This window comes from Canis lupus, chromosome 27 (assembly GCF_011100685.1).
Source record: "Canis lupus familiaris isolate Mischka breed German Shepherd chromosome 27, alternate assembly UU_Cfam_GSD_1.0, whole genome shotgun sequence".
Taxonomy (NCBI): domain Eukaryota; kingdom Metazoa; phylum Chordata; class Mammalia; order Carnivora; family Canidae; genus Canis; species Canis lupus.
In genome coordinates, this window is record NC_049248.1 from 43,685,570 (window position 1) to 43,753,537 (window position 67,968).

Here is a 67,968-nt window from a genome sequence, read left to right on the forward strand (position 1 = left end):
GAAGAGGCACTTACAGGGCTTTCCAGCGAAGCATTCATTTGGACTTGGGGCTAGTGTTGGGGCACGCAGGGCAAAGGAAGGCCGGGGAGAGGTAGGTGTCTTCACAAAAGCTGTGCCCAAAGGGTGCTGATGGCTCAGGGGGCTGATAACACCCTGGACAGGGGGCTGGGGGGGCGGGCTACAGCCATGGTCCTACACCCACTGCAAGTGAACCTTTAGATCAGTGATTTGGATGAAGACTTAAAAGGGAGGCCGGCTGACTCTTTCTAAAGACCTAGAGCCAAGGGGAATGACAGGTGTACGATAGGATAAAATCAAGATTCCTGATGATGGCAGCTGGGCAGAAGGGTGGACCAAGATGAACAAGATGAATGTGACTGATTATAAATGTTGGGGCCTGTGCTGGAGTGAAGAAAATTAGTTGCAGGAGTTCAGGCCTAGAGCCTGACTCTAAGGGCCAGAGCCTCCCACTTGCTTTCTGGAGTCAGCTGCCTGACAGCTCTGTGCAATCTGAGACCTCTACCCACTAGAGTCGTCCAAGCGGGGAAGAAGGAGGCCTGGCCCTGGGGCTCCCTGGGTCCTAATCCTGGCTTTGTCACTTCCTAGCTGTGTGACCTTCAGCAAGTTGCATAGCATTGTTGCACCTTAGTGTCCCCTCTGGTAAAACTTAGTTCATTATAATAATCTCTTCCTCGTAGCGTCATGAGGCCGAAATGAGAACGTGCATGTAAAGTGCTTGGTGATGTGTCTAGCGCATGGTGTTCAGTAGGTGTTATCTGCTGTTATATTGTTAATACTAGTAGTGTGCCCGTTTCTGGGGGGCAGGGGGACTTGGCCGATGCAGAGCTTATATCCAGGAAGGCACCAGGGCTGCAGAGGGTCTGCCCACCACATCCTGTGGTGAGGAGAAGTTGAGTTAAGAGAAGACAAATACTTGGTAGGAAGGAGGAGGAGGTTTGGGGGGGCCTGTGTGGAGCTGGGATGCAGGGCTGGGGCTCTAGGAGTCGGGGTCGTAGCCCAGCATAGGGAAGGATCCTCGGACTTTGGATCTGCCGTCGAACAGAAGGGACAGTTCCTTAGCTCCGGTGTCCTTTCCATACCTCCTTCCAGGCAGCTGGCCGGTTCTCTCAGCCTAGTTCTTTTTTGTTTTTAAAGATTTTATTTGTTCATGAGAGACACAGAGAGAGAGGCAGAGACCTAAGCAGAGGGAGAAGCAGGCTCTACTCTGGGAGCCTGATGAGGGACTCGATCCCAGGACCCCGGGATCACGCCCTGCGCCAAAGGCAGACGCTCAGCCACTGAGCCACCCAGGCGCCCCCCGCTCAGCCCGGTTCTGAGGCAGGCATGTGTGAGTCTTCTTCGGCAACATTCCTCAAATATTTCCCAAGTACCTAGTAGTGCTGAGCTGTGTTTGGGAGAGTGAAGACCACAGCGATTAGGACAGATGAGTGAACAGCTCGGCAGCATTAGTCCACTGCAGCTAATCAAACCAGGGCCATGTGCGGGCGGTGGGGGCCAAGGCTCTCCAAGGAGGTGAAAGAGGACAGGAGGCCTGGCTGCTGAGAAGGAGCTAAGCATACAGACCTCCCGGGCAATGGCCTCGGTGGAGGGGACAGCCAAAGCAAAGGCCCTGCCTGGGGAGAGAAAGCCCGTGTGCAGGGGGCACAGCAAGGAGGGGGTGCAAGAGCTGGGTCCCAGGTCTGGCCTGATGCTTCCACACCACTTAGGGGGCATCAGTCTCTTCTCCAAGCCCTAGGCTCGCCCTCTGCACAGGTAACTCGGCCCTAGGCTCGCCCTCTGCACAGGTGACTGACCTGGATTCATTCCCCCATCACAGCCTCCCAGGGCCCAGACATGGGGTTCGTGGCTCACTGCCTGGCTTGCTGAGGCCCTCAGTCGAGGCTTGTGGAGGGAATTTTGATCTAAGACAGGAGATGGCATCAGATATCAGCTCCGAGATGTTAAGAAGCACTTTCTGGGCATGACCAATCCCCGACTCTGGCCCCTATTTCTCAGAGACTGGGGAAGATGAGTGCGGAAGACCTGGGCACTTGGGCGGGCCTGACTGTGGTGGGAGCTGTTGGTCCTTCCTGCCCTTCCTCCTCAGCTGTGGACTGGTAGGGAGAAAAGGGAAGGTTGTGCAGGGGAGCCCTGGGGCCTTATTGCAGGCCTGTTTCCGGGGTACGGGACGATGATGGTGTCACTCTGGGAAGCAGGTGTAGCCTGTGAGCTGAGACAGGTTGGAAGCTGATTTGGCCACCTTTTTTATTTTTATTTTTATTATTTTTTTAAGATTTTGTTTATTTATTCGTGAGAGACACAGAGAGGCAGAGACAGGCAGAGGGAGAAGCAGGCTCCCAGGACCCTGGGATCATGCCTGAGCCACCCAGGTGCCCCCTGATTTTGCCCTCTGTTAGGGTTGGAAGCCCCCCAGATGCTCAAGACTGCTCCCCTGCCTTTCACTCCCGGTGCCTTCACCCCTTGGTCTCCATTTCACGCAGAGGAGCATGGGAGTGCTCATAGCTCTGTTAGAGGAGGATCTGGGTACCGTGGTGCAGAGTAGCTCCCTTTAGTCTGTGGACCCTGGGGCAGGGAGGGGTCAGGAGGGCAAGGAAGCCCATTACATCATGTAGCCTCCTCCTTGCACCCTCTACCTCCCAGCATGGGAGCATCTACTTCCCTTTTCCCACGCCTCACATTGCCCCAGAGGGCACCCGGTCCTGCTCTCACTTTGAGGCTCAGTTGAGAGAGGAGAGGGCTGAATTGGGGTGAGAAAAAGGGAAGGAGAGATGTAGGGCCTGGAGTACTCTGGCTGGAAGGGTGGTGCTCACATTTGGCTCTGGAAGGGGAGACCGGGTGCCCAGAGATGGCTTGGAATAAAACCCAGGGTCTGCGACTGGCTCTGACGTGTCCTCATTTAATTTCTCCTAATAACGATAGTGCTGTTGTACGTGTGTCTGGCGCTCTGCTTTGTCCTTTACACACGTGGACTCATTTTAAGTCCCCCGGCAGCCCCGTGGTTGTTCATTTCGGAGATGTCTATCACCGGTTGGCATTTCCACAGTGGGGGAACCTGGGGCGCAGAGAGGTTCTGCAACTTGCTCAGGATTACAGGTGACAGAGCCAGGACTTGAACGCAGGTGCCGGGGTTCCAGCATCGGGGCCCTTAACCACTTTGCTTCAAGTTGGGCCTTCGTGTTTGGGGCCCAGAGTGGCTTCACAGAGTTTTTCCTGGGAGTCCCCATTGCTCTGGTTAGGAGTCTGGGCTGCCTGGAGTTGGGGTGATTGAGCCCCTGCCCTGTGGGGTCCTCAGAGACTTTAGGGCCCAATGTGGAGCCCCCTAGGGAGAGAGGGGTATTATTAGCCCTGTCTTCACAGTAGCTCCCTTTTCTCTGCCTACAAAATGCCCTTTTGTGCACGTCAGGGCCAAGTGTTGGACTGAAGCCTCCCCACCCAACGCAGGAGTGGGGAGGACACTGAGGGGCTGGATGCTGGCACGTGTCTCCGTGGCCCTGAGACGGCCCAGATACCGGCAGCAGTTCCTGATCACGTCCCATGTCCCCAAGAACTGTTTGCCTGGGGCTCTGTGTGCCTCCCGGTTCTGCTGCCCAGCCCAGGGCAGTCCTCGGGCTGGCCTGTCGCCTCTCATGGCCTGGGTCCCGCCCCTGTTTCTACTCCTGTGTTTCCTGGCTGTGCTGTCTCTAGGGATTGTCCCTGCTGGCGGGTTCCTCCTCACTCACACTGATTCTCCCTCCGTAGGCTTCCACCATGGACAGAGGCCCGCCCTGGTCCCTCTCTGGTGTCCCAGTTCCTTCTGCCAGACCCTGAAGGCCCAGGAGTCGGTTGACTGTTGTCCGAAGTCTGTTGGCTCATCCAGACTGGTAAGTGCTCTACAGTTGTCTTTTGTGCACCTCTGGGGCCCTCAAGCAGGTGGGGCTGGGGGGCAGAGGTGGGTGTGAAGCTGCCGTAAGTGGATGTGGTTTGGGGGATGGAGGGGGAAGCCCTGCAGAGGTGGCAGGCGAGGTGCTGCTCAACTCCGGGAGATCTGATTTCTTTGGTGATGGGGGTGGGGGGTGAGGGGGGATGGAGAGGGGGAAAGCCCAGCTTTCTTAGCAGGATAGGCTGAGGGGCTCTGTCTGGGGGGCATGGGCTGCTGTGGGAGGAGAGGGGCAGGGGTGGGGGTGAATGACGACTGTTACCAAGGCAGCATGTGTCTGGTTCTAATGGGGTGTGGCCGGATGGCTCAAGGCCAGGCTGGGAGTATAGCGGGGCAGGGTGGGCAGGGCGGGCATAGGGGATAGGAAATTGGTTTGTTTCCAGGGCGTACACCAGGGGAGTGCACGGGGCAAGGCTGGGATCATCTCCTGCAAGAGGGCAGTGACCACCCCCTTCCTCCACGGCAGGTATGGGGAGGTGCTTCTATGCAGGGGGAGGATCTTCCTGACAAAGGGCAGTGCTAGACCCTCCACGATTCACCCAGCAGCCCGGAGCGGGAGAGTCTCAGACTTGTGGCCACGGCCAGAGGGATTCTAGGCCTCTAGTCCACCTTCTCCTCCTATGGATGAAGAAACGGAGTTATAGAGCAGAGAAGTGACTTTTTAAGATCCTATAGTGAGGATGTGTAGAGCAGAGTTTATTTTTTTTAAATATTTAATTTATTTATTCATGAAAGAGAGAGGGAGCAAGGGGCAGAGACACAGGCAGAGGGAGAAGCAGGTTCCCTGCTAGGAGGGAACTCGATCCCGGATCCCGGGTACATGCCCTGGGCCAAAGGCAGACGCTCAACTGCTGAGCCACCCAGGCGTCCCTAGAGCAAAGCTTAGAATCAAGTTCTCCCAGAGGCCCAACCTGCTGGTGGACACACGCCTTCCTCGCCTGAGGACACTTCTGGAGAAGGTACAAGCAGATTCAGGGGTGAGGGGTGGAGTGTAGGAATTGAATTTTCACCTGGCCTTTCCTGAGCCATCTCAGATAATAGGATGGGGCCAAGGGCACCACGGTCCTGGTTACCGTGTTTACCTAAGAGAGCTGGAGTTCAGCCTGACACCCGGGCCGGGGACCTGTGATGGCCTTCCTCTTCCCCCAGAACTGTCTCCGTGCCACAGCCCCCTTCAGGCCTTGAGAGATCCCCAGATGAAGTAGGAGCTGGCTCTGTATCTCCCCCAGCGCCCCAGATACCATTGTCTCATGTGGTGTTGGCGTTCAGGGCACAGGGAGTCCCACGGAGGTGGCTGCCAATGGGGGAGGATGGGGTGTCCAGTCGGAGCCTGGGTGGAAGGAGGGGAAGCCCTGGGAAGCAGGGCCTCCTGTTCCAGGGGCTGGGCTGGGTGTGCACCTGGCCGCCCGCTGGTAGCAGGCTCCGTGCCACCGACCTTGGGCTGGGGGCAGGGAGAGGAATTACTGTACGGAGGAGAGGCAGGTGTCCCTGGTCAGCCGGGGATCTGGACCCGGGAGGCACGTGAGTGAAGATGACAGCAGCAGGCCAGATGGCTTCCCCCAGCCCGGCCCCCACCCCTACCTTCCCTCCGGGTACAGAGCGGCCCCCGTGGGCAGAGTGCTTGTGTTCCCCTCGTTGTCTGGGTGATGGTGGTGCCTGAGTGGAACTCCCATGCCATATACACTGCCAAGGCCACCTCGAGGGGCTGCCAGCCGGGGCCCCGTGAGTGCTAGAGCTGTTGGTCTTGTGACGTGGGCACCTGTGTGCCAGGCCCGGGCACGGGCCCAGGGTCACGCTCACGCCGGGGCTCCCGTCAGCTGACTATTTTGGGCTCTTGCTGACCTGGGCCAAAGTCAGGCCTCCGCCAGGAGGGCCCCGAGGCAGCTCCCTCTGTCCCCAGAGGCCGGCTCTGGTTTCGGCTATATAAACAGAGCAGGACATGCTGGCTTGGAGACAGCTCCACGTCCTAAGCCCGCTCAGCTGGTGCATAGCCTTGGCCGGGCAGGCCGGGCTAACCGGGCAGTCCCGTCTGCTCCCGCAGGGCTCCCTGAGGCCGCCAGGAAGAGCCCCTGACCAACCCCGGGATTCTCGCCTGGTGCAGCTGTCCAGGATCTCGGAGAGTCTAAGCAGATCGTGAAGAGATAGCTGGTGAGTCTCAGGGATGGGGAAACTGAGGCACAGGAGCTGAGCTGTGTGGCTCTTGTGCCATTGTGACCATCCGTGTTGTGGTTTCTTTGGCCTTGAGAGGAGGGGGGCGGAGGAGGAAACAGGAAGGGCTGACCTTCCCAGGCAGTGAGAGTAAAGCTTGACCGGAGTTGGGTGGTGGGGGGGAGCTGCCCTTGGGAACTCGCTGTGGTCAAGAGCTGGGAGACAGGGAAGGAGACAGGTGCTGGCATCTCTTCGCCCTCCTTGGAGACTTCCACCGCGCTCTCGGTCCTCCCCTTCTGCTGCCCCGGCCCTGGAGGAGGCACGGGCCTGCTAGGCTGGGGAGGGACGCTGAAGTGGACTGGGTGTCCCTGGGTGGGGGGCCTCTGCGTGGGTCCCTGAGCAGGGTCCCTGAGCCCCCTTACCCCCTGTTGGTTGGGTCTAGGGGACCTGGCTTCCCGGAGCCCTCAGCCCCTGCCCTGCTCTCCTTGCCTGGCTCCCTCGCTGGTCTTGGTGCCTGCGAAACAGGGCTGGAGCAAGGTCTGGCAAGTCCGCCAACCATCCTGCCACAAACACGCTCCCCGGGCCCGGGGCCAGGGGCTGCAGCCCGGCATGGAATAAGAGGCAGCTCCTGACGTGGGAGGCTCTTGTGCTCTCCTCGGTTCTCAAAAAAAAAAAAAAAATTTTCCCCCTTTCTGAACGTGAGTCTCTAAATGAATCCAGAGCCTGTGACTAAAAATACTTTAACAATAGGAAAATGCATCAGTCTTTCCGGCTGGGGCTCGTTATCGGAGGGTTTTTATTTTGGAATTTGAAATTTTGCCCAAGGAGGCTGGGTGGAGACCTTGGGCAGGGGCAGGAGAATTTGGTGGGTGGTGATGTTCTGCAAGGTGGTGGGAGGCCCTCCAAGGGTGGAGGAGAGGAGCTGGCCGGGAGCTGAGCAGGCTCAGGGGGCACGGAGGAGCCGCGAGGAGGGTGCAGCGGAGGCGTGGGCCGAGCCTTCCCAGAGGCACTCGGTGATCTTGTCTGCGTTTCTCCAGCACCAGCGCTGTCTGGCTCTTCTTCCCAAAGTCTGATCTTACTCTTTCGTGCTGATGCTAATTCCTCCTAGCCCTGGAGGGAGGTGAGGGTCGGACTGAGGCAGCCTGGACTAGAGACAGCCTCCCTGGAGAGGGCCCTGACCTCCTCAACTCACAGGCTTTCTCCAGAGTATTAGTTGAGCACTTGCTGCATACAGAGGCTGGTATTTTCCCAGTGCTGGGTGGAGCCACGTCTCTGGGCACGCTCTCATTTCCTTCCACTCAGCCCTGGAGGGGGAAGAGGTGTGGATGGGGTTACTGGTCTCCATTTCTTGAAGGGGGTGCTGACTCCCGAGTCCAGCTGAAGGTCCTGGTATGGGCCTGCCCACCTGCCCCAGGATCCCAGCTGCGGGGTCCTGGAGTCCGGGGCCCCAGGCACTGCTCCATTTCACTGCTGAGCCTCCCGGTGCCCTTAATGAACTGAGCCCTCCCAGCCCCGGGGAGTGTGGAGCGTCTGCCTTGGGCAGATGAGGAACGGCCTCGGAGAGGGCAAGGGACTGGCCCCAGGTGACACAGCAGGCTTCCCAGCTTCTGGTCACAGATGCCTCTGAGAGCCCCCCATCTTCTGTCCCTGCCAGGGCTGGGGCAGGAAGCGGGGGGGGGGGGGGGGCGGTGGGGCAGTGGGAATCTGTTTCCATGGAGGTGACGGCATGTGTGGTCGCGGCAGAGCCAGAGCCAGGGCCAGGGCCGAGGGATGAGAGCCAGAGGCCGGGGCCTGACCCAGCTGCTGGCGGGAGGGCCCCTGGGGTGGCAGGCGCTGCTCCCTCGCCCACAGCACAAGTCTTCCTCCCCACTGCCGAGGCAGGAAGAGGAATGACCAGGTCGTGCGGCGGAAGGGGGGACACTCCCGTGGCAGCAGGAGGCAGAGGTCATCCCTGGGCCCACCACGCGGGAAGCGTGTGGAGGCCTGTGGGTGGGGACGGTCTTGGTGAAAGTAGGGCAAGTCCCTGACCGGTGCTGGGGGGGGTGAGGGCTGGTGCAGGGGTGGGGGTCAGCGTGGGAAAGAGGCCGGGCACTTCCACTTCCTCATTGCCTGTTTACCCACATCCACATCCACCCTCTGGGCTGGTGAACGATGCTGGACGCAGGCTGCCCATCCGGGGCCTGCCCTGGGGTAGTTACTGTTGATGCATGAAGCCGCCCCCCCTGCTGAGGTCGGGGAGCCAGGGCCTTGCTCTCACATTCACACATAGGTGTGAGGGATGAGTCAGCACATTAGTCCCCAGGCCACATTACCCTCGGCTAGGAGGGACAGGGGCTCTCAGGAAACATCCAGGGTTGACGGAAGGCATCCTGTGTGAAGACCCCTGTCTAACGGGAGACGATCGCCTCTGCTAACTGTAGTTGTGCCCTGCGTGTGCCCACACACCACCTTCGTGATGGGAAACGGACACTGTCCTCTGATGCCAGCAACACACACTTGAATGAATCTGTCCTCAATGAATTCCAGCAGCGTTCTGCGTCCGTGTGAATGAATGCGTCTCTCCCATTTAGGCGTGGCTATTTTTGAAACTTTTGTCTTTGAAAATGTAACCTACATCACAGAAAAGTGCACAAATCATAGGTGTGAAATCTTTTTTTTTTTTTTTAAGATTTTATTTTTTCATCCATGAGAGACACAGAGAGAAAGGCAGAGTCACAGGCAGAGGGAGACGCAGGCTCCCTGCAGGGAGCCCGATGCGGGACTCGATCCCGGGACCCTGGAACCCCAGGACCATGACTTGAGCCAAAGGCAGATGCTCAACCGCTGAGCCCCCTAGGCGCCCCCCATAGTGTGAAATCTTAAGAGGACAGTGGGATGACTTTTCCCGGGTGAACACACCTGGCTGATCCTTGCCCTGGTTGGAAACTGGAATGCTTCCGGTCCCACCAAAGACCCCCTCATAGGTGCTGCTGTTTCCAAATACAGACTGTGTGTGTGTGTGTGTGCGTGTGTGTGCGTGCGTGTGCTTGCACACACTTGGATCTGTGTACACTGGGAAGAGCCAAGGCCCAGCAGGCCAGAAGCCACTGTCTGCAGTCCAGAGTGGATCCATGGGCTCAGCACAGGCTTTGGGGGTCAGGGCACCTATATTTGCGTCCTGCCCCCGAGCCTCCATCTCCTCGTTGATAAAATTTGGGTCACAATTCTAAACCTGAAAGGTGGGGGGAGGAATTGACAGGAAGAAACCCTGTGCAGTGCCATGGACTGAGGTCTGACCCTCGAGGTATTCCCCATAATCCCCTTCACCTGTGAGAAGGTGCCTATTATGAAGAGTTAGGCTGGGGAAGGGGGATGGCCTGAAGTCTTGGAGGAGGAGCAGGATTAGAGCAGGAGGGAGGAAGAGGGGTCACTATGAGTGGTGAGAAGTTTCACCCCAAGGTCCTTTTAGGGGAGCAGCAGGGAGCTAGAGGTAATGAGAACACTGGTGCGCTGGGCCAGGCTGTGCTGTGGGAGGCGGGCGGGGACTGTCGTCTCATCTCCCACATGACCTCGTCTCTCCCCGCGCCTCTTGGGCTGTCATGGCCCTGCCTTGCCTTCTAGTCCTTCCCTCTAGTTTTGAATCTCTCCCATCATTACCCCTTTGGTCATTACCTGTCCCTCCCACCCCACACCTCACCCCACAAGGGGCTGTTCACCCTGACCTCGCTCTTGGGGACTGGACTGGGGGACCCCTTGGGAGGCTAAGACCAGCTTAGGCTCCAGGCTTGCCAGGGTCTGCCTTCATTGAGCCTGTCCCCAGAGTTGCACCTTAGCCAGATTCCCCCTCAGAGCTCCAGGATGCCCTGGAGGGCATCTGTCCCACAGGGATGAGACCCAGGGTCCCAAAACCCCTCTTGCCTCAAGCTGGTGCTCCACAGGAGTGAATTTTCACCACTGAAGGGGTGGCCCTGGCTGTGCTCCCACAGAGGGACTCTGCCTTTTTTTTCCTTAGTTGCTTATTTCCAGAGCATAGTGTAGACAGAGCCCGCAGCATCCCTGCCTCCACGAACATGGCCAAGTGGTGGCTGTGGTTGTCTTCCCCTCCATCTGCCTTTGGGGCAGTGAGAATGCAGCCTCCAAACCTGTAGTATCCCGGGGACGTGGGGCCTGGGCTGCAGGCACACATCTGAAGGCTGATGCTGAGATCTGGAGATTTAGGCCAGGCCCTGGGGCAGCTCCTCGCCACGCTTAGTTCCCTGGGGCTCCCGGGTGGGCTGGCCACAGATTGGTCCAGCTGCCCCGTAATACACCTGTTTAGCTGGTGCGGGATGGTGGGAACATTGACTTGGCTAATCATGTTTTGCTAACATTGGGATTTTTTGTTTTGCTTTTTTGTTTGTTTGTTTTTTGAGAAAGGCCCTGCTGGGGTGGAGGGAGGCATCCCAGGGTGGGGTGACAGGCTAGATGGGAAGCCAGCCCATGATGTGGCTGGGGCTAGCTTCCCCAGCCCAAACTTGCTATATACTTCTGAGCAAGGCATGGCTCCTCTGGGAATCATTGGGTCCTAATCTGAAAATAGGATGATGTGAATTATATTGGGGGGCAGCCCGGGTGGCTCAGTGGTTTAGCCTTGCCTTCAGCCCAGGGCCTGATCCCAGAGACCCAGGATCAAGTCCCACGTCGGGCTCCCTGCATGGAGCCTGCTTCTCCCTCTGCCTGTGTCTCTGCCCCCCCACCCCCGTGTCTCTCATGAATAAATAAACAAAATCTTAAAAAAAAATTTATATTGGCAGTTTTCTATTTTTTTTAATTATTTTCTTTCTCTTTAAATCCCTATTTTAAAAAAAGATTTATTTATTTTAGAGAGAGAGGGAGCACGAGCCAAAGGAGGGGCAGAGGAGAGGGGGAAAGAGAAGCAGACCCCCACTGAGCATGGAGCCCCACCCCCACCCACCCCCATGGGGTTCCATCTCACGACCCTGAGATCCCTGAGAGATCCCTGAAATCCGGGACCTGAGCTGAAATCGAGTCAGACCCTTAACTGAGCGAGCCACCCAGGTGCCCCATATTTGCAGTTTTAAAGCCTTTTTGTTTTTTTCTTTCTTTGGAATCTCTTTTCCAAGCAAAATCTATGCAAAAACCCAACACAAAGAAAAAACTTTGGTGTGGAAGTGGAGTGTGGATCTTGGATAGGCCCCGGTGCATTATTCGGCCCACGCTTCACCTCCGCCCAGATGGCCCTGAAGGGTCTTCGGATGATGGTTTGGGAAAGACCAGAGCTTTCCGAAGACTGGTCCATGTTGAGACTGTATGCTGAAGTGGGGGAGCTGTGGCAAGTTCTGACCAGATCCCTGAGTGAGATTGCTGTTGCATGAGACTGCTCCGCTGGTGGGGAGCGGGCGTTTGGGAAGAGGAGACAAGCTGGTCTAAGGGGCCATTTCCTTACTGGTTGTGGGCAAGGAGAAGTGGAGGTCACTGGCCTCACTCAGCGGGCCTGCTGTCCTGCACCAGTGAGGCGTGGGCTGTGGCTGGCAGTAGGAACGGGGATCCGAGAGACGTTCCAAGATAGAATTTCAAGAAAAAATGAGAAGTTGCTTGTGGGGCATCAGGAGCAGAGATGGGGCAGTGGGCAGAGGGGGTACAGCGAGGACAAGCTCTGTGGGCACCGCATGAGGTTCGAGATGCTGGCCGGACCTTTGGGCAGCAGGAGAGGCTGGAAACTAGGGTGTGGGAAACCCAACCCGAGAGGTGAGAGTGGAAGTGAGGAGGAACAGGAAGTGCCTCAAGGCTAGGGGGAAGTGCTGTCGGGTGGCCAGATGAGGTGAGAGTAGGGCCATCAGCGCAGGCGCAGTGGAAGCAGGAACTCTTCGAGCTGACTTGCGGGGAGAAGGGGACCGGGTGGGACCCCAGTGTTTGGGGGGGGTGTCTCTTCTTGTAAACGTTAGCACTCCTATCCCTCTCTCTCTTACTTAGCAGGTGCAGGCTCCCCAGGTTCAGGGGTGGAATGGGGGTGTCGAGGTGACAACCAGACCAGGGAGGCCTCCAGGTGGCTGCAGTGCGGCCTGTGCCCGATCCATCGATGCAGCCCTGGCCATCCCTTCTGGCTTCACGGGGCAGGTCGAGGCTACCCTCTCCACAGGTGGTCAGGGGAGGGCGTGAGAAGATCCCCTAGAGATGCAGTGAGAGGCCCTGGGGGGGGGGGGCAGCGTGTGCCACCACCTCGCCGTGTGACCTTGAGCAAGTGCCATCATTTCCGAGCTTGTTTATTTATAAAATGGGGAAAAAGAGTCGGCACAAATTTGACCAGATTTCTCAGGCCCCGCCCGGTTCTGAAATTCGGTCATTTCCCAGCTGCAGCGCACCCACCCTGGAAGGGACTGGGAAGCGATCAGGGCCAGCGCGTGGAGCGGGGCCCACCGGCCAACGCCTGCCCTCGGAAGGTGCCCTGCGTGGGAGAGTAGGGGGCGGAGGCAAGCGGGGGGAGGGGGGCTCGAGGCTCAGACGACCCGGTGACCCTGCTGCTGGGGAGTAAGTGGCCGCGCTGCGCCGCGGGCTGGAGGGGCGCAGGCTGCGGGGGGGGGCGGGGTGCGCCCCGAGGTGCGCCCCAGGCCTCCGGGGAGGCTGCGCGGCTGCGAAGGCGGAGCAGCGGGCGCTGCAGGGAGCTCAGCCCGGGGAAGCCCCGCGGCCGCGGCTCTAGAGCGCCCCCTCCTCGGGGTGGCGCGGCCCGGGGCGCGCGGGGCGGGGGGAGCCTCGGGAGTCCGCGAGCTGCTATTTTTAGCGGGCGCGGCGGGCGCGCGGGGACTATTTATAGATCAAACAATCCGCGCTCCCTGCGTCAATGGAACCCCGCGTGCGTCACGCGCGCAGACATTCCAGCCTCTCGCCCCGCCCCCCGGGCTCCCCGGCCCGCGCCTCCCCCCGCCGCCTCCCGCCGGAACCGCGCCGCCCCCCGCGCCCTTGTATGGCCACAGCTCGCCGGGCCGCGTGCGTCAGTGGCGCCCCCGCCCCTCGCCGTGCGTCACGGAGCGCTTAAGAGGAGGGTCGGGCTGCGCCGGGGAGCCCCAGCGGCACAGGCTGCGGAGCCCGGAGCGCGCGGCCGGGAGCGCACACGCGGGACGGACGGGCGGGCGGAGCGGAGCCGCCGGGTAGGTGCCCCGCGGGGAGCGTGCGCCCCAGCCCCGGCTTTCGGGGTGTTGCATGGGGGAGACGGCCGTCCGCGCGGGCAGAAAGGATGTTGTGGGGTCGGCGTGCAGGGGCGCGGGCGCTGGGTGCAGCCCGGGCGTCGGGGGGAGCGCTTGCAGCGGGGGCACGACCCGGGCCGCACTCCAGCCCCCGGGCGCCCGAGAGGTGCAAGGTGGAAGCCAGGTGGAAGCCGCGGGGGGGGGGTGGGGTGGAGTTGGAGTTGGCACCGGGAGTGGGGACTTGCTGGGGACGAGGCTGCCTGTGGTTCAGCGCCCCCCCCCCCACTTGGGTGCCCGAGTGGCCCAGGGCGCCCCGGACCGAGGTGCTGATGGGCTCTCGGTACAGTGGGGCGGGGTGTGTGTGTGTGTGTATGGGGGGGAAGATCCCCAGAACTTGAGTTGCAAGGATCCGCGGGACTCCTGCCAGCTCTGGGTTTCCAAAAGGGTCTCCTTCCTCCCCGGCTGGTCGGCCTCCTCCCCCACCCCTCGTTCCTTTAGTTGTTTTCTTAACACGTTAGAGGCTGTGGCTTAGTTTGCAGGGATCCCCGAAGTTGGTGCCTGAGCGGTGTTAGGAGACTTCTGGATTGCTGGAGGAAGTGGCCAGCATGGGGGGCTTGGCTGAGCTGTGGAGGGGGGCTGCTGGTGTTCCACTCAGTCTTCTTAGAGGCAGGGTCTGGGAAGCACCGGGAAGATTGGTTAAGAGGTGTCTTGGATCCTGTGGGGCGTGGGGGCGGGTGCGGACAGAGGAGAGAGAGAGAGAGGTGTGGAAATCTTGGTCCTTGGGGATCCCGAGTGAGAATTGCTCATGTTGGAGTCCCTGGTGTAGTACCTGAAGGACACCCCCCACAGCCCCACAGCCCGGTCACACCCGTGCCCCCCTCCCCCCAGTCCCCGTTGGATCCTACAGGTAGGGTGCAGCCCGCAGCTTGTTCAGCATAACAGGTGCAAACCACATTGTTGCCAGGACCTGCCTGAAGCCGGATCCTCCCTGTTCCCTCCTCCAGCCCCGCCTCTTCCTCCTCCCTGGGGGACTGCTTCTCCCCCACCCCCTTGACGCTGGATGCAGGTCCATATCTGCTGTAGTTAAGTACCTGCGCCGAGGGGGGTGGAGGGGGAGGACAGGTTGGTGGGGGTTGATCCGGATGTGGGATGTCCAAGTGGAGAAACAGGATTTGAATAAGGCTGGAACACCCAGCCTTATTCCAGGTGGCTGCTACCTCTTCTCCACCCCAAACCCATCCCTGCCCCGGCTGTCCTAGCGCTGGAAGACGTGGCCACTCTTATCTCTTGCAGGTGCCGCGTATGCCTGCGGGCGGGCGGGTGGGCACTACCGGGTGGCTGGTGCAGAGCTTGAGGGGCTGTGTGGCCCCCGGCCGGTTGTGGCAGTGTCAGGCCAGGGGTGCGTCGCCCGTGGAGGTGGGAGAGGGCTGGACCCAGAGGACGTTCCCCCCCTCGCCCCCCCCCTCCCCGGGCTCTTGGCCAGGAGGTGGTGCCAGCCTTTGCCCCCTCTCTCTGTTCCCTTGATCGTGGCACTCTGTGTTCCAGCTTGCTTTCTTGCCCCGCCCCCCCCCCCCCCCCCCCCCCCCCCCCGGCCCTGGCTGGGAGGGCCAGAGCCGTGCAGACCCCAGGGGTGGACATGGGATGGGAACCCGTCCCGGGGCCGCCTCTGCGCTAGTTTGCCACGGGTCTGCAAACTTGAGGATCTCCTTCTAAGTGGTGCTGTCTCTGCCCCTTCAGGCCGCTCATGATTGAGGGTGTAACCAACCCTCTTTGCCTGAGCGCCTGGGTTATTCAGGGCCCAGAAACTCCTTCGTGGAGGGACCCAGGCGGGGGCAGGATGGCTTCCATCTGCCCACCTCCCGCCAACAGGCTCCTCCCTGTATGGCCACCTCGAGTCTGCTGGACTCAGAGTTCTCTTATAAAACTAACAAGAGGCAATGCTTTGGGGGTAGCAGAGAAATTCTTCTTAGGGACTGTCCATTCTCCTGGAAGTCTAGGGGGCCTGTTCTCTCCTCCTTCCTGCCCCTATTCGGCTTCCCTCCGGTGTACAGCCTTTAAAGGTCTGGAGCCCGGCTACTTGATCCCCTGGGGAACTGGGGATTGCTGAGGAGGGCCAGGGCTCCCTTCCTTTTTGCCTTTGGGAGCATCCCAGGCGGTGCCGAGTGGGTGCCCATCCCCAGATGGCAGGACTGGGGTGCGCGTGGGAGCTGCAGCCTTTGTTCAGTGTGTCGGGTGGGGGCAGGGATGGGGGACAGGCTCGGGGCTGCTTAGGCCTCTTGCTTAGCAGCTGGGCCTTCAGTCTCGACTCCTCTTCCATTTTCAGGATGTCCTTCCCAGGCACCGTGGGGGGAGGAGGAGAGGGGGCTTTGCAAAGGCTGGGCTGTGCCTGGGAATATTCCCAGAAGTGCCAGGTTGGAGAAATGACATACCTTCACCCAGAGAGTGGGCTAAGTAAGGCTTTGCCTGGCTGCCTCTCCCACCCACCCTTCTTCCAGCCCCTGCCCACGCCTTACCCGGTGCGGGAGGGCAGGGGGCTGAAGGAACACAGCTTCCCCCTGTTCCAGCAGAGAAATGCTGGCTAGATGCCTTCCCTAGGGTTCCCAGGCTGACCGGGGTGTGGCTGGCCTTCCAGCTGAGCCCACTCCTGCTGGGCCACTGCCCGGGGGCTTTGTGACATGAGGGTTGAGATGGCACTCCGGCTGCGGACCAGGGTTTCTGGGTTCTCTGCTGGGCCATGGTGCCCTGCGTCTGGCTGGGACTCCTGCCACCTGGCTGCTCAGGGACCTAAGAGGTCAGGCTTCAGGCTTCTCTCGCTGACTCTCACTCCCCCCAATCTTGGTCTCCTCCCCCTGCAGAGATGCCCTGTATCCAAGCCCAATATGGGACACCAGCACCAAGCCCAGGACCCCGAGACCACCTGGCAAGCGACCCCCTGACCCCCGAGCTCAGCAAGCCCACCATGGACCTGGCCAGCCCTGAGGCAGCCCCCACCGCCCCCACGGCCCTGCCCAGCTTCAGCACTTTCATGGACGGCTACACGGGGGAGTTTGACACCTTCCTGTACCAGCTGCCGGGAACGGCCCAGCCATGCTCTTCGGCCTCCTCTTCGGCCTCCTCCACGTCCTCCTCCTCGGCCACCTCCCCCGCCTCTGCTTCCTTCAAGTTTGAGGACTTCCAGGTGTACGGCTGCTACCCTGGCCCCCTGAGCGGTCCCCTGGACGAGACCCTGTCCTCCAGCGGTTCCGACTACTACGGCAGCCCCTGCTCAGCGCCGTCCCCGTCCACGCCCAGCTTCCAGCCACCCCAGCTCTCTCCCTGGGATGGCTCGTTCGGCCCCTTCTCACCCAGCCAGACGTACGAAGGCCTGCGGGCATGGACAGAGCAACTGCCCAAGGCTTCTGGGCACCCCCAGCCGCCCGCCTTTTTTTCCTTCAGCCCCCCTACTGGTCCCAGTCCCAGCCTTGCCCAGAGCCCCTTGAAGCTGTTCCCCTCACAGGCCACCTGCCAGCTGGGGGAGAGAGAAAGTTATTCCATATCCACGGCTTTCCCGGGCCTGGCGCCCACTTCTCCACACCTCGACGGCCCAGGGATGCTGGACGCACCGGTGCCTTCGGCCAAGGCCCGGAGCGGGGCCCCCAGTGGAAGCGAGGGCCGCTGTGCCGTGTGTGGGGACAACGCTTCGTGCCAGCATTACGGCGTCCGCACCTGCGAGGGCTGTAAGGGCTTCTTCAAGGTACTGGGCTGCCCTGGCTGCGGCTTTTTGTGGGAAGCGGGCAAGGCCGGTCTCTTTTCCCAGCAGGTTGTCTCTGTGGCAGTCTCCCTGGGGTTCTCTTCCCAACTAGTCCTGCCCTTCAGGAAGGGGTCACCTCTGCAGGTGGGCCACCCTCCTGGGGACCCACAGATGGCAGCGGGCTGCCTGTAGAGGGGTGGTGACACGTGGGCGAGGGTGCAGGCTGCGGGGGTGCCCCCGGGAGGGTACATTCGAAAGGCCAGCCTCTGGTTTCCCTTTGCCCGTCCTCCCCCAACCCAAGGTCCTGGTGAGAAGGGGGCCCCAGGCACTCATGTTCCTGGCGTGAGATAAAAGGATCCGGGAAGAGGGCTGGGGGTGGACTAGGGAACAGGCCGTATGTTTGTCCCAGCTCTGGGTGCCTGCTCAGCTTCCCGTCCCCACCCCCTACCCCTCCTCTGTCCTCGCTTGTCTGTCCCGGAAAAGGCACGTTGAGAAGTCCAGATGCCTGGGCTGCCAGGGAGCCCCGAACCCCTGGCCCCTGATCTTGTGTCCTGGAGGGGAGGGGGGTCTTCCTCCTTCGGCAAAAACCTCCCCCAGTGTCCCCAAGATTTTCTCCTTCCTCCCCCCCCCACCCCCCGCCATCTCTCCCTCCCCTGCCACCCAAATGTTAGAAAAATAGCTGTGAACAGAGGGTGCTTTTGTCTGTGATGGCAGCAGGATCTGGACAGTCCCCTCCCCTGCCCCCCCCCCCCCGCCCGACTCTGACAGCCTGTTCCCTGTTGCCCCCCCATCCAGCGCACAGTACAGAAAAACGCCAAGTACATCTGCCTGGCTAACAAGGACTGCCCTGTGGACAAGAGGCGGCGAAACCGCTGCCAGTTCTGTCGCTTCCAGAAGTGCCTGGCCGTAGGCATGGTGAAGGAAGGTGGGTGGCTGGATGGGCTGGCCGGACAGAGGCAGGCCTGAGGGGGGCAGGGAGGCCGTCCCAAGACATCTGTCCTGGTGGGCCGCGGTGGATGGCATGATCTGACCTTACCTGCCTGCACTCCACCTCTGGTCCACCTGCCTGGCTCATCGGGGACGGGAGGGTGCTCTCTGTAGGGTCTCAGGGGCTCTAGGTCCTTAGGCTCCAAGGGACCTCGAGCATCGATGCACAGAACCTGAGTGGAGAGTCCCTTCCCTGGACCCCTTCCTCCCTTCCTTAGCCCTGCCCGTTTCTCTGCAGTTGTCCGGACAGACAGCCTGAAGGGGCGGCGGGGTCGGCTCCCTTCGAAGCCCAAGCAGCCCCCGGACGCCTCCCCTGCCAACCTCCTCACGTCCCTGGTCAGGGCACACCTGGACTCCGGGCCCAGCACAGCCAAACTGGACTACTCCAAGGTGAGGCCCGGCGCGCTCCACACCTAGGGCCTTGGTGCACACTGCACGCGGGCCCCGCCCCAGGCCAACAGGTCGGGGAGAGCGGAGCCCCCTTTGGGCTGCTTGGCTGGAACAGTGCACCCCCCTTAGGTGGGCGGCCAGTTAGAAAAATGTGCTGCTTCCAGCAGCCTCAGCCCCGGGTTGGTGTCTGAGAATTGGCGAGCAGGAGCAGGGACTGAACCTCGGTTCCTCTCTCGCCGCTTCTCCCCGCCCCCCGGGATCTGGTGATCATCAGAGTGGGGGACGGGGCTGTACGAGGGGGCCCCGGTGCAGGGCCCTTCACGTGGCGGTGCTGACCCCGCCCGACCACCTCAGTTCCAGGAGCTGGTACTGCCCCACTTCGGGAAGGAAGATGCCGGGGACGTGCAGCAGTTCTACGACCTGCTTTCGGGTTCCCTGGAGGTCATCCGCAAGTGGGCCGAGAAGATCCCCGGCTTTGCCGAGCTGTCCCCGGGTGACCAGGACCTGCTGCTGGAGTCGGCCTTCCTGGAGCTCTTCATCCTCCGCCTGGCCTACCGGTGAGTTGCCGTTGCACGCTCAGCCCCTCGCCTGCTGCCCTGTCCTCGGGCCCCCCACCGCCCTGACCCACATCTGCATCATCCCTCCCCGCCAGCTCGAAGCCGGCCGAGGGGAAGCTCATCTTCTGCTCGGGCCTGGTGCTCCACCGGCTGCAGTGCGCCCGCGGCTTTGGCGACTGGATCGACAGCATTCTGGCCTTCTCTCGGTCCCTGCACGGCCTGGTGGTGGACGTCCCTGCCTTCGCCTGCCTCTCGGCGCTCGTCCTCATCACAGGTGAGTGGCCAGTGGGGAGCCGGGGAGGGTGTGAGGGCCCGGCATCTGGCACTTCGGGGGGCGGGGGGGGCCCACATTTCGGAGGGCGCCCAGATGCAGAGAGGGGCAAGCATTCGCTCAGAGTGACACAGCTAGGAGGCAGCAGAGCCAGGGTCCAGGCCCCGCAGCGTCTGACCGCAAAGCCCAAGGCAGTCTGTGAATCATCCCCTGCCCTCCAGGATGCACCCTGCGTAGCTGTCGTGTGGGGCCTGGGGTTTTGGGTTTGTTTTTAAAATCTTCTGAATTATGTCACATGCAGGAGAGCTTACGGATGCTAAACCTTGGTGAGCTCAGCATACCCACGTAGCCAGCACCTAGACCAGGAAACAGAACCCCACCTTGTACCTATCCCCCTAGTGTCGTCAGCTCCCCCAAGGGTAACCGTTGCCCTGACCTCCAGCAGCATAGGTTACCTGTGCCTCTTGGTTACTTTATGCAAGTACAGTTACTCAGGACACAATTTTTTGGTGTTAAGCGAAGAGGTTTTCAGATCTCTTTTTTTTTTTTCATTTAATTTTTTTTAAAGCCCCCGAATCTGCACCCATTTCCCTTTCCGCTTAAATTCCACAGAGGACCCAGCCAATATAGTACAAAATCCGGGGCACTTTGGGCTGAAGGAGTGGTGGGTTTTGGAATCAGCTTTCCGTGGAGGTGACCTCTAAACCATACTGCTCGGCTCCAGGGCTTCTCAGAACCAACAGGGAGAGAACCACTGGCCAAGGCAGAAAACCTGGTTAGGGATTTAGTTCGTTTGAGTGACCTTGGGCCAGTCATTTAACCTCTTAGGGCCTCAGTTTCTCATTTGGAAGATGAGGATAACGAGTACGACTGCCTGTCGAGACCACTGGACTTCCAGTGGGGCCTGAATACGGCTCCTGCGGGAACTTTTTTTTGCAGAGCGCAGGGGAGTGTGAGGGATAGCCAGTGGGGACAGTTCTTGGGCAGGGAGCAAGTGGGGCGAGGCGGGGTCTTGAGGTGCGGGAGTGGCTGTTCCTCTGGCAGGTGGCTGACCTGCCCCTTCCCCTCTGTGCCCCCCTAGACCGGCACGGGCTGCAAGAGCCAAGGCGGGTGGAGGAGCTGCAAAATCGCATCGCCAGCTGCCTGAAGGAGCACGTCTCGGCCGTGGCGGGCGAACCGCAGCCGGCCAGCTGCCTGTCACGCCTGCTGGGCAAGCTCCCCGAGCTGCGGACCCTGTGCACCCAGGGCTTGCAACGCATCTTCTACCTCAAGCTGGAGGACTTGGTGCCCCCTCCGCCCATTGTCGACAAGATCTTTATGGACACACTGCCCTTCTGACCCCAGCCCAGGAACACGCGTGCGCCGTGAATGCACGCTCCTACACCACCCCACGTGCCTTTAGCCCATGGCCCACGGACCCTCAGAGCACCCCCAGCCTGGGCTTGAGCCGCAGACCAGCCGGCCTCCGCCCTTGTACTGGGTGGTTGGCAGGGAGCTCACGCCCTGGGGGAGGGGGATGCATTCATGGGGGTGACCCCTACTACTTGTCTTAGCCCCCAGCCCAGCCCTGGCCTTCATGTTTTTGTAAGATAAACCGTTTTTAACACACACCGCCGTGCTGTAAATAAGCCAGATGCTGCTGTAAATATAGGAAGGAAGAGGCTGAGATGGGAGTGGGGGCTCGGAGGGAGGGGCGGCCCCCACCAGCCCGGGCAAGCCTCTCCCGCCTCCTTGCACCTGCTCTCTCTTCCCACCCTCTTTCCACATGTACATAACCTTACTCTACAAAGAAGACAAATGACAGATTCTGACATTTATATTTGTGTATTTTCCTGGATTTATAGTATGTGACTTTTCTGATTAATATATTTAATATATTGAATAAAAAATAGGCCTGTAGCTGAAATCGGGAGCCTGTCTATCTCTGACACCTTCCCCCACACCACAGCTCCCTGCCCCCTGCCCCCTGTCCCCCATAATTACCGAAGAGACAGAAATAACTCTAGGTAAGTCGTGGATATTACCAACCTGAGCTAACAGGCCTCAGTTTACTCTTCTGTAAGAGGTGGATAATAATGACACCCACTCCTTGGGGGCGTTACACAGAGCGCTCAGACTAGTCTCGAATGTGCGGAGAGCCTTGGATAAGCCCCTGCCTCGTGGATGGGGCCTGCAGCAGAGCCCAGCTGGCTGAGGGACGAGAGCACCACTCTGGGGTCACGGTCTCTGATTGGGCTTCTCCATCTGCAAAACGGCGAGGGGCAGTGCCTACCTCGTGTTGTTGCTGGGAGTACAGGAGCTTGGGCGGGAGGGCTGAGCCTGGGGCTGGGTACAGGGCAGCCCAGGATGACGTTAGCTGTTGTTAGTAGAAGTTTCTTTTCTGTCTGCATTTTCACCATTCCTCCGGACCTGCCTGGCACCCCACTAATAAGAGCCGGGTTGCTGGTGGCCCTTGTCCCTTTGGTAAAAAGATTGTTCTGGGGTGCCTACCTGTACTCAAGTGCCCCTCCGTACATCCTCCAACTTCCAAGCTCATCAGTTGCTTAACTGGCTTAAAATGCGGATTCCTCAGATCTATGTCAGAAACTCCGATTAGCTGAGGGGTAGGACCCATGAATCTGCGCTTATGCCAAACACCCAGAGTGCTTGCCAGGCAGGTGTCTCAGAGCCACTTTTTTGAGAAACATGAACCTAGGTCAGCCCTAGCCTGAGAGGGCCGAGGTAGGGGTCCAGCCCCCTTCACTGAGCTCAGTGTCTTTCTAGATTTCTTCCCAAGGACCTGGTAGGAGACCTGAAAGCACTGCCCCTTACACCTGCTCCTCACAACCCTTGGCCCAGGACTCGAGTCTCCACCTTTGTGGCCCCTGCCTGGATGGAAGTCATATAAACTAGGGATTTGCTCCCGAGGATGGAATCAAGGGCCTTTCCTAGTGCTCCAGCCACAGCCCCGGGAGCTCTCGACCACATGCCCTCGCTTGAATGCTAGGAAGTCAGTGCAGCCCCAGGCCTTGTCAAGGGTCTCCATGTGATTGGGGTGGGGAGCCCTGGGCCCCACGCACGGTGGCCACCACCTCCAGCATGTGTCCCCGGCACCCCCAGCCAGAGTCCCCGAATGAGCCTCTGTCAAAGCCCATACTTGGCAACGTCCGAGGCAGGCAGGGGTCAGTTAGATCTGCTTCTATTCTCTGCCCTGCCTCCAGCTCCATGCTGCTCTCTGAGAAGCCCCTCTTCCTCCCTGGGTCTTGATTTCCCCATCCGCTCACTGGGGAGGTGGGTGTGGTGGCAGTCCTCTGGTTAGGAGCAGAGATTGCTGGGAAATCTCCCACCAGCTGTGGGATTGGATGGAGTCCTGTCCCTTTGGGTCACTCTCTTCCATACCCTCGACTTCAGCAAAGATAGATGCGGAGCACAGGGCAGAGGATGGGCAGGGGCAGGAGCTGGGGCAGGGGCAGGGGCGGGCCGTGGAGAATCTTGGTCCATATGGGTATCTATGCCCGTAGTGATGATAATCACCACCACCTACGAGGTTCCATCACCCACCAAGTTCTTTTCACATGATATTTGTCATTTTGCACCCTCACTACCACCCTATGAGTTGAGTGTGGTTATCTCCACCGCATGGACAGGGAGCAGAGCCGAGTAGCAGAGAGCAAGACCCCTGGAGCTGGACTACCTGGCTCTAAGTCTTGGTTCCAGAGCTCCTTCTAGCTGTGGAATTTTGGCTAAGTTAGCATCTCCCTGTGTGAATGGGGAAACAACTGTATCTATCGCGTAGAGTTGCTACAGTGACCAAGTGTTTCAGACAGCGCCTGGTGGGGAGCAAACACCGGATAAATCATAGCTGTTGCTTTTACAAAAGAGGAGAAAGGAAATGACTTTCCCAAGGTCACTCGCCTTCTAAGTGGCGGAGCAGGGTGTGTCTAACGACCTAACCACTAGGCCTCCCTGCCCAGGCCTCGTAAATGGAAGGCGCTCGCTCCATCCATCCCACGGTGGCTCCTCTCCAGGACTCGGCCACTGGGGTACAGGGTGGGAGGCTGATTTCCCCAGCCCCGCCCTGCCCCACCCTGCCCCGCCCTAGGGCCGAGCCCCGAGGCAGGCCCTTTCTTTCCACTGAGCAACTGGAAGAACTGGCCCCCGAGTCTTGCTAGGGGCTGGGAGGGCGAACAAGGGGGCATTGAGCCTGGTGGGGCCTCACAATGGCGGCTCTGTCCCGGCTAGCCGGGGGCTGGGCCCGTTTCCGACGGGGACAATAGTCAAAAGGCAGTGACGCCGGCAGGGCCTGGAATCCCAGGCGGGATTTTCCAAGGCCTCAAAGCCTGCTGTTTGTCCTCACATGGAGACCCAGGAAGCCTGCCTCCCTGTCCCCCCCCACCCCACCCACGCTGGGCCCTGTGCCCAGAGGCCCTGGCCCCCTCCCCAGGCCCGAGGTGCCACTGTGACGGGCTGGGGTGGCTCTGAGGCCTAGGATCCGAGTGGGCGCTCTGCACCCCGGAGTCTGTCTGGTGCCCTCCTCTGGGGCCTGGGCTCTGGCCACGGGGACACTTGGTTTAGGAGGGAGCCGGCGAAGGTCGGCCTCAGGGAGGCCCTGAAGGTCACGGCACGGCCCGGACCTGAGCCGCGGTGTGGTGCCCCGCGCTGGGCCCTGGGCGGCCTGCTCCGTGCGGCGTGGGCAGGGCCGGGGCCCTCCTGCCACGACAGCCAGGCCTGGGGTGTCCCGGGGTTCTCGCTTGAATCTGAACCGAAACCCCAGAACGGCGGGGCCTCCTCAGAAGATGGGGCTGAGGGCTGAGCTTCCGGCCGCCCCCCGGGAGGACACAGCCCGGCGCCAACCCCCGCGCGCCCCTGCTCCCGGCTCAGGCTCCGGCCGTGCCCTGTCCCTTTGGGTCACTCCCGGCTGGGGCTGCTGGGGGCCGTCCAGGCTGGCCCGGGGACCTCGAAGCCGCCAGCCTCCAGCTGTGAGGGCAGGAAGGAGTTAGCGCGAGGCTGAGCAAACCCCCCCCTACTCCCCCAATACTGCCTTCCGCACGCAGCCAGGGACGTGCTGAGGGCAGGAGGCCCATCCCAGGGTCCCCAGCTAGGCTCCGAGCTGGCCTGAGGACCATGGGGCCCTGGAGCCTTTGGCCTTGGCTCCTGCCCCCTTTCCCCCACCACAGGCCTGTGCTCCGTCTTCTTCCTACCGTCCTGGCTCCCCCTGGCCTCCTGCTGGGCCCTGACCCTGCCAGGCCAGGGATTGGGGTGGGCACCTGAGGTCTCCTCAAGGTCTGACCCAGGCCCTGGCACCGTCCAGCCCCTACCCAGGCATGGCCGCGGGGACTGGGGGTGGCAGCCGGGCCGGGAGTTGGGTGCTGGGGCAGGGGGGTGTAGGGGGGCCGCCCTGGCACGTGCTGTGTTAGCAGGGAGCGGTGCCCAGCTGCAAGCCGGGCGGCCGGGAGGCTGACTGTCACTGCCCTCCTCGTCGGGCACATCGCAGGGACCAGGCCCCCACCCAGCCAGGCCTTGGAGACCTGGACCCTAATCTGGGAACTGGGGCACTAAGAGGATAGACAGATGCCCTCGACCTCACAAGAGACCAGGGGTACATGGAGAGAACCCCTTACTGGGGTGGGGGGATACCCTCTCCCTTTGCAAGGACAGTCACAGAGAATCCTCTGGCCCAGGGAACAGATACACGGCTCCCAAAGGAACTGGTGCACAGACCTTGCAGGACAGTGAGACGACGGACCCCCGACCCCTGGGGACCCAAACAGAAACTAGCCCCCATCCCACCCCCGACTTGGCCAGGGAGACAAACACACGCACCTCCCCAGAGCGAGTAGCCGCCACCCGTCGCCACCGTCCCCAGCACCGAAGGACACGGGCCCACCTCCCCCAGGAGAGAAGGCAGCGTGGGCCGGGTCCAGAGGCTGCCTGCGGAGGTCGGGGCTGGGAGGTGCCTCTTTCTCACGCTCTCTGCCACCCCCGTCGGAAGCCCAGCCACTTCCTCTGCCTCCGAGGACGGGTGCTGGGGGGGATGGGGGAGCCCCTGCCCGGGGACCCCAGCGGGGGAGGGGGACACATGTCAGAAGGCGACGGCCGACTCTCCTTGGCCCGGCAGCCTGGCCAGGGTTAGAGGGTCAGCAGACAGGGTGCTGGCTGCCGGGCCAGGCGAGGCACCGTCAGGAGCCCCCGGCCTGACGTCAGCCCCACTCATTGTTGTTGCTGGGGCTTGAGTCACTCCCCGTGACGCCACTGGGGTCAGCTCCGGAGCGACTGGGGGTGGCCTGCAGGGGGGTGGCCTGCAGGGCCAGCTTCGGGGCTCAGCTCTCCCCTGGGCACAGGCTAGGATGGGGTGGGGCCGTCCAAGGCCACAGTCACCGCGCACAGCCAGCTGCCTACTCCCAAGGTCCTGGGTTGGCCTTCAAGGTCCCTGCACAGGCCTTCGCCGCCGGCCCGGCCGCCTGGCTGGCCGGGGCGCTGGGCTCTCCGTGTTCGCCTCCCTTGCCTCGAGAGCCTCGGTTTCCAGCCTGAGCTCTCAGCGAGAAGTCTCCCCCAAGCCTTTTCCTTCTCCAGGAAGCAGCACCCCTCCCCCCGCCCCCAGAATAATTCCCTGTAGCTCCACTCCTTTCTGGAACCACTCGCCCTCCCTGCGCATCCCCTCACGTCCCATCCTGTGCCCTCTGCAGCCATCTCAGTCTTCTGGGGGCCAGTCACCCCTCACCTTGCTGAAAGTAGGGCTCGGGCCCCTTCTTCATTCTCAGTGTACGGCAGCAGTCTCCACCCTCGCCCCTTCTGGTCCCCGTAAAGCCTGCTGCCATTTCTTTCACATCAGGTCTTGTGTTCTCCTGTGCAGGTGCAGCCCCCTGACCCATTTCCTTTGCAAGACTTTGAGCTTCCAGAGGGCCACGTTGTCCTCCTTGGTATGACACGGTGTAGCGTGCGGATAGTTACATATGCGTGGCATGAGTGAATGAATGAATGAATGAATGAATAAACAAGTGAATGAACAAGTGATTATATCTTGAGGGGCACCGGGCTGGCTTAGTCCCTAGAGCATGAGACCCTTAAACTCAGGTGGTGAGTTCAAGCCCGATGTGGGGTGCAGAGTTTTCTTAAAAGTAAAATCTCTAAAAACAATGGAAAAAAGATTATATCTTGATCATGAAGAGAGTGGCATGGGGTGGGATAATTCACGCCACATGGTCTCTCTTTTTGGACCCTTCCTCCATGACAGGACCACCCACACGGACATAGGACGCAAGGTCTGAGCTGCAGTGAGAGCTGCCCTGCAAGGATCTGGGGAAGTAAGAGGAGGCAAGGACTGGCCAGCATCTGGCGGGAGACAAGCAAGGTGAGAGGGCTTAGCCTCAGCCTCAGGCAGAAAAGTCTCCAGGGACACAGTGAGTTTTGGAGGAGGGACAAGAGTGGGTGGAATGAGGACAGAGGAGCATGTGGCCTTGGCAAGTGTGTTAGTCAGGGTTCTACAGGGAAAGGGAACTAATAGGATGTATATCTGTAGGAGATTTATTATGAGGAATTGGCGCATGTGGTTATGGAGGCTGACAAGGCCCCAGATCTGCAGTCGGCAAGCGGGAGCCCCAGGCAGGGCAGGTATTGCAGGAAACAAGCAAACAAGCAAACAAACTAATGTCCCACCTTGAAAGCAGTCAGGAGTTCTCCTTAGCTGTGGCAGGCTGAGCCCTTTTATGCTAGCCGGGCCTTCAACTGATTGGACGGGGCCCACCCTCATTAAGTGAGGCAGAGGTCTGCTCTACTCAAGGCTACCAGATTCAAATGTTGATCTCATTCAGAAAATGCCCCCACAGACACACCCAGAATAATGTTTGATCAAGTGTCTGGGGCAGCCCCGGTGGCTCAGTGGTTTAGTGCCACCTTCGGCCCAGGGCCTGATCCTGGAGACCCGGGATCGAGTCCCACGTCGGGCTCCCTGCATGGAGCCTCCTTCTCCCTCTGCCTGTGTCTCTGCCTCTCTCTCTCTCTCTCTCTCTCTTTCTCATGAATAAATAAATAAACTCTTTAAAAAAATTAGCCATCAAAGTAAGTCACTACATATCACTGAGCCTCAGCTTCATTATCTGTAAATTGGGGGAGGGGGGATTGTACTTACCTTCAAAGGTAGATGGAGAAATCAGCATGATAGTGGATTCAAAGTGCTGGTGGTGTGCCTCAGGCTCAGGGCTGGGGAGCAATGATGAAGTCAGGATAGTGGCCTCCAAGGGGTGTAGGGTGTCAAGGGTAGAGGAGAGCTCAGCCACTCCCTTCACTGATCCCCTCGGCCACCCAGGGCTGGTTCTCACCTCCTTGGGCCCCCCTTTTTTGGCTCCTCATACACTCTCTCCTCGCAGCATTTTATGCTGATTCCTCCTGGTTAAGTCCAGGTGCAGCCCGAGGAGGCTGCTGGTCTGTAAGGTAGGCAGCTCTCTCACTCCTGAGGCTGGGGTTACCCTGAGGCTGCCAGGGGACAGGTAGCTGCACCTGGGATGGAGACAAACCAGAGACCGAGGCTGCACAGGGACCCAACTGCGGAGAGGAGGAGGAGGAGAAGGAGGAGGAGGAGAAGGAGGAGGAGGAGGAGGAGGAGGAGGAGGAGGAGGAGGAGGGTGGGTAGGGAACTGATGAGGAGGGGGAAGGGTCAGCCAGAAAAGGAGTGGTGTGGTGGTTTAGAAAACCTGGTGGGATTTAAAAACAAAAACAAAAACAAAAACAAAAACAAAAACAAACCTGGTGGACCTGGGGATCAAGCCTCCCGACACCCTCCCTGCTCAGTGGGGAGCCTGCTTCTCCCTCTCCCTCTGCCCCTCCTCCCACTTGTGTGCACACACTCTCTCTCTCAAATAAATAAAGTCTTCAAAAATAATTAAAAAAAAAAAACAAGAAAAACAAACCTGGTGGGAGGGTGTCTGGGTAGCTCAATCGGTTAAAGTGTCAAAACTCTTGATTTTTGACTCAGGTCATGATCCCAGCGTCGTGAGACTGAGCCCTGTGACTGGCTCCGTGCTCAACTCAGAGTCTGCTTGAGATCCCCTTTCCCTCTCCCCTGCTCCTCCCTGCATCAAACTCTCTCTCTTCCCCCTTTCTCTAAAACAAACAAATAAATAAAATCTTTAATTGAAAAAAAAAAAAAAGAAAAACTGGTGGGAGAGGGGAAGCCTAAAGGGTGGGTGGGTGACACTGGTGTGCTGGAGCCAGCTGGCACTGGTGCTGGAGACCCCACTGTACCTCTGACGATCAAAATGTAATCCTTCATTCATTCTGGACTCTGCACTCAGTGACGTCCCGTAGCTTCAAATCAGACATCGTAGAAAACAACAAACACTAAACTGATCAAGGCATTTTCCCACTAGAGAGCAGGCTTTGGAGTGGGGTGCACCGGAGAACGGTGGTGCGTGGGGAGGATCAGGGTGGAGGAACCATAAAGAAACCCCCTGTAGTGGTATGGAATCCTGCATTTGAACCCCAGGCTCTGCTACTTACTGGGTGACCTTGGGCAAGTTATTTAACCTCTCCCAGCATCAGTTTCTGTTTCTTTTCTTTCTTTTCTTTTTCTTTCTTTCTCCTTCCTTCCTTCCTTCCTTCCTTCCTTCCTTCCTTCCTTCCTTCCTTCCCTCCCTCCCTCCCTCTCTCTCTCTCTCTCTCTCTCTCTCTTTCTTTCTTTCTTTCTTTCTTTCTTTCTTTCTTTCTTTCTTTCTTTCTTTCTTTCTTCTTGTTTCAGAGAGAGAGAGAGAGAAAGAGAGAGCCAGCATGAGTGGGGTGAAGTGGGGGGGAGAGGGAGAGGGAAAGGAGACTCCCTGCTGACCAGAGAGTCCCACACCAGGCTAATCCCAAGACCCTGGGATCATGACCTGAGCCACCCAGGTGCCTGCGGCGTCAGTTTCTTTATCTGCCTTCTAGTATCGATCGTTATCAGGCTTAAATTTTTTGAAAAAGATTTTATTTATTTATCCATGAGGGACACAGAGAGGGAGGCAGAGACACAGGCAGAGGGAGAAGCAGGCTCCCTGGGGGGAACCTGCTGTGGGACTGAATCCCAGGACCCTGGGGTCATGACCTGAGCCAAAGGCAGATGCTCACCCGCTGGGCCACCCGGGCGCCCCCAGGTTTGAATCAATTCATATGCATAAAGCGCTTAGAATCCTGCTCTTTACCTTGCGCTCCACGAATGGTACCTATTGTTATGTTGAGAGAGAAGGTGTGTGTTAGGAAAAGGAGCATCTTGGTCCTCGAGTAACTCGGCTGTGTGTGGGGTGGGGCTTGCGGGGTTCTGGGGGCGCTCCGAAAACAAGGGGTAAACCTCGGCCTGCCCCGGGCTTGCCATCTGGGCGGAAAAGCAGAAGGGACGCGGCACTAAAAATGCACTCATTCGTGTAGGGCTTTACATTCCGCAAAGACCTCTGGTGGGAATTCTCTCTCGTGAGCCTCACAACAGCGCCCCATTCATAGAGGAGAACATCGGAAAGGGTGAGTGACGTCAGGAGGCTCCCACGGGTGGGGGGCAACGGCGGAGTGAGGCGCCCTGGGGGCTGTCCCCAGGTGGGCCGCGGCAGCCCGCCGGGCGCTCCTCTCGCCGGCGCCCCGGGCCGGGAGGCTGCTCCGCGCACTGCGCAAGCCGAGGCCTGGCGGTGCCTCCAGCGCCCGCCTCCCGCCCGCCTCCCGCCCGCCTCCGACGGCCCGAGGGCTCCGCGCCGATGACTCCGCTCGGCCTCGGGGGGCGACCGAGAGCCCGCGGCCCGGCCCGGCCCGCCTCCCGCCTCCCGCCTCCCGCCTCCCGCCTCGTCTCTATGGCGGAAGTGCGGGCCCGGCGGCGCCCGAGGAGCTCGCGGCGGGGAGTGGGTCCGTCCGCCCCGCCGTCCCGTCCCCGCCGAGGCCCCGCGGCCGGCAGGTGACCCGCGACTCGGGAGGGCCGTGCGCGCGGCCGGGCCGGGCGGTGATCGCGCACCTGCCGGGGGCCCCGGGGGCGGGGGGGGGGCCGGGGGGCGGGGGAGGGGCGGGGGGAGCCTCCGGGGAGCGGGGGGGGGGCGGGGGACAGGGGTGAGCGGGGAAGGGGCCGGGGGGCAGGGGAGGGGCGGGGGGAGCCGCCGGGGAGCAGGGGGGAGCGGGGAGGGGGCCGGGAGGGCAGGGGAGGGGCGGGGAGGGGGCCGGGGGGGGCAGGGGAGGGGCGGGGAGGAGCCGGGGGGGAGCAGGGGGGGAGCGGGGAAGGGGCCGGGGACAGGGGTGAGCGGGTAGGGGCCGGGGGACAGGGGAGGGGCGGGGGGGAGCCTCCGGGGAGCAGGGGGGAGCGGGGAAGGGGCCGGGGGGGCAGGGGAGGGGCGGGGAGGAGCCAGGGGGGAGCGGGGAGGGGGGCGGGGAGGGGCGGGGGGAGCCGCCAGGGGGCGGGGAGGGGCGGGGGGGAGCCGCCGGGGAGCAGGGGGAAGCGGGGAAGGGGCGGGGGGAGCCGCCAGGGGGCGGGGAGGGGCGGGGTGGGGAGCCGCCGGGGAGCAGGGGAGCGGGGGTCGGGGAGGGGCGGGGGAGCGGGGGGGGGCAGCTGCCGAGGGGCGGGGGACAGGGGTGAGCGGGGAAGAGGCAGGGGAGGGGCGGGGGGAGCCGCCGGGAGCAGGGGGGATCGGGGAGGGGGCCGGAGGGGCAGGGAAGAGGCGGGGGGGCGGGGGAGCCGCTGGGGTGCAGGGGAGCGGGGGTCGGGGAGGGGCGGGGGGGGGCAGCTGCCGAGGGGCGGGGGGGCGGGGAGGGAGCCGCCGGGGGGCAGGGGGGGGCCGGCGGGGGCTGTGGTCGCGCTCCCGCCGGGAGCCCCGGGGGCGGGGGGGGGGCGAGGGGGCCGGAGGGAGCCTCCCGAGGGCGGGGGGTGGGTGCAGCTCCTGCCGTCCGCCCCCTGCCCCCTTCCCTGCGCGGCTCGCGGGCGCTCCCCGGGCATCCCTCCCCCCCCTCCCCGTTGGAGGGAGCCAGGGGACCCGCGCAAGGCCCTCCCTGCGCCCGCGGCCCTCCCTGCGGCCCCCGCCCCGCGTCCGACGCCCATGCCGAGCCTTCTGTGTTTGCTCCTAGGCCACCCCCTGCGCTCAGTCGGGGCGCAGCTGCCGAGGGGACACCTGCGCGCGGGGAGCAGCCGGGACCTGGTCCGCGCCGGAGGGACCCGCGCTCGGCCTGTTCGGGTAAGTGGGCGTGGGGCTGCGCTGGCTGCAGCCTGGCCCTGTGCTCCACCTGGCCTGGCGGTGGGGGTGGGGGGAGGGGCCGCACGAGCTCAGGCCAGGGGTGGTTTGCTGCGGGGTTGGTGGGGTCGGTCAGTACCGACTTCCTGGAGGAGGTGTGAGAATGGGGGAAGGCTCAGGGCGAGGGGCCGAAGTAAGTGGTCTGGGTGAAGGTTTGTGGGGGACACCGGAAGCAGGGGCAGCTGGGCCAGGGCTGGGAGCCTCGCTGGGGGGGGGCCTGTTTAGGGAAATCTTACTAGAGGGCAGAAGTGAGCAGGAGAGCAGGAGTCCCGAGTGCCGGCCATACCAGCCCAGCAGCCCCTGGAGGACCTGGAGCCTCTGGGTCACGCTGAGTCATCAAGCCGATGCTTTGTACTAGGTCCCAGGCACCGGCTCCCAGGGATGAGTAGGGTCCAGTTCTCGCCCTGGAGGATGTGTCTGTCTAGTGGGAGGGCCAGGACGGGAGCACGCGGTGAGGTGACGAGAGGACTGCCGGGACAGGGAGGCCCGGGCCGGTACCAGGCGGGAGGCAGAGCCAGCTGGACCTCGGGGCCGTGCGGAGGCTGCCTCGTGGTCACTGCTGAGCGCCGCTGTTGAGTGGAGATTGAGACGAGCTGAAATACACCTGGAGGAAGCTGCCAGATAAGATGTGGCGGCCAGCGGCCAGCTGGCGTGGGTGTGGGGCCCGGGGACCTCTACCCTGTGGTAGGAGTGGGCGGTGATGGTCCAGGTACCTGAAAGGCCCATTAGTGGAAAGGGGGTGAACCTTACTCTGTGTGGCTCCTCGAATCAAAACTACGGCCAGGGGATCCCTGGGTGGCGCAGCGGTTTAGCACCTGCCTTTGGCCCAGGGCGCGATCCTGGAGACCCGGGATCAAATCCCACATCGGGCTCCCGGTGCAGGGAGCCTGCTCCTCTCTCTGCCTATGTCTCTGCCTCTCGCTCTCTCTCTCTCTGTGTGACTATCATAAATAAAAAAAAAAAAAAAAAAAAAAAAACTACGGCCAGCCGTGTGAAGCGCTGCAGGTGGCTTCCTCCTGTACAAGGAATGGCTGAGCAGAGCGGTCTCAGAATGGGACGGTGCGCTGGGACGGGTGGTGAGCTCCCCGTCAGGGCAGGTTTGTAAGCTGAACACTCGGCAAGAAATTCGACTGTTTTCCTCCTCCTTTGGGGCTCATATTCAGTTGTTTACCAAGGCCTGGTTCTCACGTGTGTTCTGGCCTTCGCCCTCGGCCCACCAGTTCTGTGTCATAGCCTGTGTCCCCTCAGCCACCGTGATCGTAACGAATTATAGTGGCGGAGGATACTTAGTGTTTCCTACTTGCCAGGTACTGCTTTAAAACTGCTTTGCAGGGGCTAATCCCTGGGACAGTCCTTTCAGGGTAGCTTTTATAGATCCCGTGTATATAGATTTGGGAAACTGAGGCACATGGGAGTTAAGTAGCTTGTCCAAGATCACACAGTGAGCCAGTGGCAGAGCCGGGCCATCTAGCTTTAGAGTCACTGTTCTTAACCACCATTCTGGTGTGTTTTATATACGTGATTTTATTTGATCCCCACAAGAATCTGTATTTACAGGTAAAGCACACGTAGAGAGGGTGAGTGATTTTCGTGAGGTCACAGAGCTAGGTACAGAGGAGCTGGGGTTCCACCTGGGACCATTGGACATGACCCCCCCCCCCCCCACTCTGCACTTCACTGCCCCGCGTCCCACGGCGCTGCGTCTGTAACTCCCTCCTGATGCGGCTTCCAGCTGGACCTCTTCTTGCCCAGCCCTTCTGCCTTAAATCTAAAAGTTTTTACCCTGGAGGCTGTGGCTGGCCCTGGCACCGGGTGAGATTTGGGGTGTGTGTGTGTCAGTCAGGTGTTAGAGCCCTGTCTTCATAGTTTTTACTGATTTCTCCAAGCAGTTTCTGGCCGCAAAATAGTTGAGAGCCATCCTTCGCCTTGTGTCCTGAGTTAACTTTCTGACACGCAGATCTGATCTTGGCACAGCAGGGCATTGACCCTCCACCGCCCTCAGCAGGGTCCGGATGCCTTAACCCGGTCATCCAAGGCCCAGGCAGTCAGGCTCCAGGCTTCCTTTTCCTTGTCCTCCCGCCTTGTGCTCTGGCCGCTCAGGTAACATTACCTGCCTCACTCTAGCGCTGCGGCTTCTCAGGGGCAGGGGCCCTGCTTGCCTCGAACGGCCAGTGCCTGACGGCTGCTGCACGGGGACCATTTGCCGTCTGCTGCGCTGGACGCCCTACTGAAGTCAAGCCTTTGCTGTTGTTTGCCGGTAGCTTTGGAGCTCCCTTCCCCTTCTCCTCCCACGAGCCTTCCGATAGTAGGCCTTGTCGGGATGCAGAGAAGGGCCAGCAGAGGCAGAGGCTGGCTGGGCCGGGAGGAAGTGGACAGGTAACCTGTGGGTCAGTGAGAAGGTGTGAGCTCTCTGACCTGGCTGCTCTTGCAGGGTGGCCCCTGGCCGGGGTGAAGCTCCCCGTCTCGGTTCCCGTCCCCCGCCCTGGTGTGGGCTGCTGGCCTCAGGATGAACTGTCGCTCGGAGGTGCTGGAGGTGTCGGTGGAGGGGCGGCAGGTGGAGGAGGCCATGCTGGCCGTGCTGCACACAGTGCTGCTGCACCGTAGCACAGGCAAGTTCCACTACAAGAAGGAGGGCACCTACTCCATTGGCACCGTGGGCACCCAGGATGTGGACTGTGACTTCATTGACTTCACCTACGTGCGCGTCTCCTCCGAGGAGCTGGACCGTGCCTTGCGCAAGGTTGTGGGCGAATTCAAGGTAGGGGTGCGGCCCGGCGGCTGGCAGGGGGTCCTCAGGCCAGCCGAGCCTCCCTGGGTGCTCAGGTCAGGCTCTCCCGTCCCAGGGAACAGGGCGTTCAGCGCTCCCTGCGGGGAGGATGGCTGTGGGCGGCATGGCGAAGAGGCTGGTCCAACCTGCCAGGGCGGGGGAGCAGGAGGGCCCTGCAGCAGTGATGTGGGGGGCCCTACGGTGATCGTTGCCCCCATGGGCCGGGCCTTCCGTCTGCTCCTCTTCCCTTCAGCCATCTGGGTCTCCCCCGGGAGATCCCCTGAGCAGGAGGCTTGCTGGGCTCAGGTGACAGCCCTGTGGTGGCCCGTGGGCCGAGTGGCACAGGTTTGCATGTGCCCGCCCCTGTGGGCCTGGAGGAGGGTGCGAGGGACACTGCTGCTGTGGGTGCTGGTCACCTCCGGCGGTGTGAGGCTGATTTTTTATTGGGTTTTCATGCAGGGTTGCAGGGTTGCACTATTCCCGTGAGGGGCTGTTTTAAATTCTAGAGTGCGGGCATTTTTGTAAGGTGCTGTCTGTGAACTCATGGCTGACTCCACTCCCCAAACGTTTGGAGAGTCCTACGTGGTGCTGGCAGCATGTGCTCACGGCGGGACGTGGACCCTGCCAGGCCCCGGGTCCCCCGCCCAGTCCCTCGGAGACCAGAAAGGGTAGGTTCACAGGAGTCTCCAAGTCCTTGAAGGGCGGCCGTGCTAGTCGCTGTCTGTCCGCTGGACGCCTTGTAAGAGGCCCGTAGGTACGATGGCTAAGAGCCTGGAGGCTGGAGCCCGAGTGTGTGACCTTGGGCAGGTGACCTCACCTCCCGGCCTCGGGGTCTCTGGGTGAGGTTGGACTGATAATGGCACCTGCCTCAGAGGCGAAGACACTAGGAGGGTCAGGTGAGCCGAGCACGTCAAGTGGTCAAGTGCAAGTGCGTGAACCAGCTGGGCCCGCAGTTAGCATTCCAGGGGGTTGGCGTTAGGACCAGCTGAGGTCCGGGGCCTCACTTTGTCCACAGAGGAGAGAACTAATTCCTTGGTGGACAGTTCAGGACTTGAGGGAAGCATCTCTACCCTCCGAGCTGGCCCCAACTCCCATGGAAAGGCGCTGCAGGGGCCTGGCTGCCCTAGGAGGAGGAATGGGGCCCCCACCCCTGGAGTGAGGGGATAGCCCGAATTACTGGGTGCGGTGCTCTCGTTTGCTTCCAGAGGAGAAGACGGAGAAGCCAGGTCTGCTCTGTTTTTCCCTTCCCCCTTCTTTTTTTTTTTTTTTTTTTTTTTTTAAGATATTATCTATTCACAAGAGACAGAGAGAGAGAGAGAGAGGCAGAGACACAGGCAGAGGGAGAAGCAGGCTCCATGCAGGGAGCCCGACCTGTGACTGGATCCTGGGTCTTCGGGATCAGGCCCTGGGCTGAAGGTGGCCCTAAACCACTGAGCCACCTGGGCTGCCCTCCCTTCCCCCTTTTATTCCTGGTTCCCTCCCTCCCTCTCTCCCTCTCTCCCTCTCTCCCTCCTTCCCTCCCTCCCTCCTTCTCTTCCTTCCTATTTATTTGAGATAGAGAGAAGCAGACTCTGTTGAGCAGGGATTGCTCCCTCCCCACCACAGGCTTTAATCCCAAGGACCCTGGGATCATAACCTGAGCCAAAGGTAGATGCTAAACTGACTGAGCCACCCAGGCGCCCCTTAGTTTCCTTTTTTCTAGTTAAGGATCATGGGGCTTTTATTTTTTTTAAAGATTTTACCTCTTTATTCCTGAGAGACACACAAAGAAAGGTGGGGAGAGAGAGACAGAGAGAGGCAGAGACACAGGCAGAGGGAGAAGCAGGCTCCATGCAGGGAGCCCGACGTGGGACTCGATCCCAGGACCCCGGGGTCACGACCTGGGCCGAAGGCAGGCGCTCAACCGCTGGGCCGCCCAGGCGCCCCTAGGATCATGAGGCTTTAATCCCCTCTTCCGATTTTCTTGAGAGAGATTTTGTTGGTTTGCTTGGAGCACTCGAGTTTAGGCCGACGGTTTGCTGTGTCACTTCACAGGAGTCCTTTGTCCTCTGGAGGTCTCATTCCCTGCCTCCCTGAAGGACAAATAAAGCTAGGAGAGCCTCATTCCCTGGGGTGTAGGAAGCAGGCGCTCCCAGGGAGCCAGCTTCTCCGAGGCCTTGGCCTGCTCATCTGTTACCCCTCCTTCCCCAGGACGCGCTGCGCAACTCTGGGGGTGATGGGCTGGGGCAGATGTCCCTGGAGTTCTACCAGAAGAAGAAGTCTCGCTGGCCTTTCTCCGACGAATGCATCCCCTGGGAAGTGTGGACAGTCAAGGTGCACGTGGTAGCCCTGGCCACAGAGCAGGAGCGGCAGATCTGCCGGGAGAAGGTGGGCGAGAAGCTCTGTGAGAAGGTCATCAACATTGTGGAGGTGATGAACAGGCACGAATACTTGCCCAAGATGCCCACACAGTCGGAGGTGGACAACGTGTTCGACACGGGCTTGCGGGATGTGCAGCCCTACCTCTACAAGATTTCCTTCCAGATTACTGATGCTCTAGGCACGTCGGTCACCACCACCATGCGCAGGCTCATCAAAGACACCCTGGCCCTCTAGGCCTATGGGGGCCATGGGCTCTCCTGGATGGCTTGCAGACCTGGGCTTCTGGGGATCGTACTGTTGGGCCCTTGGGGCTCTGGAACCTGCTCCAGGTCCTTGAGGAGACTTGGAATGGCCACCCCTGGCTTCCTTGTTCTGCGGTGGCCAATCTTTGGTCATCCCTCTAACCTTGGCTAATGGTCAAGTCTGGGCTTCACTGTCCCTCTAGGGCCCTATTGGGGGGTCTCCCTTCCTCTACTGTACGGAAGAGCCATCGCTAGGATGCTGAATAAAGTTGAGAATGTGTTTAGCTTGAGCCGTCTCTCCCTTGGCTTGTGTTCTGTCCTGGAACATCAACACTTTGTGGCGGACCTGCGAGGATATAGGTGTGTGTTAAGGCATTATTCCACCATGAAGGGGGGGATGGGAGAGGTTAAAGCTGACCAATTCTGTACCTTGTTGGACATTCACATAAGCCCGTGTTAACCACCCAGGTGTCACTGCGGTCAGTCCTATGAATGATGACACATCTGGAGCTGTTACTTTTGGATAGGATTGCTGTTTCTTCTCGCTTCCTCGGGAAACTGTAACATCCCTGCCCTTTTATTATCTGGTCCTGTTTGACGATGGCTTCAGAGAGAATCTTCTCTGCCTTCATAGAGCACATACAGCTCCCCATGTGCACCAGAAAGCCCATCGAAAAAAAAATTTTTTTGACGCCCAGGTGGCTCAGCGGTTGAGCGTCTGTCTGCCTTCACCCCAGGGTGTGATCCTGGGGTCCCGGGATCGAGTCCCACGTCGGGCTCCCTGCATGGAGCCTGCTTCTCCCTCTGCCTGTGTCTCTGTCTCCCTCTCTCTCTGTGTCTCTCATGAATAAATAAATAAGATCTTTAAAAAAAAAATAAAATTATTTTCTTCTTAATGTATCATGAGAGACCCACAGAGAGGCAGAGACGTAGGCAGAGGGAGAAGCAGGCTGCCTGATGGGAGCCCGATGTGGGACTCGATCCCAGGACCCCAGGATCATGACCTGAGCCGAAGGCAGACCTCCAACCACTGAGCCACCCAGGCGCCCCCACCAGAAAGCTCAGTTAATTGGGGGTTTCCTTCTCTGGAGAGAGATTGGCCCACTTGAGATGGGTGTCTGATGACACTTCCTCCAGGTCAGGCTGGCCCTTGCCGGTTGTTAGGACACTGCTGTAACACTCATTTCTGCACTCGAGCATACTCCAAATCCGTGAACTCCTCCTTGTGTACTTCTTACTGATTTATTCTCTAATTTATCATACTTTTTGGCTGTATATGGGCAGTTCCACCCGGCTAAATGGGGTGGGGGGTGGCAGGGTCGTGCCCGTGGTCCTGGAGCCAGGTAGGTAGCCGGGACGGCCAGGAGTGTCTGCAGATCTCTCCCATTCCAAGCCACCTAGGCCCTGTGCTAGTTCACAACAGATCTTGTGAAGTCTTGCCCTTGATCTCTGGGGCATTGGGAGAACTCAGGAGGTTCTCAGGGCTTTGGAGATGGGGAAGGCCACTTCCCAACAAGTCCTTGGTGGTGTGTAATCCCTACCTGGCCTGCTGCAGTCTGGGGATCATCTTTTCCTCCAAGCTGGCCATCAGCTAATCCCTCCTGAGTGGTTGGTTGGCTGATAGAGCTGTTTGTTGGCCATCACTTTGTTTTTGAAGAGAGAGCTCAAGGTTGCTGCCTTTCAGGAGGGTCTTCCCTCCATCTCAGCTTTTTGAGACTCTTACTTTCCTGCAGCCAGACTCTGCTCCACCTGCACGACCCCAGCTTCACGGTGGGACACCCACCTGGCAGTGAGGTCCCCTTGGTGGACAGGACTGGAACCTTTCCGTTCCTTTTGGCATTATGACTTCCCAGACGTAGGGGACTGGTTTACTCAAGGTGGGAACAGGACCCCTGGTGACTCAAATCCACTTTCTCATCTGGACCTCGGGCCTGAGCAAAGAAATGAGGGGTGAGGGGTGGGGGGTGGGATTAGGACTTGAAGTTCCCCTCCCCTCCATCTCCCCTTGCTGCCGTCCCAAGGAGGCATTAACCTGCTTGTGCAACTCCAAGGGGCTCCCAGGAGGACTGATGGAGGAGTAAGGATGTGCACCCCTTAGGTCCTGGAGGCTGCTCCTTTGCCTCCTGTTCCTGGGCCACCTGGCAGTATGGGCCTTTGGCTCCAGGACGCCCCAAATCCTTGCTTGTCTTGTGTCTTGCTTAGTGGGGCAGCACTCCAGCACTCTGAACGGCTTTTTTCAGGGTTCTGAGGGAGGTGCTCTCTTGACTTCCTTTGCCAAGGGACAGGGAAAGCCTTGGGGACCGGACCCCGATTTGGCTGGTTGGGTGCACGGGCAGGATTCTCACGCGTGGGTGTGGAGGCCTTCGGGACAAGAAGGAGCCTGGGCCATAGTCCCCACCGGAGGAGCCAGAGCGCTCTGCGCGCAGGGTGGGAGCCACGGCGCCTGGGATCCGCCCCTCGGGGACCTCCCTGCGCAGCAGCCGAGGCCCGCCCGCCGGCTTGGGCTCCCGCACATCTGGCCCTCCCCGCGCACATCTGGGCAGCCGGCGCCTTAGCATGAACGGCTCCCGGGCGGGCGCTGCGGCTCCAGCCACCTGGCTGAGCTCCTGCTGCAACCAGTCGGGGGGGACGCCGGAGCCCCCCGAGGGGCCGCGCGTCGTGCAGGCGGCCGTGCTGGGCGTGCTGTCGCTGCTGGTGCTCTGCGGGGTCCTGTTCCTGGGCGGTGGCCTCCTCCTCCGGGCCCAGGGCCTGACGGCCTCGCTGGCCCGAGAGCGGCGCGCGTCCCGCGAGGCCGAGCCCGGCGGCGCCAGCGGAGGCGAGGACGACCCCTAGGGCCCTTGCGGCGGCCGCGACGCAGGTGAGCCGGCCGGTGGGGCTGTGCACCTGCAGCGGGTGGGGCCTGCAGCCCCCCAGGTGGGCCGGACCGAGGGAGTGGCGGGCGGGTGGGAGGACGCGTCTGCGGGCCAGGTGAGCTCTGCAGCCCTCCGAGCGCACCTACCCCGTGGGGCTCTGCTCCAGCCCCACCTGGCGCGCAGGACACGGGGACTCGGTGGCCCGCCCCCTGGCTTCTGCATCCTCCTCCTCCTCCCCTTCCTCAAGCTTGTTCCTAGAAGGGGGTTTGGGTAAGACTCCTCACTGTGGCCTCCCCTTAGAGGCAGGCGCGGGAGCTGGGTCCTGTTTTTATGGCAGAGCCAGGGGCCTGGGTGACTCTGAGGGAGGGGGAGGGAGGGGTTGGCGGGGACCCCCTCCCCCAGCCCCTGACCCTGTGTGTGTGGAGGGGGGCAGGTGTGGCCCCAGCGAGGAGCCTTGTGGGGAAGGTGGTGGACGGCAAACTTGCTGACAGCCGGGGGGCCTCAGAAGCACGTGGCCGGAGGAGGCTGGCACTGAGGATTCCCAGCTGCGCCGGCTCCATCTGGCTCTCCCGCCCCTGACTCTCCAAGGACAAGAACCATCTGGAGTGAAGGGCCTGGGTGGCCTAAAGGCAAGGTAGTTCCAGGCCAAGGCCACCTTGGGTAGAGCCACGGCGCTTGGGCAGGGAAGCCCTCTGGGTCCCTCTCCTCTGCTCAGCGTCACACCGGTGGGCCCCTGGGACATTTCTGTGGGGCTCTTCTTCGGGGTCGCCTCTGACCCGTTGCTCGCCAAGGGCAGAGGCCAGGTCCCAGCTCCCCGGGGAGGCTGGTGAGGGGAAGGTGAGGGCACGCGCAGGGTGCGGCCGAGCAGCTGTGAAGCTGACGAGGTGTGACCCCGGCACCGAGCAGCCCGGGGTTTAGCGCTAATCCCAGGCAGTTGTGCCGCGCTGGCTTCGCTGAGCTGTGGATTTCTCACCTCAGGGATGCCACTGCCACCCCCTTGGAGAGAGGGCTGGCCAGGGCAGTGAGGGGGGGCGGTGTGACTCCTCGTGCTGCTCCACAAGGGCAGCAGCTGGACCTGGGCGACACTGGCCACCTCCCCTTGCTATGTGCCCGAGCAGGGCTGAGAATGCCCTCTTTATTGCATCCGGGCTCATTCGCCCCCTTGCCTGGTACCATCCTGGTGTTCGTCTACCCCTTCTCCACCCTGTGCTCTCCTCTCCTTCCCCAGCTGGGCTACAGGAATTTCCATATCCACTGTGAACCCTTCATTTTGCAAATGGGGACGTTCAGAGAGAAGTGGCAGGCCCAAGTGAATGACAGCGCGGGAGCTGAACCCTGGGGCTCCCTATTCGGAGCTGGAGGGTCCAGCATCCCTGAGTGAGAAACCCCCCCACCCCTTCGGTTACTCCTGCTCTGTCCTCCTTGGTTTCCCACCACTCCCCGAGATGCTGATACAAAATCCTCTCTCCGTGAAGGAAGGAACCTTCACATGCACACCCCCATTCGGCATATGGTTTCTGGGGCTGGAACCCCAAACCCCCACGTTACTGCCTCCTTCCCGACCCTTCTTCCCCAGTGGCCTCATTACATAGCCTTTTATTGCTGGGTACAACCTTCCAGCTGCTGGCAGCTGTTCCCCAGCCGGCTGGGCTCAGCTCTCGGGCACGATCCTGAGGCTGGGGGCAGGCTCCGAGGGTCGGCTGGAACATGTATCTGTGGAAGACACGCCAAGTGGACAGAGCAGAGGGATGGGAGGTGACAGTGATGACTTCTGGATCACGTTTGGATTCAAGTCTGGGTGCGGGGAGGGGGATGGAGAGCTCTGGTGGAGGAAGGGCTGTGTCCCAGTGGCATGTGTCTGCTGGAGGGGGGAGGTGTAGGCAGAGGCTTTCTTTATCCAACCTCCTGCCTCTGCTGTCCCTTCAGCTCAGCGCTTGGAGAGCCGGAGCCGTGGCCTGTGCCGGGGACCTCGGTGTTCCTGAGGGAAGATACTGAGATGTTTGCTAAGGAACTCTGACCCTGGCCAAGGCTGTCAGACTGAGTGGGGAGGGAAAAGATTCAGGAAATTGAGGAACGAGTGCTGCTGTCTTGCCATCTCTCAGGCCTCAGGTTGGAGTGACAGGTGGGGGAGTGGGTGTGGCCCGAGTGCCAAGGAGCAAGGCTGGGCATCGGGACCCCCAGCACGCTCCGTTGGCCTGCACTCCTGTGGCCCATGAGTTTCGGCATGAGGTGGAGAGGGCTGTCAGGCATTTATCCAGCGCATTCCTCGGCTCCCACGTGGTACAGCACCCTTTGCAGCAGAGACGGGGCAGGGAGGGGGGCTCTCTGTTACAGATTCTCGAGCCTTGCTCAGCCTCGCATGGTCTGTCTCGCAGAGAGCTCCGTCGCCAGCCTGCAGTGCCAGGGAACTCCTGCTACCTTTGGTCCCTGAGCCGTGCAGACGAGCCTGGGAGAAGGCTGGATTGTGGGGAGGCCTCCCCCTGGGATCCTTGCACTCAGCCCTGCCTCTGGTTTGCTCCCTTCAGCCTCCTGCTGTACCCGTGGACGTGGGCCTGGGAGGTCAGCGCTCCAGGAATGGGGGAGCCCCCTGAGCATCCGCTGCACGTCCGGGGCGCCGCGGTGGACATACATCCTGGATGCCCAGCGCAGCAGATGCTGGCCATGCCCCCCGACTTGCAGGCCTCCGAGGACAGGAGTGCAGCCCCTGTCCCATCTCTGGTACCGGGCTGCTGTGGTCCGACAGGCCACTGACCTGTCCCAGCCGAGGGCTGTGGGTCAGTGTTGGCCATTTGCAGACGCCGGGTGCCCCAGCCCTCAGCCATGCCTTATCACTTCCCGTGGCTTGTTATTAAATACGTTGGTAATGCAAGTTCGGGGTACGCAGTCTATGTTTCCAGCTCTGGACGCTTGGCATCAGTGGCAGCGGCCTACGAATGCCACCCACCGTCCAGGTTGAACTGTTTCTAGCTGATCCTGAAAGAGCAAGCCCAGCCTCTCTGCCCCGGCCTCTCCTAGGGGTGGCTGCTGCCCTTCACACCCAGAGCCAGTCTCTCCAGGGCGGCCGGGAGGCTCATGCCAGCGCTCGGCTGCCCCCCTGTGGCCGGTGTGGGCGAGAACCCCACCCGCTGCCGCCGCTGTGTCGGGGTGTCAGTGCATCCCTAACTGGGGGTGCTTTGAGATGACAGGGGGTTTTGTGAGCATGTGACCGACTTCTAGGCTGTAAAGCATCCCGAACCTCCGTCCCGTCATCTGTAAAATGGGGGCAACAGTGTCCTTGTGAGGATCAAACGGGTAATGCGCTTGTCCATAGATAAAAGGGTTTTTTTTTCTTTTTTAAAAAATATTTTATTTATTTATGAGAGACAGAGAGAGAGGGAGAGACACAGGCAGAAGGAAGCAGGCTCCACGCAGGGAGCCCGACGTGGGACTCGATCCCGGGACCCTAGGATCATGCCCTGAGCCAAAGGCAGATGCTCAACTGCTGAGCCACCCGGTGTCCCAATAAAAGGTTTTCTACCTGGTAATTATCATGGGATGGTATCCCCCCTGCCTCCCCTCCCCCTGACCTGCCCATCCCCTCTGCCTCCCCACCCACCTGCCCATCCCCCTGGCTCCTCTACCCCCTCACCTGCCCATCCCCCCTGCACCCCCTGCCCCCGACCTGCCCATCCCCAGAGAACAGATGTAGAACTGGCCACCCTGTTCCTGGGAACACTTCAGTTCTTCATCTTTTCCCTGAGTGTTCACTGGATGGCTGACTGCTCTGTGCCAGGCACGCCCTGGGACCTGAGGGTGAGCAGGTGAATGACCCGGAGCCCTTGCCCTTGCCCTTGCGGAACTCCCAGTCCAGTAAAGAGCACTGCTCACCAAACTAAAGTTAAAATAGACAGTAAGTGGGGCACCCGGGTGGCTCAGCGGTTGAGCGTCCGCCTGCGGCCCAGGGTGTGATCCTGGAGACCCGGGATTGAGTCCCGCATCGGGCTCCCTGCAGGGAGCTTGCTTCTCCCTCTGCCTGTGTCTCTGCCATTCTGTCTCTCTGTAACTAAAATCTTAAAAAAAAAAAAAAAATAAGTAGGCCCAGCATCGACAGAGCCAAGAGCAGAGAGTGACCTGCCCATGGAGAAGGTGGTGTGCTGAATGGCCATGCACAGGGGTGAAGAAGGGGAAGAAGAGCGTTCTGGACAGAGGTGCGGAGGGTGTGGGGCTGGGGGTGCCCTATGAGCAGGGAAGGTAGAGCAGAGCGTGAAGGGAGCGGAGACCAGAGGGTGGTGGCTGCGGAGTAGAATTTCCCTGGAGGTAATGAGGCGGCTAGAGGGTTTCAAGCTGCGAGCTGCGAACGGATGCGGTAAGATCTGGATCTCAGGGGATTGGGAGGAAAGTTGGTGGGCGGGAGCAGACTGGACAGGAAGGAGGCCGTCATCACAGCCCCGCAACGGAGTAGTGGCCTGGACTAGGGTGGAAAGCAAGGGGACAGATCCCAGGGACATTCGGGGTTCAGGCTTTGGCCACTAGTTGGATGTGAGGGATGAGGGGGAAGCAGGAGGGGAGGATCTGGCTCCTGCCCTGAATCACTGAGAGCCTGGAGACGCCTACCACCCACTCAAGTGACGTGATATCTGTTAGGACTTTTTTGGTCTGAATTTACCAGAAACCCAAATGATAGTTGGCTTGGGCAGCAGGAATTTATTGGGCCTTGTGACTGAAAAGCTTAGGGGTAGCTCTGGCCTCCGCCTGCTAGGACTCCAGTCTCAGACGATGAGCAGCCTTGATTTCTCCTCCCTCCGTGGCTTGGTCCACTCTCTGTGGTCAGCCTCTGGCAGGGCGGTCTAGTGGTCAGAGCAAGGGCTTGGAATCACACAGCTGTCACCACGTTCACTAGCAGTGGGATCTGTGCAACGTACTTCATCCCTTGGTGGCTTGATTCCCTCCTTTTTATTTTATTTTTTATTTAAAGATTTTATTTATCTATTCATGAGAGACAGAGAGAGAGAGGTGGAGACACAGGCAGAGGGAGAAGCAGGCTCCCTGCAAGGAGCCTGACGCAGGACTCGATCCTGGGTCTCTAGGATCACGCCCCGGGGGGAAGGCAGGGCCAAACCACTGAGCCACCTGGGCTGCCCATTTTATTTTATTTTTAATAAATTTTTATTTATTTATTTATTCATGAGAGAGAGAGAAAGAGAGAGAGACACACACAGGAGGAGGGAGAAGCAGGCTCCATGGCAGGAGCCCAACGCGGGACTCGATCCCGGGACTCCAGGATCATGCCCTGGGCCAAAGGCAGGCACCAAACCGCTGAGCCACCCAGGGATCCCCCCTTTTTATTATTATTATTTTTTTTATATTTATGATAGTCACAGAGAGAGAGAGGCAGAGACACAGGCAGAGGGAGAAGCAGGCTCCATGCACCGGGAGCCCGATGTGGGATTCGATCCCGGGTCTCCAGAATCGCGCCCTGGGCCAAAGGCAGGTGCCAAACCGCTGCGCCACCCAGGGATCCCCCCCCTTTTTATTTTTTAAAAAGATTTTATTTATTGGGCAGCCCGGGTGGCTCAGTGGTTTAGCACGGCCTTTGGCCCAAGGCATGATCCTGGAGACCTGGGATCGAGTCCTATGTCAGGCTCCCTGCATGGAACCTGTTTCCCCTTCTGCCTGTGTCTCTACCTCTCTCTCTGTTCCTCATGAATAAATAAAAATTTTTAAAAAGAAACCCTTTTAGAAAGATTTATTTATTTGAGAGAGCATGTAGGGGCAGGAACAGAGGGAGAGGGGCAAGCAGACTCCGTGCTGAGTGTGAAGCCTGACTCGGGGCTCAATCCCATGACCCGTGAGATCAACCTGAGGCAAAACCACGAGCTGGATACTCAACTGACTGAGCCACCCAGGCACCCGATTCCCTCCTCTTTAGAGTGGTGAAAGGCAGTGCCTAGCTAGTGCTTATTTATTATTATTATTATTATTTTTAAAATTAGGATGAATGAGAGCCACACACCGGTGCCCGGCACAGAGCAATGCACAGTAAGTGCTCATCTTATTCTCTCAGCCTCCACGTGAGGCAGGACGCTGGAATTATGGCCTCTCAGGTTCAAATCTATCAGGAAAGAGAGGGGGGGTCATCTCTCAGGTCAATCAGGCCAAGACCCTGGAGCAGCTGAAGGGGGACGGGGGGAAGCTGTTTGGCTGTGTACTCACCCTGAAGTCCCATGCTTCGAGGATAGAATGATCTAGGCCTCAGTCACATGTTCTACTCACAGTGTGTGTGTCTGTGTGTGTGTGTGTGGGGGAATGTCAAGACACCCCAAGGGATCCCTGGGTGGCGCAGCGGTTTAGCGCCTGCCTTTGGCCCAGGGTGCGATCCTGGAGACCCGGGATTGAATCCCACGTCGGGCTCCCGGTGCATGGAGCCTGCTTCTTCCTCTGCTTGTGTCTCTGCCTCTCTCTCTCTCTCTGTGTGACTATCATAAATAAATAAAAATAAATAAATAAATAAAAGACACCCCAAACCACAGGGCCCTAAGGAAGGTGGTGTCCTCAGCAGATTTAGGCCTGTTTCAGTCCTGGGGTGACCAAAGGCTGGGTGGCCATAAGCCAGCTCGTGCGTGGCTGCTGCAGATAGGGGCCCCAGGCGGAGGGGCCGGCTCAGGAGCCCAGTTCTGGTGCCTTGAGTTGGAAGGGGAGCTGTCAGGTGGACAATTGGTGTACGGGGCTGGGCGCTCCGCAGAGAGAGAGACCTGGACCATGATGTTGCCAGAGACAGAAAGTGGAGCTGTGGGAACAGGTCAGGTTTGAGGGGGCCATTGGGGCAAGGTGCGAGGAGGCTGAGCCTGGCAACCCGCAGGGCACCACTTAAAGGCTCCGCAGAAGAGGGGCTGGGGCGGAGGCAGAGGATGAGAATCCACGGAGGGACGCGGGGGGAGCTGGCTCTCCTGGCGGTCAGGGGAGAAGCAATTTCGGAGCCGAGTGGGCGCCCCAGCAGCTCTGGTGTGTGTGTGTGTGGGGGGGTTGGCCTCGCCAGAGCCCTTGCCCAGAGCAGGTGGGGAAGGCTTCTCCCTGGATCCCGGGCCAAGCTGAGCTGCCCCCACCGCCCTCTGCCTCGGAGGCAAGGAGCCCCCAGTCAGAAGAACGTGGGAATGCGGTTCCCTCTGGTGACCGGTGACCCCACCTTGAGGGAAGGGCGGGTTCCTTCCGTCCAGCACCCTCCCTTGTGCCGCTGTGCCAGCGCTCACCACGCACACGTCTTGCCGAGGCCAAACCAAATGCTGCAGAAGGAGGCTCACGATGCAACCTCATCCTATTCTATGCGGGGCCTCCGACCCGCCACCCCGCACAGCAGACAGGCTTCCCTGAGTCCTGTGTCCCCCAGGAGGGTGGCCGCTCAGCCACCCCCCACCTGTGAGTCCTCCACCTGCTGGTGGCCCAGAGCCACCCTGCCTGCGGGGCTCCTGCTCCAGATGCTGCCACCTCGTGCGCTCAGACGTGTGGTCCCCTGACCTGCCCAGCTCTCCCTCCTCGTTGTCCTCGGCCCCCACCCGGCCCCCACCGCCTGCCCCTCCAGCGGGCTGCAGTCCAGGAGCGTCACCTCCACTTCCCCGGGGTCACTCCTCCCGCGCCCCTCCCCCCTCGCTGGAATCTCAGCCCTGGAGGGATGCAACTCCCCGACCTTAGAATTTAGGCCCGAGGGCTGCAGAGCGCCTCCCAAGAGCATCACAGCCCGGGGCGGGATGAGGGCGCCAAGGCCGGCCCCCCGGGGGCGCTGGCCACCCTGGGCCTCACTGCAGCGGGCTCGGCCTCCCGCTGGGTCCCAGCCTTCCCCACTCTCGAGCCCCCCCCCACGTCCCCTGCCCTCCGCTCGGGCGTCCTCGCCACCTGCTTCTCCTGCTTCTCGACCCCGCCTCCGCTTCAGTCCGCGGGTCTGCGGGGCACGTCCTGGGAGCCAGGGGCTTTCGGGGGACCCCCGTGCCCTCCCCGTGCAGAGAAGGCCCCTCCCCTCCCACCGCCCGCCCGGGGCTGCTGACGGGCCTCCTCCTCCCCCTCCTCCTCCGGCCCGAAGCACACTCAGGTTTCCTCCGCTTAAAATAGCCCCCTCGGCCCCCCGGGATCCTAGGGTGACCGCCCCGCGCCTCGGCCCGCGCCGCCGGCCTCTCCAAAGGGGGGACCCGCACCTGCGCCCGGTCCCGGCCACCCCCGCGCACCCTGCCCGGGTCCCGGCTGGTGCCGGACATCGCCCACCTCGGGGGACGGCGCGGGCCTCGGTTCTCCGGGTTCCTATCTCAGCGGCCCCGCCCCTCCCCCACCGCATCCCTCCCCCACCGCGGCCCCGCCCCCACCGCGGCCCCTCCCCCACCGCATCTCCCCCACCGGGGCCCCTTCCCCACCGCATCCCCACCGCGGCCCCGCCCTCACCGCATCCCTCCCCCACCGCGGCCCCTCCCCCACCGCATCCCTCACCGCGGCCCCGCCCCCACCGCGGCCCGCCCCCACCGCATCCCTCCCCCACCGCGGCCCCTCCCCCACCGCATCCCCACCGCGGCCCCGCCCCCACCGCATCTCCCCCACCGCGGCCCCTCCCCCACCGCATCCCCACCGCGGCCCCGCCCCCACCGCATCCCTCCCCCCCAGCTTCTGCAGGAGGCTCCGGGGCCCCGGAGGCGGGCAGCTGTGTCCGTGGGCCCCGCTCTGGGTGCGCCACTTACTCCGCAACGGAAATCCTCTCCCTCTCTCCCTCTCTGTTTCTCTCTCTCTGTCTCTCTGTCTCTCTGTCTCTCTCTGTCTCTCTCTGTCTCTCTCGTAAAATCGAGGCTGCTCACAGGCAGTGCGGGTCTGGCTCCCGCGCTCGCCCCCGCCTCGGGAGTCCCGGGCCCGCCCCTCCTCCCGCCCCGCGGCCTGGACTGTGCCCTGGGCCTTCCTCCTACCCTGCCCTCCCGCCTCGGGTGCCCCCCCCCGCTTAAATTGCCACCTCTTTGCCACGACTCTGAAATGTCAGCCGCCTTCGTTGTCATGGGGCGTGGTGTTCCCATGTGTGTCCCCATTTCCAAATCTCTTTCTTCTTATAAAGACACGGGTCACGTTGGATTAGGGGCCCACCCTGTTCCCGGACGACCTCATTTTTTTTTTTTAAGATTTTATTTATTTATTCATGAGAGACACAGAGGGAGGCAGAGACACAGAGGGAGAAGCAGGCTTCCCACCGGGAGCCCCATGTGGGACTTGATCCCCAGACCCCAGGATCTGTCCTGAGCTGAAAGCAGCCCCTCAACCGCTGAGCCACCCAGGCATCCCTCTCCAAAGACCTCATTTTAATTCAGCTAACCACGTCTACAATGACTCTGTTTCCTAATAAGCTCACATTCTGGTACTGGGGGGTTTGGGCTTCAATATATATATTTTAAACATATATTTTTTTTTCTAAGATTTTATTTATGGGGCGCCTGGGTGGCTCAGTCGGTTAAGCATCTGCTTTCGGTTCAGGTCATGATCCCAGGGTCCTGGAATCAAGTTCTGCGTGGGGCTCCCTGCTTAGTGGAGGGCCTGCTTCTCCCTCTCCCTCTGCCCTCCCGCTCCTCCTATCTCTCTCTCACTCTAATGCAAATAAATACATAAAATCGTTAACAAAATAAAGATTTTATGTATTTATTTGAGAGAGAGAGAGAGTAGGGTAAGCAGCAGAGGCAGAGGGACAAACAGATTCCTCATTGAGCAGGGACCCTAATGTGAGACTCGATCCTACAACCCTGAGATCGCCACCCAGGCTGAAACCAAGGGTTGGATGCTCAACTGACTGAGCCACTCAGGCACCCCAACGTATGTTTGGTGATGGGGGAACACAATCCCACCCATACCAGATGGTACTAAGTGCTATGGAGAAAAACAAAATAGGGAGGGTCTGTGCACAGTGTGGGGGTGGGGGAGTGGGGAAGATTGAAATTTTAAGTTGGGGTCATCAAGGAAGGCGTCACTGAGAAGGTGACATTTGACCAAAGACCTGAATGAGAGAATCAGTAGAGATACGTGGGGGTAAAGCGCTCTGGGCAGCAGACAGCGAGTCCTGGCCGCCTGAGGAAGGAGCCCACTCTGTGGTGGTTCAGACCCCGTGACGAGGCCCGGGGTGCCAGGGTGCCATGCAGGACTGTGGAGGCCGCAGCCTCCCTCCCCTGCACAGGGAGAAGGAGTAAGAGGCTGCAGCCGAAGCAAATCTTCCCCAGAGAGCCAGAAAATGCACCTGGCTTGTCCGTCTTCTTAGGAAGCACTAATGAACATGCTCTACCCACGCCGGAGGGTACCCCAGACGTGACGGCCACAACGGCTGGCCATGTCACACTCTGGGACAGAGGGAGGCCTGGGTGCCATCTCCTGAGCTCTCAGGCCCGGGAGCCTGTGCTCTCCTCATCCAACAACCCACCGAGGGCCAGCGAGTGGGACGGCTTCTTCTCGAATACTGTCCCTGTCCCTGGCCCAGAACACACTGAACTTCTCCCAAGGCCCAAGATGTATTTTCGTGAAGGGTCGGGCTGGGATTCCATAGCGGTGCAGGGGCCTTGACTTAACTACCTCACTGCCTTGCCCTGGCGGTCCCTGGGGGTGTCCTCCGGCTGGGCCTCTGCTGTTTCCACAGGCGGAGGCTGCAACCCCAGCTCCATCTCTCTGCCAGGGTCTTCCCCCTTCTGAGCAACCTAGACCCCTCAGCCCCCCTGAGAGCTGCTCCTTATGCGCAGGTGAGAGTCTACGTGAACCTTCCTATTTTCATAACTTTGAACCCCTTCCTCGCAAGACAACAACCTAAAGGCAAAGATTTGCCTCCTTCTTGAACTGGTGATCATGATAAGAGCCACCATATTAGCTGGAAACTTCTCTGCCTGAGCCATCTGCTCAAATGTCAGCTCCATTAGGAGAGGGATTTTTGCTGTTTTGTTCACTGCACGTAGAGGGCCGTTGGGAAATTTATTTTTGAATAAATGGCATCATCTCTTACATTCCTTCTTTAATCACAGGGCAGGGGGAGGGGAGGGAGAAACTATAAATGCATCATGGCCCCTTAATTTTCTCGAGCAAAAAAAATATGTTAACTTCCCCAAATGAACTAGATAGACCCTGAGCGAGGCACACTGGAGTTGACCACATGATATGCTGCTGGTGTGAACGGAAGCTTTGGAGAAATGACAGCAAAATTGGGCGGGGAGGGGGGGCAGTCGGTAGACTTCCAGATACTGCTGTGTTCACCTTTGGGATTTAGCAATAGGAAATCGATGAACCAACAGCGAAGTTTGGGGAGGAAATCTAACTCCCGAATGCTTTCGACACCATCAGTTCTTCAGACGCTGCTCTCTATGGGTCTGCAAAAAAGATGAGCACGTTTTCCCCAGTATGCCAACTGGCTGGAGGGGCTGAGCTGGGTGATTAGCTGAAGACTGGAGCAGCGCTCCTTAGTGTGGGGTGTGCGGGGGTGGGTGGGCAAGGGGGGGGTGTGTTCCAGAAGCTTCCCAAACTGTGGGAGCAGAAGTAGTCGCTTCAGACACGCAGGCGGCTGGTGAGCGGGACACTTGGCTGCCTTTTGGTTCCCAATCGTGAATGTATCTTCTTGTTTAAAATTTCTTTATCAGGTACCAAATGTTACAGGAATTGTAGGCGAAATGAATTAATTGATGAATATTTCAAAACCATTTGGCAGAAAGCAGGGGATGAGGGGCCGCCTCCCGCCTGCAGTGGCTAAGGCCGGGTTTTATCTTAAAGTGGGTTCCCTGCTTGCTCTAGCCTCAGGGGTCTTTCATGGGCGGTACTTGAAAAAAAAAGAGTTCCTGGTCTAATCAGTTTGGGGATCATTGTGTTAAGCAAAGCTAACGGGACTTCTTTATTGCGCTTCTTTGAAGAGGCAGGACTATGCCATTGTTAGGATGGGTCCCAGAGAGGCAAAGAGGATTTCCGAGTAGATGTGACCAGACCATTCTTTTTTCCCTCCTTTGTCCTCCTTTTTTTTTTTCCCCCTTTTTTAAGGAGCATCTCATGGGACCACCGTTCCAACAATATACCTCGGGAAACGTCATTTAAAAATCTTCCCTTTAGAAGCAAAGAAAAATTCTGGAAAAAATTAGATCACGCTCCTTCAGATACTGCCTTTCCCTTCCTTTGTCAGAACAACAGTATAAAATTAATTTTCCTTCCAAGCACTGTAATGTCACATTACTAAATTTAAATTCACTTTTTCCCCAAAGAGTGTTTTTAAAAAACGCATTTCGGAACTCCTCCTTATGTGAAACAAACCTCTACAGGGAGCAATGGCCAAATATGTTCAAGAATTTGATGCAGGATGTAAATGCAACCCCAGAACTTTCATTTTGCCACAACCATGTTACCCAGAGTTGAGTGTGCTCTGGGGTTCCTGCAACGCCACGGGTCCTGGCTGCTTTTCCTTCAGCGGGGTTGTCTCAAAGTCCATTCCTCGAAGAGCTACTTGGGTTTGCTTGGTGTGAGCGATCTCTAGAGCAGGTCAGCCACCACGTTGCCTAAAGTGAACTGACGCAGACACCGGGGTCAGTGGCCTGGGCTGTTGGCTGAGGAGAGGGGACCCGGGGTTGCACGCTGGGGAAGTCCAAGGCCTAACGCACTCACTCTGCGGGGAAGTTGGCTGCATTGGCTGAGAGGCCGGTAATGTTTTACTAGACTAATCTGAGCTTACCTTGATGGTTTGATCATATTATACATCCTGAACTTGAAGTTCTGAGTCATAACTCTGGCTGCTGTGGTTACGGCGGGGGGTTGTCGCGTTGGTTCTGCTGCTGTGCTAAAATAGTGCAAACTCACAGGTGCTTTGTGGGACCATTTTATTTATTCAAAAGTAAAGTAATTTGGGGGAAGACTTCAGCTTGAAAATTTCTCACAGAACATTTCCTTTGTTGAGTTCAGTTTCACTCAGAGAGGGCCCTTGGCCCCAGCGCAGCCAGGTAAGTTGTGCATCGTCCTCCCATCACACCCTGCATTGGCCTCTCTCCGCCTCGCTCCCTTTTCCCAGCTTGATCTCGTCCAGCCTGGGTTTGTAACTCCTGTCTCAGTTTTCTGTTGCCGCACGATACCCCAAACTGTAGTGCCCTGAAATGACCACCATCATTGCTTTGTTGCCTGCTCATGATTCTACAGATTTTTACAGGGCCCCGGGGGGTGGGGTGGGGGGGTGGGCAGCTGCACTGGTGCAGCTGGGGGTAGGGGCTGGAATAGCAGGGGCTCTTTTCTCTCCCCTTGAGCTGTCATTCTGTAATCTAGCCTAGCTAAATTCTTCTAGCTCATTCTTCTTTTCTTCTTTTTATTTTATTTTATTATTTTATTATTTTATTTTATTTTACAGAGAGAGCACAAGCAGGGGGAGTGGCAGGCCGAGGAGGAAGGAGAAGCAGGCTCCCCGCTGAACAGGGAGCCCCATATAGGGCTCATCCCAGGGCCCCGGGATCATGACCCGAGCCAAAGGCAGACAGATGCTTAACCAGCTGAGCCACCCAGGTGTCCCTAAAATGTAGTTTCCTTTAGGGAAAAAAAAAAAGTCAACCAATCCAAACTTCCATGTGTGACCTGAGCTGGCCTATGGGCTGCCCGTTGTGAATACTGTTGACTGATAAATTTAACTCCAGCTCTGACCCGTCTCCTGAGCACCAGAGCCACGTACAGAGCTCCCCACTGGGCGCCTCCACCTGGATGTCCCAAAGCATGGCAATGTCCCAGTGTCTGAAATGGAACTCGTCATCTCCACCCCTGTTTGTGTTGGGTTCCTCTTCTTCGTGAGGACACAGCAAGCATCCTGCGACCCAGGTCATCCTGGGAGCCCCGAGGCTCTCCCTCCCCTCCCCATGCTCAGCTCCTCACAGTGACTTGCCCCCTGGTTCTAGTTACTCATCTCCAGCACGGGCACTGTCCTCCCCATTTCCTTGCCACAGTCTTCCCACACTTACCCTCTCCTACCTGGACCATTTCCACGGGCGGCCCTGCCTCCAAGTCCCTCCGTTCCAGGCCTTCCTCTAGAGAGCTGTGCCGTGCAATATTGTAGCCACTGCTAGTTGTGGCTATTGATGTATAAATTAATTAAAATTAAATATAATGGGGGCGCCTGGGTGGCTCAGTCAGTCAAGCCTCCGACTCTTGGTTTTGGCTGAGGCTCAGGTCGTGATCTCAGGGTCCTGAGATCAAGCCCCTCCTGGGGCTCTGCGCACCGCTGGAAATCTGCTGGAGATTCTTTCCCTCTCCCTCTCCCTCCTCCTTTACTCCTCCCTCCCCCCTCACGCTCTCTCTGTCTCATAAAGTAATAAAATCCTTTACAAAATGAAGTTAAATAAAATGTAAAAATGCAGTTCCTTAGTCTTCGTAGCGCTATTTCAAGACCTTGGTAGCTGCATCGTGGCCCGTGGCTACCACATTGGACAGTGCAGATACAGAACATTTCTGTGCGGCAGGAAATTTTATAGGACAGTGCGGCTGTGCCATCACCTTGCTGCCCCAAACCTCCCCACTTGTCCACTTCCCTCTGTGTCCTTAACCCAGTTTACACCTCCCATTTGCCTGGGGTCCCGGGCAACATCACCTCCCATTTTGTTCCACAGGCATCCCCGCTTCCAGCCACCAGCCCCGTCCAGCCTCCTGCCTGTGTTGACTCTCTCCTGCCTTCGTGCCTGAGCACCCTTGCTTCTTGCAGCCCGGAGCCCCATGGTTGCCTGCATAACCCAGGCTGGGTGCAAACACTACTCTTGTTTGGAGTTTGGTGGCGCCCTCCACCCCCAGGACCACTCACACACAGCACCCCTGCTGGGCCCAGCTTTACTAGAGCACCTGGTTCTCTCTTGATAATTTGTCTGCCTCTCTCTCTCTCTCTCTCTCTCCCCGTGAGGTCAGGCTATGTTTCCTTCATGTCTGCACTCCCCAGGCTGAGCCCAGTAGGTTCTGGGGGAGGGGGGCAGATTAGGGGGTGGTGGTCAGGTGGGGTAGGGGAGTGGGCAGATAGGAGAGACTGGAGAACACAATCTTGAGGAGCAGCCTAGAGGTAGCAAGGGGCTTTCTTTCTTTCTTTATTATTTTATTTTTTAAATTATAATTTTTAAAAGATTTTACTTATTTATTCATGAGAGACACACACACAAACAGAGGCAGAGACCCAGGCAGAGGGAGAAGCAGGCTCCACGCAGGGAGCCCGAGTGGGACTGGATCCCAGGACTCCAGGATTGCACCCTGGGCCGAAGGCAGGCGTTAAACCGCTGAGCCAGCCAGGGATCCCCATCTTTCTTTTTTTAGATTTTATTTATTTATTCGTGAAAGTCGCACAGAGAGAGAGGCAGAGACAAAGAGGGGGAAGCAGGCTCCCTGCGGGGACCACAATTCAGGACTTGATCCCAGGACCCTGGGATCATGACCTGAGCCAAAGGCAGCCGCTCAACCCCTGAGCCACCCAGGCGTCCCCATCCCCGTGCAGGAGGCTTTCATTTGCAAGCATCCACCTCAGTCACACTGGCCTAAGCAGGAAAAAAGGTTTAGGAGCTCAACCAGCTGGTTAGTAGCTCCGAGTGAGAGGGAGCCCAGGGCTGGTTTGACTCAGCCTCACCCAGTCAGGACCTGCCTGCTCTGTGGCTCAGATGAGCAGGGCTGGAGAGTTCAGTGTCTCCACGGGGAGGTACAGTGCTGCAGCCGCCGGAGACTGGTCCCATGTGGGGCCCAGCGGGGTACAGCAGCTCCCATGTTTGCGGCTCCCGGGTCCAGGTCCAGGTGGAGCGGGAGGGTAGCTCTGGGGGGCTCTCCTGGGAAGCTGAGGAAGCGACTTCGCAGGCAGCTCATGGCAAAACTCATGTTGGCCCACACGGGTCATATTCCCATCCTGACCCTGTAACTGGTGGGAGAATGGGCATGGTCTTGTGTGCCACCCTGGGACCCGTGGGGGTCAGTTCCCCACAAAGCACAGTGGGCTGCTTGGGCAAGTGTGTACAGCTGAAATAAAGTTGGGGACATTACCAAGGAAAGGGGAATGGTTGCTGGGGAGGCATCTGAGGCCCACTGCAGCCCACCAGACTCTCCCTTTGTTGTTGTTGTTGTTTTTAAAGATTTTATTTAGTTTTTCATGAGAGACAGACAGAGAGAGAGAGGCAGAGACATAGGCAGAGGGAGAAGCAGGCTCCCTGCAGGGAGCCCGACGTGGGACTTGATCCTGGGACCTCGGGGTCACGCCTTGAGCTAAAGGCAGACGCTCAACTGCTGAGCCACCCTGGCGCCCATCTCCCTTTGGGTGTTAGCCAGAGGGCAGCAGGAGTGTTCCGTGCAGGAGTGGGTGCAAATCAGATAGGCACCCCTTCCTCCCCGCCTCCCCCCCCCCCCCAGCCCCAGCCTCAGGGAGGGACAGCCTCAGTCCTTAGATACTTAATGAAGAAGCCTGTGGAGGTCGGGCCTTGGGAGCCGGTTTTAGAGGCTCCCTGCCCACCCTTCCCTCTGAGCTCCAGCCCTGCTGGCCACCGTCTCTTCCTCTGAATGGCCAGCCCTTGCCAGCCTCGAGGCCTTCTCGGAGGCTGTACTCCTGCCAAGAGCACTTTCCTTACCATATCCCAGCACCAACCACCCTCCTGCACCCCATTATACTTAAGGGGCCGGTGGCGGTGAGGGAGGGGAGGGCTGCTGTCTCAGCTTCTCCCAAGGCATCCTGAAAGTGGCTGGGGGGTGGAAAGACCCTTAATTTCTTCGTAAGGAAGCTCTGGACTCAAGAAGGTAACCCAGGCCAGAGCTCTCTCCTGATGCCAGTAGGCCTTGGGGCACCAGAAAGCCCTGAAGGATCGTGAGCGGAATAACAGGGCGATGACTACTGGAGCAATTCAGGCCCCTTGAAAATGTGGAAATGCTCTTTCTGTAATCCCATTCGTCTGAACTCCTTGTCCCTGAGAGTTGCTCCGAGGGTCATCTAGCCTGGAGGTACCTGAAAAGGAACTGGGGTGTCTCTAGCGGGAACCCTGAAAAGGAAACTAATGAGAGGATTCCCCCTCTCGCCTCCCGCCTCCCGGGGACTGCACCCCACCTCCTCAAAGCTGCTCCCCAGCCTTGGGAGCTCTTTAGGGCTGCGGGAGCCAGACCTGAGGCCCGTCCTGCAGGCAGGTGAGGGGCCAATCCCCAGGGAAGGGGCAGATGCCTGATGTAGAGGGAAGGAGGGGGGAGCCCGAGGTACATTCCTTAGTGAAAATCCAAGTCGCTTGGGGCTTTAATGTTGTCTCTCAGACGTTGTTCTCTTTTATGCAAGTACTTCCATAAAGAAAATGTGCCTTTGGGGGAGATTCAAGGGACCAGGTGGCAGAGGAGCGGTGTCGGCCTGTCTCCTTGCACTTCCCAGCGGAGAGGACATTGCGAGTCTGTTGAGGCCAAGAGGTCCAGGGGTGGTCGATGGCTCTAGAGGTGGCAAAGCAATGTCCTGGGGAGATGGGACCCAACTTTCTTTTATTTTCCTTTTAAGATTTATTTATTTGAGAGAGAGAGAGAGAGAGAGAGAGAGAGAGAATAGGGAGTGGGGAGGAACAGAAGGAGAGAGAGAAGCAAACTCCCTGTTGAGCTGGGAGCCCGACCTGGGGCTTGATCCCTGGACCTTGGGATCATGACCTGAACCGAAGGCAGATGTTTAATTGGCTGAGCCACCCAGGGGCCCCAAGACCCAGCTTTCTGATGGTCCCCAGCCCAGGGAAGCGCCAGTTCTCCTACCCGAAGCCCTGGGAGAATGGGCCCGCCGGCTCCCGCCTCATCCTCTGGGCTCAGCATCCACCCCCTCATCCTTCACTGGGCCCCTCTGTGCTGTGGGGCCCGGGAAGCCAGACCCCACACTCCTCAGCGCCCCTTGCAGCCAGAGGGCTGGAGGTGCCACCATATAGATGCCCTTGTGCAGGGTTCGTAATGGGGGGCGTGGTGGGGACCGTCTCCTGCTGACCAGCAAGGTCATGCCACAGAGGCTGTGGGGTCTGGCCTCCCGTGTCCCAGTGTCTGGCCACCAACATTCTTGGGCCTCCGATGGTGGCCGTGGCGGTGGCAGCGTCAACCGCCCTGATTCTTCATCCGTGGATGGTGACACGGCGGTGTGTGGGCGTGTCCTTGAACTCAGCAACTCCCTTGGGAGCCTCCTGACTCCTGCCTGTCCGGCTGCCACTGGCTGCCCCCACCTATGATTTTGCAGGCGCCCAATTCCCTTGAATTGAACCCCCTTTTTTTTGAACCCCTTTTTTAACTTAGCATGATTTGTTTCCCGCGCTGCTGGTGCAGGAGGCATGCGGATGAGGCTGGTTTGAACAGAGGAAAAGGGCACGTCTGAATCTGCTTCTAAAACACGTCTTCGGGGCCCTCGGCTCCAAAAGAGAGAGCGCCCCACCAGACCGGGGGGAGGGGGGTGGAGGGACCCCTCAGGGGTACAGGGCTGGATGGGGGCCCTGTTTCAGGGGCCGTGCGACAGGGAGCAGGGAAGTGTGGGTGGGGGCGGGCGAAGCAGAAGCTCCGGGAAGGACCAGACTGGCGAAACGGTGACAGTGGCCACGTTCACGTTCAGGACCTTGTCGTCCCCCCTCCTTTCCTTCCTGCTCTCTTCCCAGGCACCCAGTCGGGGCGGACGCTTGGTGAAGCACCATGGACCGGGGGCCCCTCCTGCAGTCTTGGCGGAGTCTTCTCTCTGCAAAGAGTAAAGTTTCCAGCCCCACGCGGCCGAGTCTCCCCCGAGCCCTCCCAGCTGGGGCTCCAGGCTCCGTCCTGGGGGCCACTCCTGCCGCTCAGGGGAGGAGGTCTGAGGCACGGCCGCAGCTCTCCGCAGCCTGGATCCTGCTCAGCAGGCCCTTCCAGAGGGTTCTTGCCCGGCTCCAGGCTCCCTGGACCGCTGTGGGAATGAGGTGTCCTTGGGGTCGTGCAGCCACATGCCCTTGGCGAGGTCAGCCGACTGGCCCAGGGGAGGCCGTGGTGAGGGCAGCCCCAGGCAGACCGTGCGCCCCCCCAGATGGGGCTGGGCCCAACCCCTGGCACTGGGCTCCTGTCCTCCCCCGTGTCCATGAGCAAGCCCGCTCCTTCCAGTGGTTTATGACTGTGGGAGGATCCGACTGAAGGTTAGTGGGTGGTAGGCCGCACCCTGCGTGGGGGCTGGGTGGTCCGCCCAGTCCCCGCCGCCAGCCCCGTGTCTTCCCCTCCCCTTCCAGCCTCCCCCAGAGCCCAGGTTTTCTCCCCATTTGATGCAGAGTAGCTTCCCTCTGCCCATGGGGTCCGAGCTTGGCCTCCACGCAGGCTGACCAAGGCCTCTCCGCAGACACCCCCCTCCCGCTGCCTGCCGCTCAGTCCTGGGCGGGAGCAAGCAGGCTGACCTGGCTCTAGGCTGGCCTGCCAATTAGTATTGCCTCTGAGCTCTCGGAGTTTTTTTTTTTTTTTTTTTGGGGTGGGGGAAAGCTGTCTCTGCCTCAGTTTCCCCATCTGCAAAACAGGATGAGAAAGTCTCCCGCAGGGCTGCTGTGAAAAGCCCCGGGCGTGGCGGTGGCCGCGGTGGGGCCCATGCACTGGGTGTCCACGGTAGTTCCTGGGTTCACTGGGCTGTCAGATGGAGGGGTGTCAGTGCCCCCCCGCGTGGGGTTGGACTCCTGACCTCCACTCCCGTGCTGTTGGCTGTAGTCGGTCCCACGGCCGTGCCCGGCTGCCTGGGGGCCCAGGTACGAACCACACCCTGGAAGCTTCACACCTTGTACAGCAGAGCTGAGGGGCCAGGGCGGGGGAGGGGGGGGCGGGGGGCGCTTCACACTAGGCAAGAGGGTGTGGGGCCTGGCAACCAGCGGGCTGTTGAGGACGCAGCCGGCAGGCTGTCACGGGAGGGACGGGACCCTGCTCTGGAACAAGTCCCCACAGAGCACAGCCCATGAGGGCGCGTGGGGCGCAGCGTTGAGGCGCCGTGCTGTCCAGCCAGGCCCGGGCTCCGAGTTCAGGTTCCGACTGAGCCGCCTGCCTCCGGAGCGTCTGCCTGGGGACTGCCTCGGTCTCCCTCCTGGAGGACACCCCCCCTAGCGTCCCTTGGTGCAATGCCCTTCGGGTGGGTCGACAGTCACATGAAACGACCCTTTCCTTTTGCAGCAAAAAAAGGTTTTTCAGGACACAGGCAACCCATTGCGTCACGCAGCGCTCCCTCTGCAGAGGCCTGCGGTAGCAACTCGCACCAGAATTTATTATACAGGCGGGGGGTGTCTGGGGGGCTCGGCGGTTGGGCATCTGCCTTCGGCCCAGGATGTGACCCTGGGGTCCCGGGATTGAGTCCCGCGTCGGGCTCCCTGCGTGGAGCCTGCTTCTCCCTCTGCCTGTGTCCCTGCCTCTCTCTCTCTGTGTGTCTCATGAATAAATAAGTAAAATCTTAAGAAAAGAAAAAAAGAATTTATTGTAAGGGAAAAACTGTGTCGCCACAGAGAGAATAGCCTGCTTCCTGCAGATAGTAACGGACCGGACTTCCCCTTGGGCCCTGGCCACCGAGGCCCATCCACGGCCCGCGGCCCCCCAGGGAGCCGTTCCAATCCCTGCTGGTCTCAGGGCGACAGGCGCTGCCTCCCACATCGTCTCTAGGAGGAAGCAGGCTGTCCTTAACCATAAGCAGCCAGCTTAGAGCCCCTTCCCGGGGAGGGAACAAAGCCGGTGGCCGGCAGGCGTCACCCCGTGGCTGTGCTGAGTGTCAGGGTTGACTTGACTTGACTTTCCCAGCAGCGGGGGTCGCAACGGGTGGTCACGAGGCTGTTCTCAGAAAGGAGGAAGCCAAAAAAAAAAATAAATAAATAAAAAAAATAAAAAAAAGAAAGAAGGAAGCAGAGCAACGTTGCAAGGGAAGCCAAGCAGCAAATACTTAGCTGGCGGGAGGGGCCCCTGTGAGGATCCCTGGTGAGGGCAGGCACCTGGGCGCTGAGCCCACGTCCACCACTCAGAAGCTGTGTGGCCAAAAAAAAAAAAAAAAAAAGAAGCTGTGTGGCCCTGGGCGAGCTGCTTGCCCTCTCTGTGCACAGGATAGTAATGGTGACGGCTGGCCTGTGGCTGCATCACTCCAGGCTCCGCCTCGGCCTTCACATTGCCTTCTCCCCTATGTGGCCGTGTCTCCTCTCCTGTATCTTATAAGGACACCTGTCGGTGGGTTCAGGTCCCACCTGGATAATCCAGGGTGACCTCCCTTGGAGATCGGTAGCTTAATTATATCTGCAAAGACACTTTTGCCAAATAAGATCACATTCACAGATTCTGGGATGTGGGCGTCTCTTTTCGGGGCCACCGTTCAATCCAATACTCACATGAGTAAAATACCCATTGCTGGACTCAAGTTTGGGATCTAAGCAATGCATCTCTTATGGTGAAACCAGCCCTTAGTGGGAAGACAGGTGGGGGATTTTTTTTCCCTCCGGGTGGGAGGAGAGGACCGTGGAAAAGCCCCACCTTACGGATGCCAGCTGTCCCCTAGGGCTACCTCTGGCCCGTCCACATGTAAGCTCCTAAGGATGGGGCTGAGCTTCTCTTGTGACCCCATGGGGCCCAGTGGGTGCCGTGCACACATCAGGTGCTCCGTGCGTGCTGAAATGCCTGAGGGTGCTCACACGGCCGCAGGTGGCATGTGGCTGAGGGTGCACGGAGGTGTTGAGAGAGGAGGACTGAGAAGTGGGGGTGAATGGCTAAGGCGAGAAACAGATGGGTGCGCTTGACTTTGGGCTGGTTAACTTCTCCACCAACCGACTCCTCACCCTAGACAGACTCAGTGACGGAGCCAGCCCCAAGGTGGGACTCCTTCCTCCTCCGCTGCCCCTCCCAGGCGGGCCCACGCTGCTGGCTTGCCGGTAAGCTCCAGGGGTCTCCCTGCTCGGGTTGCCCCCCCCCCCCCCCCGCCCCCCGCTCTGACTGCCGGTGCATCACCCAGTGCTGCCGGGCATTCCCTCGCTCGGACACCCTCCCCGCTCCAGAGGATTCCAGTCTGAACTCCTTCCAGGCCTGCCGCCAGGGGGCCCAAGCTCCTCCTCTGGCCCGAGAATCCCGGATTCCTTTTCCAAAATCTATGTTCCGCCTGCTGTTCCCCAAACCTACCCCTGGATCCTCACCCTCTGGCGTTTTCCTGGCACCCTTCTGTCCTTCTGGAACAAGTCTCTGCCCTCCAGCAAATCCTCTGAAAGGCTCAGCTCTATGCCTCTTCCTCCAAGTATCTAATTCCAGATGGAAGTGCTCATTTCGTCCCCTGTGTCCCTCTTATGACACCTCCCACCCTCTATCTTTGTCCCATTGTTTCTGGTCATTCATTTCCAGTATAGAGCCGCCTCTCTGTTGGGAGGAGGCGCGTCTAGCTCAGGGTTGGATTCCGGGCCCCTCACACGGTGCCGAGCACATAGTGACAGCGCTTACCAGTTTTCTTTAAGACTTTTTCTTTCTTTTTTTTTTTTTTAGATATTTTTAAATTTATTCATTAGAATAGACAGGAGAGAGAGAGAGAGAGAGGCAGAGACACAGGCAGAGGGAGAAGCAGGCTCCATACAGGAAGCCCGACGTGGGACTCAATCCCGGGTCCCCAGGGTCATGCCCTGGGCTGAAGGCGGAGCTAAACCACTGAGCCATCCGGGCTGCCCTTTAAGACTTTTTCGACAAGATTTTATTTATTTATTTGACAGAGAGAGAGCACCAGCAGCAAGAGCGGGAGACAGAGAAGCAGGCTCCCCACTGAGTGGGGGTCATGACCTAAGCCGAAGGTGGCCGCCTAACCGACTGAGCCCCCGGCTGCCCCGAGTGCCTACTATTTTTCAAATGAGTAAAATGCCCATTGCTGTTCATGCCCTTTAGACTTCGGGAGCTCAAGGGGCAGCAGTCTCAGGACAGAGTTGCCCCGTAGTTTCCTGACCTGGCGGCTTGGTCTACTTCTCCGGGGGGGCTGGTCCGGGCTCACATGCTGAGATTTCCCTGAGAGCGTGGGCCTCTCCCCCAGGGCTGTTTGTGGTTCATCACCGACAACTGGGCGATGCAGAGTTGGTCTCAAACATTGGGAAGTTTGTCTTAAAGACTTAATATATCTTAATTAATTAGTTAATTAATTAATTTAAAGATTTTATTTATTTATTCATGAGAGACACACAGAGAGAGGCGGAGACACAAGCAGAGGGAGAAGCAGGGAACAGGATGCTGGATTTGATCCCAGGACCCCGGGGTCAGAGCTTGAGTCAAAGGCAGATGCTCATCCACTGAGCCACCCAGGTGCCCCTCTGGCCAACACTTAAAACGGGCAGAGTTAGTTGCTAATTCCAGCTGCCTTGCTCCTTTAACTGAAATCCTGGCTCCCCATAGGGTCTGCAGGACTTGGGGCCAATTGCATATGTGAAGGTCATAAGGCGGCTTTTAGGATAATTAAATCACTTGACATAAAGTGCTTGGAACAGCGTCTGGTACACAGCAAGTGCTCAGCCAAATTTGCTCTGTTCTTTTCCTTTCCAATGTGTCGCTCAGGGACCTGTCACATCCTCTGAGGGCACGGGGCACAGCTTGTTGCTCACCTCTGCACCCCAAGTGCCTGGCAAATAGCGGTATTTCTGTCCCCAGCTGCCCCCATCACATGGAGGAGCAAGCCCCTGTGTTCCATGGGACTTCAGAGGAGAAGACCAGGTGGGGGCTTACAGGGAGGCGGGTGCGTGGCTGGTTGACAGTCCGAGCTGTCCACACTTGGTGTGGGCTTCCTGGTAAGAGAGTAAGCTCCTGGGCCCTGGAGGTGTGCAAGTGGAGCACACCTGCCCCAGAGGATGCTGCAGGAGGGATTCCGGTTCAAGGCTGCGTAGCCCTGTCTGGTGGTTGTATTTCCTTTCTTTCTTTCTTTCTTTCTTTCTTTCTTTCTTTCTTTCTTTCTTTCTTTCTTTCTTTCTTTCTTTCTTTCTTTCTTTCTTTCTATTTTATTTACTTATTTAAGAGAGAGAGAGAGAGAGCGCACACATGTGTGCACCTGAAGGGTGGGTTGGGCCGAGGCAGAGGGAGAGAAAGAATCTCAGGCAGATGCTGCAGGGGACTAAGGCCCGGAGAGTGACAAGCACAGGGCAGGATGGGTCCTCAGGGGCAGCTTATCCACACCCAAGCCCATTTTGAGAATACAGTCGCCCGAGGCTGGGGTCAGAAGCCAGAGGGGAACAGTGCTGTGATGGAAGGCCTGCCTCCCTGCCACGTCCACGGCCCCTCCGGACCCTCCGGAGCTTCGGTCCACCTCCTGCTGGTCCCTCAAAGCCAACATGTTCAAGACAAGTCCTTCAGCTGCCCTCCCAGAGCTGTTCTCGCCAGTGGCTCCAGTCTTGGTCTCACTATCCACCCGGTCCTAGAAATCTGGGAGTCATATTTGACTCTTCCTTCTCCAGCCTGGCCTAATCCATCACCAAGTCCAAGGCCCGAAAGCAGGCTCCAGACACCCCATCTGCCTCTGGCCCGGCGGCTCCTCTCCTGCATGTTTGTGCTCCTGTGGTTCCCAGACCGACTCTTTTCCTTTCGTCTGCTCCTGCTCTCCTGCCTCCTCGGACTTGGCCCTGGGTGCTCCAGAAGGCCAAGAAATGGTGGTCCCAGGGCACACAGGACTCCTGTCTGGCCAGGGGCCTAGATTGGGTCCCAGGCTCCTGCCTGTCCCACACTGGTCGGCTGGGGGCGCTCCTGCCCCACGGAATCCCTGCATCCCAGCTCCAAGTGGGTGCGGGGAGCCTCTTGAGCCTCTCTCTGTCTCAGCTGGCCCAGCTGGTCTGGCTGGTCTGGGTGTTGACAGCGGTGGAGGCCAGGAGCGGGGGCAGGGGTGAGGGTGTGTGGGACTGTGGGTGCTGGGTCTGGGCCTGCAGCTCCGAGTGTGTGTGTGTGTTTTGGGGGAGCGCGGAGCAGCGCCTTGTGGGTTGTAGTGGAGGTACCTTGGGGTCGCAGCTGTCCTTGGGGGCCTGGGGACCCCGTGGTGGGGTTGTAAGGACTTGGGCGAAAGTCTGGCCTTGGCTCCACCACCCCTCCCGGCCCTTCCCCAGGAGACTCCACCTCCACATCGCTTCGGCCAGGACCTCAGTTCTCTGGAGGGTGGGCTTTGAGGTCTAACTCCCACTCTGCCACGTGGTCAGCCACTTACCTTGTTGCGGCCTCAGTGTTCTTGTAAGCAGGATGGGGACAATAACATAAATGTCCTAAGACTGTCTTGAGGACTGCCATTACCACCCAGCCCCCGGCTGCCACCCAGGGGCCTGCAGCCCACGGGAGAGGGATGGCGGCGTCAGACGAGACCACCGTGAAATCACAGCCCCATCTCCTGCCTAGGTGATGTTCCGGGGAGCAAGAGACGTGTCCAGACAGTCTGTGGCCCCGGGAAGCTAGAGCTCAGGGGGTGACGGAGATCCACCAGGGAGCTGCAGGAGGGGGGACACAGACATGCCATCTGAGACAGAGCACAGCGGCCCGGGCTTTGGAGAAGGGGAGCACCCCTTGGAGGTGGGGGCTGCAGCTGAGGTGGTCTCAGGCACAGGGAGGATGTCCTTCCCGTCTGGAAGTGGAGGCCGGGAGGCTGGATCAGCAGGGCCTCTCTGGGGAGCCTCCGGGGGGGACTGGTTGGCTGGAGAGCCTCGGGGATCAGGTTGCAGGGGTGGGTTGACAGGTTGTGGGGACCTTGGCTGCGGTGATGAGTCCTGCAGTGAGTTCTACAGGCCGCAGGCCGCGGCAAGCGACCACTGGGTGTGCGGGCTGAGACATAGCCCCGAACTTTGGGAAGACTCGGGGTCCAGGGGTCCAGGGCGGGCTAGATTCCTCTGCTCAGCACAGGGGCTGGAGTGGAGGGGCAGGGCCAGAGCCGGGGACACCAGCTGGGGTGGGGCCAAGTGCCTACCAGGCCAGGGGCCCCTGGGCCTGCATTTGGCTGGCATCTAGATGGATGGAGAGGAGGAAAATCACCTTCTCCCTTGGCCTGCAAGCAATCAGGTTAGAGGACTGCAAGAACTTTGCAGGCCCCCATCTGGGCCTGGTCCTGCATGGCCGTTCCCTGAGTCCCCAGCCTCTTCCCAGCTCCCACTGCATCCAGGTGCCCCATTTGCTTATCCAGACTTCTGGGGTGCGCCCTGGACTGGCTGAGGCCTCGGTGGGGCAAGGGAGTCTAGGCCCTAACTCTCCTGGGTGATATGTGACGGGTAGTGACCTCTCTGTCGCTGTGGTGGGGGCGTGGAGCTGCAGCCCTGGCTCTCCCACCCCACCGGCCAGGCTCAGGTGGGAAGGAAGGTGGTGGGCTAGGGAAAGAACCCACTCGGATCGTCCTGCTGCCATGGGTGCAGGGCGTCTGGGTGCTGAGGGGAGGAAGGCCTGATGAGTTTGGGGTGCTTGGGCCTGGCCCAGAGGGGCCATGGGGAGTCTTGTAGCAGCCAGTGTAGCAAGAAGGCCTCAGGCTGGAGCCGAGGGGGAGGTCTGGCTCGGAGGACAGGCGGAGGAGGGTGCTGAGCTTGCTTGTTTACTCTGAGTGGCGGGTGCTGACTTGCCGAGAATGTAGCCGGGGCCTGGGGGAAGGAGGGGTGCTGACACCAGCCAGCCCCGCTCCCCCTGCCCCAGCGGCACAGGGAGGGCCTTGAACAAAGCCGGCTGGGCCTATGGGCTGGGGACAGGGGCTGGGGGTGCTGGGAGAGGGGCTGGGGTCCCCTGGGGGATGTTGGCACAAGTTCCAGGGGCCTGGGTTTGACTCCCTCCCCTGAGGCGCTGGTACTGCTGCTCCCCCCCACAGTGGGCCAGGGGCTGTGCTGCAGGGGGTTCCTGACCTGGGTGGGCACTGGACTGCTCTGAGTTGTCCCCCAACCCCCTACTGCCAGGGCGGGCCGGGATCTGAATGCGCCCCCATGCACGTCTGAGCACAGGCTGCAGGGGCTGTGCCTGGGGCGGGGAGGGGGTGTCCTGACTGGCCCCCTCCCTTCCACCTCAACTCCCCACCTGGCTGCATGGGACGGGAGCCACTGCTCTGGGTCCCTGCAGCCCTGAGCTCGCGGAGGTCCCCAGCCGTCCCGTGGTGGACACGGGCTGGCGTGCAGACTCCTGGGGTAGAGCTGGGTCTGTAGGGCAGGGGGCTTAGGGGAGGGCTGGGGGAGAGGAGAGGCAGGCGTCGGGTGCTCTTGGGATGTGGAATGGGGTTAGGATGAGGGAAGGCCTGGGAAAGCAGGGTTTGGGGGAACATTTTGGGTTTGGGGCTGGGGCCGTGCAGAAGCCTGGTCTGAAGGTGGGTGCCCGTCACAACGTCACATGGGCGGTTTGGGATGGGGGGGTTGGCCATAGGGAAGCACCCATACCAAGATTTAGGGTAGAGTTGGGGTATGGTTTGGGTCGAGGGGCAGGGTTTGGGTTAGTGAAACGTCAGATCCGGTGATGGGTTCGGGAGCGAGGTGGGACAGGCTCAGTTTGGGGCCTGGCTCAGGCTGCCGTGTGGGAACCTGTTGAGGGTCTTGGGGAGCTGCTTGTCTGCCCTGGGGTGTCCCTGCCGGGCCCATCTTCTCCTTTCTCAGTGGGTCGTGGTGGCAGGCGCCCCTTAGCCTCTGAGCCCAGGCCGGGGCCTGAGGAAGCAGCGGCCTGCACCCGAGGCCTGGGCTCCCTAGAGCCCGGGTATCTGCTGAAGTGGGGGCCCCGTCGCGCCCTGAACCCCTGTCCCCGCCCTGTTCTGCTGGTCCACCCGGAGGCCTCGGGGCTCCGTGGGGCTCGGCTCCTGACTCGGCCGGGGGTACCCGGGCCTGGCCATGGTGGTCAGTGCGGGGTGAGGGGCTGCCTCGGCTCCACCACAGCCATCCTTGGCGATGGGTCTGGCTGGGGGGGGCGGGGGGCACCTGGCTGGGCGTGTCCTCCTGTGACTCAGGCTGGATGCCTGGGACCTGAGCTGGTGGCTGTGTTTGCCCAGCAGCCGGGGAGGGCGCATGCTGCGGCCCTGAGTCACCAGGGTGTGGCCCAGCTGGTGGCGGCGCCCGGACACACACACACACACACACACACACACGCATGCACAGCCCTCCGGGGCCTGGACGCGGGGAGCTGGAGCAGAGGGGCCGCTGCGCTCAGTGTTCTCCCCTCAGCCGTGCTGCGAGCCCTTCCCGAGGAGGTCCTGTGACCCAGGGCCCTGGGCCCCACGCGGCTCCCTCCAGTTAGAGCCCTGGAGGGGCTGGAAGGGGGTTTGGGGCCCACAGACGAGGCCAGAGACCCCTGAGGGGCCACACCGCCCCTTCCCAGCTGCCTAATAAAGAGCATTTGCAGGCCACCGTGTGCCACCACCGGAACTGCCAACCCCGGGGCCCCGTGAAACAACTGGGAGAGGAGGGAGCTATCCTGCCCCTACAGATAAAGGAACGGGGCTGAGGGGGGCTGAGGGGGCTGCTGAGGGGCCGCCTGCCTCCACTGTCCTCCCCAGGTGCTCCCCGGG

The 67,968-nt window shown here is 59.8% G+C and overlaps 3 protein-coding genes across 4 annotated transcripts; all 3 read left to right on the forward strand.

The window, feature by feature from the left end:
• Positions 1 to 13,145: 13,145 nt before the first annotated feature.
• Positions 13,146 to 21,086, forward strand: NR4A1 (nuclear receptor subfamily 4 group A member 1). The gene is given in 7 exon segments (NM_001003227.1): positions 13,146 to 13,209; positions 16,101 to 16,978; positions 17,771 to 17,900; positions 18,201 to 18,352; positions 18,707 to 18,909; positions 19,005 to 19,183; positions 20,262 to 21,086. Coding segments are annotated over 6 exon segments (1,797 nt in total). The 5' UTR covers positions 13,146 to 13,209; positions 16,101 to 16,102; the 3' UTR covers positions 20,519 to 21,086.
• An 8,874-nt stretch (positions 21,087 to 29,960) lies between these two features.
• On the forward strand, positions 29,961 to 37,037 carry ATG101 (autophagy related 101). Of its 2 annotated transcripts, XM_038577724.1 has the most exons (4): positions 29,961 to 30,059; positions 31,214 to 31,320; positions 33,809 to 34,135; positions 36,335 to 37,037. In XM_038577724.1, the coding sequence occupies exons 3-4, from the start codon at positions 33,884 to 33,886 to the stop codon at positions 36,737 to 36,739; spliced, it is 657 nt and encodes a 218-aa protein (XP_038433652.1). In that variant the 5' UTR covers positions 29,961 to 30,059; positions 31,214 to 31,320; positions 33,809 to 33,883; the 3' UTR covers positions 36,740 to 37,037. The 2 variants fall into 2 exon arrangements, with proteins under 2 accessions (XP_038433652.1, XP_038433653.1); XM_038577725.1 differs by lacking the exons at positions 29,961 to 30,059; positions 31,214 to 31,320 and adding an exon at positions 33,073 to 33,189.
• Positions 37,038 to 38,930: 1,893 nt separating this feature from the next.
• On the forward strand, positions 38,931 to 42,468 carry SMIM41 (small integral membrane protein 41). The gene is made up of 2 exons (XM_038577726.1): positions 38,931 to 39,604; positions 42,125 to 42,468. The coding sequence occupies exon 1, from the start codon at positions 39,304 to 39,306 to the stop codon at positions 39,577 to 39,579; it is 276 nt and encodes a 91-aa protein (XP_038433654.1). The 5' UTR covers positions 38,931 to 39,303; the 3' UTR covers positions 39,580 to 39,604; positions 42,125 to 42,468.
• Positions 42,469 to 67,968: the final 25,500 nt, after the last annotated feature.

Coding starts and splice junctions, on each gene's coding strand:
- SMIM41 (XM_038577726.1), top strand. CDS start 39,304: ATGAACGGCTCCCGGGCGGGCGCTGCGGCTCCAGCCACCTGGCTGAGC.
- ATG101 (XM_038577724.1), top strand. CDS start 33,884: ATGAACTGTCGCTCGGAGGTGCTGGAGGTGTCGGTGGAGGGGCGGCAG. Junction 34,136..36,334: donor AGGTTGTGGGCGAATTCAAG/GTAGGGGTGCGG, acceptor CTCCTTCCCCAG/GACGCGCTGCGCAACTCTGG.